This window comes from Microtus oregoni, unplaced genomic scaffold (genome assembly GCF_018167655.1).
Source record: "Microtus oregoni isolate MIOR12 unplaced genomic scaffold, Mior012 000019F_ref0000042, whole genome shotgun sequence".
NCBI lineage: Eukaryota > Metazoa > Chordata > Mammalia > Rodentia > Cricetidae > Microtus > Microtus oregoni.
Genome location: NW_024543078.1, coordinates 7,843,307 through 7,915,395, shown reverse-complemented (window position 1 = coordinate 7,915,395; position 72,089 = coordinate 7,843,307). Strand labels below are relative to the sequence as shown.

The 72,089-nt window shown below is 39.8% G+C and overlaps 1 protein-coding gene across 2 annotated transcripts; it reads right to left on the bottom strand.

The window, feature by feature from the left end:
- Positions 1-30,516: 30,516 nt before the first annotated feature.
- LOC121459675 (zinc finger protein 120-like) lies at positions 30,517-71,851 on the bottom strand. Of its 2 annotated transcripts, none has more exons than XM_041669619.1 (4): positions 71,733-71,851; positions 33,371-33,497; positions 33,104-33,164; positions 30,517-32,565 (listed from the first exon to the last, which is right to left on the bottom strand). In XM_041669619.1, exons 1-4 carry the CDS (start codon positions 71,733-71,735, stop codon positions 31,287-31,289), a joined length of 1,470 nt encoding a protein of 489 aa, XP_041525553.1. In that variant the 5' UTR covers positions 71,736-71,851; the 3' UTR covers positions 30,517-31,286. The 2 variants fall into 2 exon arrangements, with proteins under 2 accessions (XP_041525553.1, XP_041525555.1); XM_041669621.1 differs by having other exon boundaries at positions 30,517-31,731.
- Between the last annotated feature and the right edge of the window lie 238 nt (positions 71,852-72,089).

Below are 72,089 nucleotides of genomic sequence, written 5' to 3'. Positions count from 1 at the left end.
CTGCGGGCAGGGGTGACTATGGAAATCCTACTCCTGAGACAATGTCTTACACAGTGTAAGATTGATGTATTTGACTCTACAGTTTGACATGAGTCATGAAGACAGTCTGTCCAACCAAACAGGGAATTAACTAGCCTAACGTGGGGAAGCACCCCCTGTAAATGGGAAGGCAGTACTTACAAGGGCTCCTTGCATCTGAACTCTAAAAAGAGAGGTCATCCTGGAACGAGGCGTCGAGCTGATAAGCAACTGGTCCCGCATACCTGAAAACACACACACCATTTACACCATAAATCCAGCTGAACCAGGAGTACAACTCAATGATGGGACCATTTACACCATAAATACAGCTGAACCAGGAGTACAACTCAATGATGGGACAAGCCTAGCACTTCAGAAGAGCGAGAGGGGACCATCGGTAACATTTACTAGGGCTGTCTTCAATCTGGACCATTCCATACCCTGACAGAGAAGGGACAAACACACTCTCTACAGCATTGTGATTCTTTATGTACATTAATCTCCCTCTGTTCAGTCCACCTCACTCACCTCCATTACTCATCTGTAACAAAGGTACATCAGGTCCCACCTTCTGAATTGATAGTCACAATAATAAATAATAAGCTGGCACGGTGGGCCAGACCTGTAACTCTGGCACTCAGAAGACAGGCAGGTGAATCTCTGCGCTCTAGGATAGCCAGGACCACACAGTGAAACCTTTTGAGCACCAGCTGCTCTTGCAGAACAACAGGGATTGTTTCCTGGAACCCACATGGTAGCTCACAATTGGTCTGCATCTTCAGTTCCAGAGGATCAGACACCTTGGGACCTCTTTGAGTATCAGGCATGCACAATATACATAAAAGTTTAGACAAAAAAAGTTAACAAAATGTGGACCTGTAATGATAGTCTTCACAGAGTTCATTAGGTAGGTTAAGAAAATCAGAAATGCCAGGAGGTAGTGGAACATGCTTAATACACAGAGGCAGGTGGATTTCTCTATTCAAGGCCAACCTGGTCTATAGAACAAGTTCCAGAACAGACAGAACTACAGAGAAACACTGTCTCATGACACCAAAAAGAAAAAAAGGCAGAAAATTGGGCCAAAGGAAAGGGTCTTATGAGTACAGGCACTTGCATGCCAAACCTGAAGACCTTAGTTCCACCCACTACCTCCATGGAAGGAGAGAACAGCCACCCCTCTACATATATCTGTGTACATAGTACACACAGAGAGAACCAGAAATGGTTGTAAGTTATGCAGGATTGGGCAAATTACTGAACCACATTGAGCATGTCTCTTCTTTTATACAACATACCTGTTTCCAAGAAGTCATTCTATCTGAAGAAAAATTAAAATACCCCTGGGAGAATTTTGTCCCTCCTGCACCTCTCAGCACGCCCACTCCAAAGAAACCTACTGTCCAGCACATACAATATTTAACACTGGACACTGACCACTCAAGCCTTGGCTGCTATTCCTTTCATACACAGAGAAATCTTTCTTTTTTAAATCAAAACTCCTGTCACCATCAATATCCAGATGACCCAAGAGCCTCTAAATGCTCTTAAAGCCTAGTGGGTTTGTTTGTTTTGGTATTTGAAGACAGGGTTTCTCTGTGTAACAGTTCTCCCTGTCCTGGAACTTGCTTTGTAGACCAGGCTGCCCTCCAACTCACCTGCCTCTGCCTGCCCCTAGAGTACTGGGATTGCAGGCACGCTCCATCACTGCATCCCCAACTCCATCAGTGTCACTGGTTTCGCAGCATCCCTGAGATACTCAGCATCCAGGGCATCGCAGCATGGTCAACATTCTGGGTTTTTACAGCATCCTCAACCCTGTCAGTGTCCAGGCTTTGTAGCACCCCGACTCTTTCAGAGTCCAGGGCTTCACAGCATCACCGTCACAGTCAGTGCCCTTGGCTTTGCAGCATCCCCAGAATCACATCATCCCCTCTTTCACAGCGTCCCCAACGAGGTCAGGGTCCTTGACTTAGCAGCATCCCCTGTCATGCCACCTGGCTGCATCTCCAGCCCAATCCTCTCTCTGCCACCACTTACCTCTGGAACCCTCGCTCTCCATAGTCAGCAGCTCCCTGGACACCAAGACAGGCATGCAGTCCCCAGAAGATGACGAAGTTGTGGGAAGAGACAGGAGTTGGTCAGCTTTGGAGATCCTCACTTCTAAAGCAGCAGGAGAGTAATGAACCCAGGTGGAGGAAGACGCGGGGGCGGGAAGGGGGTGGGGGGACTAAGGCGGCAATTGGTGGAAACTCTGAGGTGGGCGGTGACAATGGAGAGGGGGGCAGAATCTCGTACAGTGGGCATGTCTGAAACCTGGGTTGACTGAGGAGAGATGCAGGAGTGGACACTGGGTGGGCGGGGCACTGCAAAAGTTCACCTGGGACCTAGTCCACCCCCATGGAGATCCAGCACACAGCACAAAGGTCACCCTTGTTATTGATGGAAAAGTATCCATGAGGGCCTTGCTTTAACAAACAAATTCAAGATGAAGAATGTCCTGTGAGGTCTTTGTGATTCTATTTTTTTCTTGTTTGGGGAGGTTTCTATAGTCTTGATTTTGTGGCAATCCTGCTTGTCTCCAAAAATCCAGAATTATAAGTGAGAACCAGCACACCAAAGTTCTCTATCAAGTTGTGTGTGTGTTTGTATGCGTGTGTGTGTGTGTTTGTATGCGTGTGTGTGTGTGTGTGTGTATAATACGTATATATGATACATATGTATGTATACACATACATACATACACACTCGCACACACACATAGACACACAACCTCAAGACTACAGAAAGAACAGGGCCTCACAGGACAGTCTTCTTCTTGAGTTTGTTTTGCTAAACCAAGCCCCTCATGGACTCTTCCAGCAATAACAAGTGAGACCTTTGTGCTGGATCCCAGTGGGGGTGGACTAGGCCCCCAGGAGAGCTTCTGAAGTGTTCCGCCCAAGCTGTGTCCTCTGCTACCCCCACAACTGGCCTCTGCCAACTCAGGTTTCAAACCTGCCCCCTGCAAGTGTTTTCCCCTCTTCCCCCATAGTCACCGCCCACCTCTGAGTTTCCACCAATTCCCTGCATTAGTCTCATGCCCTTCCCCTGCCCCCCTTGCTTTTTCCCACCTGAGTTTATTTCTCTCCTGATGTTTTGGTAGTGAGGATCTATCTCCATGGTGACCTAACTCTATTCTGTTCCCACAGCTTTGTCTTCTGGAGACTGCAAGCCTGTCTTGGTGTCCAGGGAGCTACTGACTGCTGTGAGTGAGGGTTCCAGAGGTGAGCTGCAACTGAGAAAGGGTTGGACTGTGGATGCAAGGGGTGGCTGGACCAGGGACACTGCTAAGACAAAGAGACTGACCTTGTTGGGGATTCTATGAAGACTGGGAAGCTGATGGTGTTGGGGTTGCTGTGAAGCCCGGAATGCTGACAGTGTCGCGGATGCTGCAAAGCCTAAGATACAGACAGTGTCTGGGATGCTTCAGAGCCAGAGATGCTGCTAAGTCCAAGATGCTGAGGATGTCGGGGATGCTGTGAAGGCAGGGAGGGTGACTGTGTCAGGGATGCTCCAAAGCCTTGGATGCTGACAGTGTTGGGGATACTATTAAGCCAAGGATGGTGAATTTGTCAGGGATAGGGGATACTGCTTAGCCCAGGATGGTGATGGTGTTGGGGATGCTGGGAAGCCATGGACGCTGATGGTGACAGGGATGCTGTGAAACCGGGGATGCTGACAAGCCCTGGACCTGATGGCATTGGGGATGCTGGCAAACCATGGATGCTATGATCCATGGATGTTGGTGGTTTTAGGGATGCTTCAAAGATTTGGAATAAAACACTGTCAGGGATTGGGGATGAGATGCTGTAAAACCCAGGACACTGATGGTGTCCAGGATACTGCAAAGCCCTGGTTGCTGACGGTGTTGGGGTTGCTGCAAAGCCAAGGATGCTGCAAAGTCTGGAACTCTAAAAGTGTCGGAGATGCTGCAGATTTAGGGATGCTGTGAAGCCCAGGTCACTGATGATGTCAGGAATGCTGTGAATCCCAGGATGGTGACTGGGTTGGAGACAAGGGATTCTGTGAAGCCTAGGACTTGATGGTGTTGGGAATGCTGTGAAGCCCTGGATGTGAATGTGTCAAGGATGCTTCATCCAGGTCAGTGATGGTATAGGGGATGATGGAAAGCCAGGGCAGGTGGCTGAGTCAGGGCTAAGGGATCTGCGATGCCCAAGATGTTTATCATGTTGTCCAGGGATGCTGTAAAGCCCTGGACGCCTGGATGCTGATATTTCGAGGATGCTGTGAAACCCACGATGGTGAAGCTGTTGGGAATGTTGCAAACCCAGGGATGCTGTGAAGCCCAGGAAGGGGAATGTGTAAGGGGTTTGGAGATGCTGCAAATCCAAGGGTGGTGATGGTGTCAGGGATGCTGTGAAGCCCTGGATGAGGATGATATCAGGGATGCTTCATAGTCCGGGACATTGATGGTGTGGGGTATGATGGGAAGCCAGGGAAGGTGACTGTGTAAGGGCAATGCTTCAAATCCCAGGATGGTGATGGTGTCAGGGATTCCCTGAATCCAAGGATACTGTGAAGCCATGGATGTGGATGATGTCGGGGATGCTTCATAGTCTGGGACATTGATGGTGTGGAGGATGCTGTGAAGTCAGGGAAGGTGACTGGGTAAGGGGAGCAGGGATACTGAGAAGCCCAGAGCGTTGACTGAGTTGGGAAGAAGGGATTCTATGAATCCCAGGATGCTGAGAGTTTTGGGGTTCAAGGAAGTTATGAAGCTCTGGGCATTGATGGTGGTGAGGATGCTGCGAAGCCCTGCATGCTGAAGGTGTCTGGGATGCTGCAAAGTCAGGTACCCTGAAGGTATCAGAGATGCTGAGAATCCAGGGATACTGTGATCCCTGACCCTGATATTTTGGGGATGCTGTGAAGCCCAAGATGGTGAATGTTTTGGAAATGCTGCAAAGCCAGAGATGCTGTGCAGCATGGAAGGGTGACGTTGTGAGATGATGGAGGATACTGCAAAGCCCAGGACGTTGATGATGTCCAGGATGCTGTAAAGTCATGTAAGATGTGAAGCCCAATATTTAGATGATACTGGAAATGCCACATAGCCGCAGACATCGACAACATGTGGGATGCCGTGAAGCCAGGGAAGATAATTATGTAAGGAGATCAGGGATGCTGCAAAGCATAGGATGGTGACTGAGTGAGGCATAAGTGATTCTGGGAATTGGAGGACACTGATAGTTTTGAAGTTCAGGGATGCTAGGAAGCCCTGCACACTGATGGAGTGAGAATGCATCCCGGGAAGGTGAGTGTGCAAGAGGATTGGGATGCCTCAAAGCCCAAGATGGGAATGGTGTCAGGGATGCTGTGAAGGCAGGCATACTGTAAAGCCTACTAAGTGGATGATGTCTGGGATGCCACATATCCTGGGATATTGACAGTATCAGGGATGCTTCGAAGACAGAGAAGGTGACTGTGTAGATGGATTGGGGATGCTGCAAAGCCCAGGACAGTGACTGAGATGGGGATAAGGGATTTGGTGGATCCCAAAATGCTTAGAGGTTTGGGGTTTAGGGAGACAACAAAGCTCTGGAAGCTGATGGTTGTGAGGATACTGAGAATCCTGGCATGCTGAAGGTATCAGGGATGCTGCAAACCAGAGATGCTGCAAAGCCTGGGATCTGAAGCTGTCGGAGATGCTCCAAATCCAGGGACACTGTAATTCCTGAACACTAATATTTGGGGACGCTCAGGAGCCAAGGATTGTGAAGGTGTTTCAGATTCAGTGAATTTTCCTGTAGTAATCTTTGAAGTTTCCAGGAAGAAGATGGGGTCTGACAACAACAACTCCACCTGGTTGATATGATGTCATGATGCTGATAGTGCTACTTTAAGACCTGTTTTGGGTACAAGCTGCTCAAGATGTTTCCACCTTGGTTTGCTGAAATGGTGCACTTTTTTTTTTTACAATGTTCTGACCAGACCTCAAAATAGGAACCTCAGGGTCAGGGATCACAGTATCCCTGGATTCTCAGCATCTCTGATACATTCAGGGTACCTGACTTTGCAGCATCCCAGACACCTTCAGCATGCAGGGTTTTGCAGCATCCTCACCACCATCAATGCCCAGAGCTTCATAACTTCCTTGAACCCCAAAACTCTCAGCATCCTGGGATTCATAGAATCCCTTCTTCCCAACTCAGTCAACGCTCTGGGCTTCTCAGTATCCCTGCTCCCCTTACCCAGTCACCTTCCCTGACTTCACAGCATCCTCCACACCATCAATGTCCCAGACTATGAAGCATCCCCGACATCATCCACATCCATGGCTTCACAGTATCCTTGGATTCAGGGAATCCCTGACACCATCACCATCCTGGGATTTGAAGCATTGCCCTTACACAGTCACCTTCCCTGGCTTCCCATCATACCCCACACCATCAATGTCCCGGACTATGAAGCATCCCTGATATCATCCTCATCCAGGGCTTCACAGCATCCCTGACACCATCACCACCCTTGGATTTGCAGCATCTCCAAACCCCTTACACATTCCCCTTCCTGGGCTTCACAGCATCCCTGGGTTTGCAACATTCCCAACAGCTTCACCATCGTGGGTTTCACAGCATCCTCGAAATATCAGCATCCAGGCGTCCAGGGCTTTACAGCATCCCTGGACAACACGATAAACATCTTGGGCATCGCAGATCCCTTAGCCCTGACTCAGCCACCTGCCCTGGCTTTCCATCATCCCCTATACCATCACTGACCTGGATGAAGCATCCTTGACACATTCACATCCAGGGCTTCACAGCATTCCCAACACCATCAAGTCCTAGGCTTCACAGAATCCCTTGTCCCCAACCCAGTCACCATCCTGGGCTTCACAGCATTCCTGACATCATCAGTGACCTGGGCTTCACAGCATCCCTAAATCTGCAGCATCTCCGACACTTTTAGAGTTCCAGACTTTGCAGCATCCTTGGCTTTGCAGCAACCCCAACACCGTCAGCAACCAGGGCTTTGCAGTATCCTGGACACCATCAGTGTCCTGGGTTTTACAGCATCTCATCCCCAATCCCTGACAGTGTTTTATTCCAAATCTTTGAAGCATCCCTAAAACCACCAACATCCATGGATCATAGCATCCATGGTTTGCCAGCATCCCCAATGCCATCAGGTCCAGGGCTTGTCAGCATCCCCGGTTTCACAGCATCCCTGTCACCATCAGCGTCCATGGCTTCCCAGCATCCCCAACACCATCACCATCCTGGGCTATGCAGTGTCCCCTATCCCTGACAAATTCACCATCCTTGGCTTAATAGTATCCCCAACACTGTCAGTGTTTTTTCTTGGTTTCCCAGGGTATCATTTACGTATTTTTTATTTCTTCAAACTTTTTGTTATACTTCTCATCCATTTCTATAAGGGCATTTTTTACATGATGTTTAAGGGACTCTCTCTTTCATAATGTCAAATTTTCCCCTTCTTCTGGATTAGGGTGTTCAAGACCTTCTGTTGTAAGATCACTGGGTTCTGGTGTTTTCATGTTGTTTTTCAGGTTTGTGGAGAAATTCTTGCCTTGGCGCCTACCCCATCTCTTCCTTTAAATGCTTTCTGATGGATCTTATGGAACAGGATCATCTTCTCTTGCTGGCCAGTAACCTCACTGACAAAAGGCCTACCTTGTTGCAGGCAGGCTATTGAAGCAAAGGAACTCCCGCCCACCCCGTTGCCCTCAGCAACCCGTCCCAGCACCCAAACAGGCTGAACTGGCGGATCTTGTGGCCCCATGGAAGGGAGAAAGAAGGGAGGAGGTTCATGGGTACAAGCTGGGATGGGTTAGGGAGAGAGAGGCCTTAGCAGAGGGGAGCAGCCCCTGCCGAATGACTGAGGAGTAAAAGGGGTCGTCGAATGTCTGTGCTCCCTTTCCAGGCTCCTGCCATGGGTCAAGAACACACTCACCCCTCTAATGGATCTTCCGAAACCTCTCTCAATTATTTATAAAGAGAAAATTGAGATTTTGCCAACTAGCAGGGATAGACCCAGTGGAGATTATACTACTTTTTAATACTGGTATAATTTTAAAAATTATTTGAAGACAATGAACAATAGCAAAGAGAATGTGCTGTATTTTGAGAGAAATTAATAGCAATTATCCCAAAAGTGGTAGAATTAACCTTATAAAGAGAAAAACCTGGATTCTTCCCAAATTGTATGTAATGCACCAAAAACTGGAGCCTGTACATTTTATACAGATTAAAATAAATCAGGAAAGGCAAGTTACAAACCAGAAGAATTAAGTAAGGTGGAACAAAGCCCTTATAATTCTGTCGAAAAGGCAGACTTATATGCTATTTTCATATTATCAAAGAATTTTAAATAAACTCTCAATATAGTTAATGATTCACAATATGCAGAATATAGTTAATGATTCGCAATATGCAGAAAGAGTTGTCTTGCATATTGAAACCACTAAATTTATACCAGATGATACAGAATTGACTTCATTATTTATTCAGGTTGAAGATATAATCAGGAATATGCTTTGTCCCATATGCATAACACACATCTGATCCCATTTCATCTGCCAGATTCTCTAGCTCAAGGCAATGCATAAATTGACTGATTATTGATTGGAACTGTGAAGAAGGCCTCAGAATTTCATAAAAAACATCATGTCAATAGCAAAGGTTTAAAGAAATAGTTTTCTATTACATGGCACAACCTAAGAAGATTATAAAGAGATGCCCTAATTACTCTTTCTATAACCAAATACTATTACCTGCAGGGAGTAACCCAAATGATACTCAAAGGAATGAGATCTGGCATATGGATGTGTTTCACTTTACAGAATTTGGAAAATTAAAATATGTACACCACAGCATTGACACTTATTCAGGTTTTCAATGGGAAACTGCCTTGAACTCAGAAAAAGCTGATTCAGTAATCACACTTTATTAGAAGTTACGGAAATCATAGGTTGTAGATTTACAGATAAAGACAGGCAATGGTCCAGCATGTGTCTAAGAAAATGAAAAAGGTTTTGTTTATTATAATATAAAGCATATTGCAAGCAGTTATAGAAAGATCAAATCGAACTGTAAAGGATTTGCTAAACAAACAGAAAAAGATGAAAAATAGTCCCATAAATAGATCGCATAATGCTTTATTAATATTGAATTTTCTTAATGCTAATGAGAAAGGAACAATGGGAGTGGAGAGACATTGAATAATAGAAAAAAACTTCTGAATTAAATAAGACAGTACATTTCAAGGATGTGTTGATCTCACAATGGAAACCAGGAGATCTCTATGTTAGGGAAGGGATCTTGCTCTTGTTTCCACAAGAAAAGAAAAGCTATGGATACCATCAAAATTAACAAGTATTTGTTTTGGAAAAGAGGAAATGCCTAAGAAAGAGAAATAACAGTTCATTCACAGAGGTGACAATCATACAGGTGGTAAGGAAAACTCATAAGGGTTGGGTTCTGTTCTTGTCTTTGCAGAAAAATACTCATCTTCAAAGAGTTGAGAGACCTTGGACATCTAGATGACAAAAATGAAAAGATAGCTATCCAGAAAGAATCAACAAGCTAAGAGAAATCTGACTTATTATTCTGTATCATCTGCACAGCAAAATTTGATTATCTAGACATGTATACATCTCTGCTTAAAAATCAAAGCTGGCTTTGGATTTGGACAATGACTATCCTCCTTTAAATCAAAGCAAGTTGTTAAAAGAAAAATTCAAAATTTCTGTCTCATGTCAGGGTTCATCTGGTATGGAACAGAATAAAAAGATAGATTATAAGGAAATATTTTACTTTTCCATATCATATCTTTCATTGATTACATGACTATATGAATAATGTTTAAATTTTCAACAATGAATAGTAGATTTTACTGCAGTAATCTTTGAAGATTCCAGGAAGAAAATGGGGCTCCACAACAATGACTCCACCTGGTTGATATAATATCATGATGCTGATAGTGCTACTATGAGCCTGGTTTTTGAGTACCAGATGCAGAAATGGTGCACCTTCTTACAAAGTTCTGGACAGAACTCCAAGTAAGAACTTCTAAAAATCCCTACTGACTACTCAGAGACCATTTGCCATTATACAAAACATCAATCTTGGAACTTAACCATCATTTTACTTTTACACGATGCCATAGAAAGAACGTTTACCCCATGACAGCTGAAAGAAATTCTAGAACATGACGTCCCCTCTTCCAACAAAGGTTGTCCTCAGGGTTTGGGACACCATTAAGGGTTGATTATCACTCATATAGGGTTGGGATGAAAATTATGTAGGCCCAGAGATAAAAAAAAAGAGGGAAAACCAAATGGGATAATAGGTAGATTAGTATAAACTTACACTAATAATAATAACGAGTAATAACGTGATAACTTGTGAGGTATCATTTATGGACAATTTAGATTGGTATAGATTTTTGTATATTAATACAAGTTCAAATTATATTTGTTATATTGAATATGTGCCTAATTCTGTTTACAATATTTGTTCACCTATGTAAATTTATTTTACCAGATTGTATGCATTCATGTTTCTACCTCTGTTTAAGACATTTTGTATATTGATACAATGTTAGGATATATTTATCATATTGCCTTATATATTTCTACCTCTAATCAAGGTATTTATATATTGTTTACATTTTGAGGTCATTGTTCTCCTTTACTGCACAGTTGTTTAAAGCTTGGTTAACATTCTGATATGAAGTCTTAATAATCTTTAAATTATATAGGTATTAAGTATTATAGGTCAATAGTTATTCATGTTTGTTATATTTTAGTCAGACTAATCAGGTTCTTTAGATACATAGAGATTATATTCTGCATAAATAGCTACTCTTCAACCACTTCAAAGATATGTAGAACATGACATTGAACTAATTTAAGATTTTGTTGACATGAGACATGATTGCTCTTGACAATACTAAACTATTCTCGAGAGAGTGTTGAGAACCAAAGACACTCCACTTGGAGTTTGCTTTCTTCTTGGCACAACTGGCCTTTGGGCAAGGAACTGTCCATGTCTTGCCCACTGACAAAGTACATGATGTCCAAACTGGATAAGCAGGATACAAGAAAAAAGACTGCCAAAACTTGCCAAGACAGAGTACGGTGGTTTTGAAATTTTTTCTGTCTCTGAAAAGGGTCTGTGTGTTACTCTTGGCTTTAGTCAAAGTTAGTTGTTTATACATTGCAAATGAAATTTTGGGTGATTGCTCAGGAAGCCAGTTGTTTCTCTCATCTGTTGCACATTTTGGAAGCTGCTTGATTGCACTTCCTGCCAACTCAAGTAATATTACCTCCCTACTCAGGCCTTTGATAAGGTTGAAGATTAGATAATCATAGTTACTGTACTCTTATCTAGCCAAGCCATTTCCAATACAAGACTTAGACTCCTTGGGATAGAATGTTTATTAAAACAGGATATGTTCCTTGCTTAATATTGTTTATGCTGGTTGTAATTCTAAATTTATACTTGATATCTGCTTCTAGTATGCATAGTTGTGTATTGGGTTTGGAACTCTCTTATTTAAAGAAGGGGGAGGTGCTGTGGGAGCTCCTTCAGCCAATAGCCTTTAAGATACCAGCCCACTTTTACGTGATCTCATATTATAAATGTAGCTGTAGTGTGTGTTTGCTCTCTTGCTTCCACCTCTCACTTACTGTTGCTAGATTTGGTTCCTGTTCCCTGTTCATGCAGAGGACTGTGATCTAGTACTGTAATATGTGAGTTTATCCCTAAATAAATAACTCTTTATTATACATAATTCTGAACTAGTGTGGGATTATTTTGAAACTTTCAGCATCAAAGAGCCCAGGCCACAGCATGGCACATGAAAATAGTCCTCCAACATTCCCACAGTTAGGTCTGCCTGGGGTTCCTGATTGTCAGAGTGAAGCTTGAGACACAGAAGCAGCTTCCTTAAAGACTAGAGTGCAGTGAAAGGACACAGAACTTCCAGTCCAGGCACAGAACTTTCCCAGACCTGCAGAAATTGGCTCTGCCCTAGGACTTGCTCCTGGCCTTGAAGAGTCAGCCCTTTAGTCTTCCTGAACTCAAACATCTTCTTCCTCCTGCAGACACAATCTCTAAAATACACAGACCTTTACTTATTGTGCAGTGGAAATGTCCACGTGCCTCACAGTGGAATGGGCACCCTGCCTATTCAGGTCAAATATAAACCACCTGATTGATCAGTAAGAGACATAGACAATTTCTATATGCGCACCAAGGATTGCTCGCACCTCTCTTAACTACACATTGATAACCCAAACATGAACACTCTTCAAGACTTCTGTGGTGGTTCAGGGATAGCATGCCAGAAAGCAGGAGGTGGAGGGAGGGCATCAAAATTTTAGAATAGGGCCTCCCTGCTCAGCCTGCTAAGGCGCTGGGACCGAACCCGAACCGGGAGGTCAAAGGGGTGGCCGGTAGCTCCTTTGTTCCCAAAGCCTGCCCGCAGCGAGCAGGGTGGGCCCTTTGTTCGCGAGCTAACCAAGCAGCGCGGAGTTTCGATCTGGGCACCGAGTGAAACATCATTGTGGTGAGTGAGTGCTGCGTCAGCTGGGAACATACCTCAGCCCACCCACACTTCCTGGCCATCCTACAGGGGCTATACTGCCCATACCTCCTCTCTCTTCCTATCCCATACAGCTTACATCCAGATCCCCTCACCCCCTGTCTTCCTCCCTCCCTCCCTTCTTTGGCCGCATAGCGCCTACCTGCTCAGCCTGCTAGGGTGCTGGGACCAAACCCGAACCAGATGGTCAAAGGGGTGGCCAGTAGCTCCTTTGTTCCCATAGCCTGCCCGCAGTGAGCAGGGTGGGCCCTTTGTTCGCGAGCTAACCAAGCAGCACGGAGTTTCGATCTGGGCACCGAGTGAAACATCATTGTGCACGGAGGCCTGATCTCTCGGTGCCAGGAAACCCAGCGTTGGGGAGGCCCAGCGTTGGGGAGAGACAACGTTGGGGAGAGCCAGCATTGGGTAGGCAAGGAGACCTGATCCGGTAAAGAAGATCCATAAGGGAGCATTTGGAAGAAGAGATGGGTAGAAGCCAAGGCAAGAATTCGCCCAACAAGCTGAAAAGCAACATGAAGCCACCAGAAACCAGCGACCTCACAACGGGAGGACATGAACACCTTAATCAAGAAGAAGTAGAAAAGATTGACTTCATGAAAGTGATTGACGCCCTTAAACAGCATGTAAAAAACGCCCTTATAGAAATGGATGAGAAGTATAACAGAAAGTTCGAGGAATTGAGTAAATCAGTGAATGATACCCTAGGAAACCAAGGAAAAACAATCAAGCAGATAATGGAAACAGTTCATGACTTGAAAACTGAAATGGAGGCAAAGAAGAAAACACAAACAGAGGGCCGGCTGGACATGGAAAATCTAGGTAAACGAATAGAGACTACAGAATCAAGCATAACCAGCAGAATACAAGAGATAGAAGAAAGAATCTCAGATTCTGAGGATAACATAGAGAAAATAAATGCTCTGATCAAAGAAAACAGCAAGTCCAACAAACTCTCATCACAAAACATTCAGGAAATATGGGACACAATAAAAAGACCAAACCTAAGAATAATTGGAGTAGAAGAAGGAGAAGAAGTGCAGCTCAATGGTACAGAAAATATACTTAATAAAATTATAGAAGAAAACTTTCCCACCCGGAAGACAGATGTACCTATGAAGGTTCAAGAAGCATACAGAACACCAAATAGGCTGGATCAAAAGAAAACATCCCCTCGCCATATAATAATCAAAGCACAAAATATACAGAATAAAGAAAGAATATTAAGAGCCGCAAAGGAAAAAGGCCAAGTTACTTATAAAGGTAAACCTATCAGACTTACACCTGACTTCTCTATGGAAACCATGAAAGCCAGAAGGTCCTGGATAGATGTACTCCAAAAACTAAGAGACCACGGATGCAAGCCCAGACTACTATATCCAGCCAAACTTTCGTTCACTATAAATGAAGAAAACAAAATTTTCCAGGATAAAAATAAATTTAAACAATACGTAGCCACAAATCCAGCCTTACAGAAAATAATAGAAAGAAAATCACTAACCAAGGAGTCCAACAATGACCACAATAACTCAGACATCTAGAGACCCTTCACCAGCGCAAATCAAAGAAGGAAAACACACAAACCCTACTACTAAAAGAGTGACCGGAGTTAACAACCACTGGTCATTAATATCACTTAATATCAATGGGCTCAACTCACCTATAAAAAGGCACAGGCTAAGAGACTGGATAAGAAAACAGGATCCAACATTCTGCTGTCTACAAGAAACACACCTCAACCACAAAGACAGGCACCTACTCAGAGTAAAGGGCTGGGAAAAGGCTTATCAAGCAAATGGACCTAAGAAACAAGCAGGTGTGGCCATACTAATTTCTAACAAAGTTGACTTCAAACTTAAATCACTCAGAAGAGATGGAGAGGGACATTTTATACTCATAACAGGAACAATTCATCAGGAAGAAGTCTCAATCCTGAATATCTATGCCCCTAATATAAAAGCACCCACTTATGTAAAAGAAACATTACTAAAACTCAAGGCAGCCATCAAACCGCACACACTAATAGTAGGAGACTTCAACACTCCTCTCTCACCAATGGACAGGTCAATCAGACAGAAACCTAACAGAGAAATTAAAGAATTAATGGGGGTAATGAAGTAAATGGACTTAACAGACATCTATAGATTATTCCACCCAAAGAGGAAAGAATATACCTTCTTCTCTGCAGCTCATGGAACCTTCTCGAAAATTGACCACATACTCGGTAACAAAGCTAACTTACACAGTTACAAAAAAATATTAGTAACCACCTGTGTCTTATCAGATCACCATGGATTAAAGTTAGAATTCAACAACAATGCTACCCCCAGAAAGCCTACAAACTCATGGAAACTGAACAGTCAACTACTGAACCATTCCTGGATTAAGGAAGAAATAAAGAAAGAAATTAAAGTCTTCCTTGAATTCAATGAAAATAAAGAAACAACATACTCGAACTTATGGGACACTATGAAAGCAGTCCTGAGAGGAAAGTTCATAGCACTAAGGGCCTACCTAAAGAAAACAGAGAAAGCACATATTGGAGACTTAACAGCCCACTTGAAAGCTCTAGAAAAAAAAGAAGCAGACTCACCTAGGAGGAGTAGAAGACTGGAAATAATCAAACTGAGGGCTGAAATCAACAAAATAGAAACACAGAAAACAATCCAAAGAATCAATGAAACAAAAAGCTGGTTCCTGGAGAAAATCAACAAGATTGATAAACCCCTATCCAAACTAATCAAACAGCAGAGAGAGAACACACAAATTATTAAGAGCAGAAATGAAATGGGGGATATAACCACAACACAGAGGAAATTCAGAGAGTCATTAGATCTTACTACAAAAGCCTGTATGCTACAAAACTGAAAATATAAAAGAAATGGACACGTTTTTAGATAAATACCATTTACCAATACTAAACCAGGACCAGGTGAACAATCTAAACAGACCTGTCAGTCGCGAAGAATTAGAAGCTGTTATCAAAAACCTCCCTACCAAAAAAAAACCCAGGACCAGATGGTTTCAATGCAGAATTCTACCAGAACTTCCAAGAAGACCTAATACCTATACTCCTTAATGTATTCCACAATATAGAATCAGAAGGGTCATTACCAAATTCCTTTTATGAAGCTACAGTTACCCTGATATCAAAACCACACAAAGACTCAACCAGGAAAGAGAATTATAGGCCAATCTCACTCATGAATATCGACGCAAAAATCCTCAACAAAATACTGGCAAATCGAATCCAAGAACACATCCGAAAAATTATCCATTATGATCAAGTAGGCTTCATTCCTGAGATGCAGGGCTGGTTCAACATATGAAAATCTATCAATGTAATCCAGCATATAAATAAACTGAAAGAAATAAACCATATGATCATTTCATTAGATGCTGAAAAAGCATTTGACAAAATTCAACATCCATTTATGTTAAAAGTCTTGGAGAGATTAGGGATACAAGGGTCATACCTAAATATAATAAAAGCTATATACAGCAAGCCGACAGCTAACATCAAATTATACGGAGAGAAACTCAAACCCATCCAACTAAACTCAGGAACACGACAAGGCTGTCCACTCTCACCATACCTCTTCAATATAGTGCTTGAAGTTCTAGCAATAGCAATAAGAAAACATAATGGGATCAAGGGGATTCGAATTGGAAAGGAAGAAGTTAAACTTTCGTTATTTGCAGATGATATGATAGTGTACATAAGCGACCCCCAAAACTCCACCAAAGAACTTTTACAGCTGATAAACAGCTTTAGTAATGTGGCAGGATACAAGATCAACTCCAAAAAATCAGTCGCCCTCCTATACACAAAGGATATGGAAGCAGAGAGGGAAATCAGAGAAGCTTCAACATTCACAATAGCCACAAACAGCATAAAATATCTTGGAGTAAATCTAACCAAGGAAGTGAAAGATCTATTTGACAAGAACTTTAAGGTATTGAAGAAAGAAATTGAAGAGGATACCAAAAAAATCGATGGACCTCCCTTGCTCTTGGATTGGGAGTATCAACATAGTAAAAATGGCAATTCTACCAAAGGCAATTTATAGATTCAATGCAATCCCCATCAACATCCCATCAAAATTCTTCACAGATCTGGAGAGGACAATAATCAACTTTATATGGAAAAACAAAAAACCCAGGATAGCCAAAACAATCCTATACAATAAAGGATCTTCTGGAGGCATTACCATCCCTGACTTCAAACTCTATTACAGAGCTACAGTAATGAAAACAGTGTGGTACTGGCATAAAAACAGAGAAGTCGACCAATGGAATCGTATAGAAGACCCGGATATTATCCCATAAACCTATGAACACCTCATTTTCGATAAAGGAGTTAAAAGTATACAATGGAAGAAAGAAAGCATCTTCAACAAATGGTGCTGGCACAACTGGATGTCATCCTGTAGAAGAATGAAAATAGACCCATATCTGTCACCGTGCACAAAACTCAAGTCCAAATGGATTAAAGACCTCAATATCAGCCCGAACACACTGAACCTGATAGAAGAGAAAGTGGGAAATACCCTACAACAGATGGGCACAGGAGATCGCTTCCTATGTATAACCCCAGAAGCACAGACATTAAGGGCAACATTGAATAAATGGGACCTACTTAAACTGAGAAGCTTCTGTAAAGCAAAGGACATTGTCACTAAGACACAAAGGCAACCTACTGACTGGGAGAAGATCTTCACCAACCCTGCAACAGACAAAGATCTGTTCTCCAAAATATATAGAGAACTCAAGAAACTAGACTTTAAAATGCTAATTAACCCAATTAAAAAATGGGGCACTGATCTGAACAGAGAATTCTCAACAGAAGAAGTTCAAATGGCCAAAAGACACTTAAGGTTATGCTCAACCTCCTTAGCAATCAGGGAAATGCAAATCAAAACAACTTTGAGATATCATCTTATACCTGTCAGAATGGCTAAAGTTAAAAACACCAAGGATAACCTTTGCTGGAGAGGCTGTGGAGGAAGGGATACCCTCATCCATTGCTGGTGGGAATGCAATCTTGTGCAACCACTGTGGAAGTCAGTGTTTCGGTTTCTCAGGAAATTCGGGATCAACTTACCCCTGGACCCAGCAATACCACTCCTGGGAATATACCCAAGAGATGCTCTATCATATGACAAAAGCATTTGTTCAACTATGTTCATAGCAGTATTATTTGTAATAGCCAGAACCTGGAAACAACCTAGATGCCCTTCAATGGAAGAATGGATGAAGAAAGTATGGAATATATACACATTAGAGTACTACGCTGCGGTAAAAAACAATGACTTCTCGAATTTTGCATGCAAATGGATGGAAATAGAAAACACTATCCTGAGTGAGGTGTCCCAGATCCAAAAAGATGAACATGGGATGTACTCGCTCATAATTGGTTTCTAGCCATAAATAAGGGCCACGGAGTCTACAATAGGTGAACCTAAAGAAGCTAAGTAAGAAGGTGAACCCAAGGAAAAACATATAGTTATCCTCTTGGCTAAGGGAAGTAGACCAAATTGCTGGGGAGAAAATTGGGATCTTGGGGTGGGGTGGGATGGGGGTAAGGGGAGATGGGGAGAGAAAAGGTAGAAGGGAAGGAGGGGGGACTTGGGGAAACAGGAGAATTGGGATAAAGGAAAGGTGGACAGGGGAGCACGGAACCACAATTCTTAGTTAAGGGAGCCACTTTAGGGTGGGCAAGAGACTTGACCCTAGAGGGGCTCCTAAGTGCCCAAGATGAGGTTCCCAGTTAGTTCCTTGGGCAGCTGAGGATTGGGAACCTGAAATGACCCTATCCTAGAGCAATACTGACGAATATCTTGCATATCATCATAGAACCTTCATCTGGTGATGGATAGAGATAGAGACAGAGACCCACACAGGAGCACTGGACTGAGCTCCCAAGGTCCCAATGAGGAGCAGAAGGAGGGAGAACATGAGCAAAGAAGTCGGGACCACCAGGCGTGCACCCACCCACTGAGACAGTGGAGCTGATCTACTGGGAGTTCACCAAGGCCAGCTGGACTATGACCAAAAAAGCATGGGATAAAACCGGACTCTCTGAACATGGCGAACAATGAGGGCTGATGAGACGCCAAGGACAATGGCACGGGGTTTTGATCCTACTTAATGTGCTGGCTTTGTGGGAGCCTAGCCAGTTTGGATGTTCACCTTCCTAGATATGGACGGAGGGGGGAGTACCTAGGACTTACCACAGGGCAGGGAACCCGGATTGCTTTGTGGATTGGAGAGGAAGGGGAGAGGAGTGGGGGGAGGGGGAGAAGGGTGGGAGGAGGGGAGAAGGGTGGGAGGAGGGGGGGGAAATGGGAGGCTGGGAGGAGGTGGAAACTTGTTTTTTGTTTATGTTTTTTTTTCTTCTTTTCTCAATAAAAAAAAGAAAAAAGCAAAAAACTTTTAGAATAGGCTGGTCTATGACAAAATACCAACAATTATGCTCTTTTTTTTTTTTTACCAGATGTCAATCATCTGATTTTACCAGTAAAGTCTAAGGAGCCAGATGCTGGAGTGAAAGCCTGCCAGCACAGAGAGGCAGAGAAATCACCTAGCTGACCTTCCTTCTCCACTGATGTCCCTGAGAAAGTTCCATTTCTCCTCCTCTATCTCAAATAAACAAATGGAATACTCCTCCATTCTACTTCCCCATGCATCTTTCTATCTGACCTCCTGACTCCCTCTTACTCTCTATGTTTTTTTTTCTTTTTCACTTCCTGTCAACTGGTTGCTTGCTTCACCTTGTGAACTGTGTTTGACTTTATTTAATACTATTTACAACAATCAGAAAACATATGGAGTGTAACCCTACCTGCACCTGGAGGATGTTAGTATCTGGGCTTCTGACCAGATGGTGCTACTGTCTAGTCCCTAGCTACCAGTGGCACATCCTGAGCCCCACTCCCACACACTGAAGACTCAGAGACCTATCAGCAGCCTATCCACATTCTCAAGATGTCCCACAGCATCAGAGACCACTGGAGACGTTGCCATGCCTGCACCTAGAAGAGGTGAGTGTCTGGGTTCCCAGCTGAACGGGGTCCTGCTCTCTAGGCCCTAGACTCTGGGCCCTAGACTCATCCCATGTTCCCCAAAGCACTGAATCCCCGGAGAAGTGGCAGCAGCCTCCCCACAACAAACCATCCCCTGCTACATCAGCAAGCACTGAAGGCCCTGTCTGCACCTGAGAGAGTGATCACCAGAGACACAGGCCACATTGCATCCTGTAATTTCTTTTCTCTCTCAGCCTCAGCTGATAATTTTCTTGGACTATTTAAGTCTTTATCACATGGTAAGATTTGAAACAATTTACTTACCTCTTGAGTAGTCAATCCAAATTTGTGCTATAGCCAGTTAATATCACCCAGAAATTTTTGAAAACCATTAAGAGTTCATAATTCATTTCTTCTGACTTGTACTTTTGTGGTTGAATTTTCTCTAAATCTATCTCATAACCTATAAAACTGAGAGAATTTCCTCTTTGTGTTTTCTCATAAGTAATTTATAATTCCCATTAAGGCAAAGATTTCTTCATCAAATAGATTGCTAAAGTGTGTGTCTGACTCAACAAATAAGATATGATACACAAATTGATAAATTTTAAATTGAGGAAACTTTTTAGGAATTATTTCCAGTGGCTGTTTTACAAAATGTTACCATAAGGTTGGGCTGTGTAACATTCCCTGTAGAAGTTTCCACTGATAACTTTTAACAGGTTGAGAATTATTTTAAGTAAGCACTGTAAAGGCAAATTTTTCTCTGTCCTGTTCTTGTAGATGTGTAATCAAAACGCAGTCTTTTAAACCAATCACTATAATAGATCATAATTTATGCAATAAGGAAGGCAAGTGAATTCCAGCCTTTAAAGAGTCCATTGGCTGGATCACCTTAAGTTTAGCCCTTAAACCAGTTAACATTCTCCATTTTCTTTTTAATGAAAAATGTAGGAGAATTCCAAGGACTAGACTGTTTTGCAATATGTTCAGCATTTAGTTGCTTTTATATCAGTTGTTCTAGTGTTTGTAATTTTTTCAGTTATCAAATGTCATTGTTAGACCCAGACAGGTTCGTCAGATGTTTTAAAGTTAGGGTGGTGGGCACCCTTGAAATACTAAGTTATTTCACCCTACGTTTGTACAATATGAAAGGTCTGATTTTTCTTAATATTTTTCTCAGAAGCATTTTTATGGATTGTTTGTGAGATTGGAGAATTGCTAATCTGTGTTTTCCATTGCTGCAACAAATCATTCCCACATAAATTTATAGCTATCTTAGCCACATGTGAATTTAATTTTTCTATGTATACTTCTGGCCCATCTTGCACTTTGTTGTACCTGGCATAAAGCTCTGATCCCTCAAAGCTGAATGTTTATCTCCTGAAGAGGTCAATCGGAATGCAAAAAAAATTTTGTGAAATTACTATTACATCTGCTTCTGTGTGTACTAAACCTTTAAATCCAAAGCCGTTTATACTTTTAGTCTGTCTCTCCTTAATTTTTTGTTTTCTCTACTGAACTTTGAATACATTGTGCCCTTGAATATATCCAGGGCAGTGCTCTTTTTAACAGGAATTAAATCTTTTCATTGATCTATGGATGATTTTCTCTGACGCAGATAGGGTACTATCTGATTGAATTTGATATGAGGCCTCCAGATCCCTCAGGGAATTTTTTTAATGGAAAAGGGTTATCTTGCCTGTCCCTTGTTGATCTACATTCATTAGTCAAAGTCTTTTCCAAACTTTCTGCATGCTTTGGAAGACTGGGCCCTTTGTTATGAATTATCTCTTGAAAAAAAAATTTTCTAGGAATGTTTTGCCTACAATCCTTTTTCAGAGGACCTTGCTTACCACAATTAAAGCATCTGACATTTTGATTTTTCTTTTAAAACTTTTGAGAAATTACATCTACCAGAGTAGCATCATAACTGTTTGATCCAATATCAGATGGATTTCTAATCCACTCATCTATTATTGCTGATGTTTCCTTTAAAGAACTAATCACTATTTTGCATTGTGAATTAGCATTTTCAAAAACCAAATATTCCATTAATATTTATCTAACTTCTGGATCTGATGTATTTTATTTACAACTGATGACAATCTTTATACAACATCAGAAAAGTCTTCTTTTAGGCCTTGTATACTTTAAGTAAGTGACTCAGGCCTCTGTCCTGAATTTTCAATGTTGTCCAAAGCATTTAAAGCTGCTAAACAATATAGCACCAAGGAGTGGTTATGAAGTTCAAGCTGCCCTTATAACTGAGCAAATTGACCTGCAACTTGAAAGTGATGTTGGGAAATACTATTACCTCTAAATCACCATGGCTATTAAGGATAAAATATGAATTATGAGACTGATAGTAACTATAACTAATATTGTGTCAATCTCCTTTAATACATGGCGATAGGAAATTAAAGCACAAAATGAAAATATAAATTATCTCAAAGTTCACTGTGTGATCAAATATCCTCCAACACAATTAGGGTCTAAAAAGAGTGAAGTGTCCAAACTGAGAAACTGCAATGAGAAGATAAACATAGAAAGTTTGGGATCAGTAGATTTTGCATAAGCTTATGACTCATACTAGTCAGAACATGGTCCAGACATGGAGTCATGTGGAAATTCAAAGTGTGTGTGAGAACTTGCAAAGAAAACAAGACAGGAGTCTGTGTATTGCAGATTCTTCAAAACACATGTAGTTGAATGTGTTTTTGTGCTCCTGCCAAGTGACTAGAAGAGAATTTATTTCAAATTATTATTGATTGCTGCTATTATTCAATCAAATGGCTATGGCCCTATAGAAGAAAACATAGTTTTGACACTTGGGGCTTATCCTTGAGTGTATACAGCTTGAACTCAAAAGAACTTTACTCCTGTGATAGTTCTTGACCCTCAGAGTATATACGCTCTGGTACTGCAAATGTTGCTGACTATTGTATACACTTTAGTGCACATCAAATGTCAACTCCATTGTCTTAGGTCCCACTGCCTGTAGAGCAGTGACAGGGTTCCACCACTGTACCCATCATGGAGAGATTCTACACAGGAGCTCAATGCCTAAGGCATGCCCCCAACAACCTCATTGGGAAATCTATCAGAGGCATCACCCCTAACAAATGCCAAAAGATCTACATTGGGATTTACTAGTCAGGGGCTTAGCCCTGAGCCACAATAACTTTTCCTTATTTTTAAAAAATACTGCATTGTACTCATGTATATTGCCATAACTTGTTTGGGGTACAAAAGCTCAAACTATCTTCTGAGTCAGTCTACCCACTTCCTGTTCTTAACCAGTGTTGCACACTGATAATGAATCACTTCTGCAGTGAGGATATACTTCTGGTGGATGGTTTTGATGTAGGTGGCATAACAGAAGTTGTAACATGTTACAAGTTGGAGAGTCATGGGAACAAGAGGGCCACAGTGTAAGGAGCACTGATACAGGATGAGCAGGGTACCATTGGTAAGGTCCAGGCTAATCTCCCAGTGAATGATAAGTCTCATTCTTCACCCTGTAGGCTAGGGAAGATAGTACCTTAGGGTTAAGCTTGCAGAGGTGAAGGATGGAGTTTGAAAAGCACATCTGTGTCCTCAGCATCCCTGGGCCCACATTAGCTACACTTACAGCTAGATCTACCCATACCACACTGCTGCACCAGAATCAAAACCCCTCGTTCATTGGCTGAAGATGGTTGAAGAGGCCACCCTGAGCCAGGGAGGAACCAGAGACCTCTTCACTTGGCAGCTTGGTACAGTGTCATAGATTCAAGACAGAAGCTAAACCAAATCAGAAATTTTATTTGTATACCCCAGGTACTGAAAATCTTCCTCATATTTTTAAATGTTTAGGGAGAGAAAAATCCAAGGAAATAATTATTTTTTGACCCTGGAAAGGATTAAAGATCATCTTTTGATGCTTATAAGTAAAGCTTTGGTTATTCATAGCCCTGTCTATTCACTACACAGAGACTATTGTGTGGCCTGAATGTCAGCAAATACTGCATAGAAAGCCACCAGGCCTACCCTGCTCTCTGGGGTTTTTTTTTGGCACATCCTGGGAACATTAGAGTATAGAAATTCCTGGTTATGTCCAGTAACCCATAAAGTCAACTTGGAAGTCTAGCTATGACTTCCTTCCTTCTGTGTGTCAGTTTTCCATGTGAGAGGAGGGGGGATTTTACAATATCTTGCTATCTGGGAGGTTTTTCAGTTTTGCCTAACCTTGGCTTAGGGAGTTTCAACATTAAAAAAGAGGGAACTTCCCTATTTGTTATTCTCCTTGTCCTTTTTTCAGGGACTCCTGGGCACAGCTGTGGCTCACTAAGACTCTGTATGAAGCCACTGGAGCTGCAACCTGGCCATGACCTCAAGCTACATTTGTTGCTCTAGTACACATATTATAAATGCAGCTATAGAGGATATTCAGACCACAAAGAGCATTGAATCCTGGCCCTCTCCCCATCCTCTGACGTGTGACTGATGGCATTCAACACCAGAGAAGTACTGCATTCCAACCCAATCCTAGGATTATTCTGATCTTGCCCAAGCATGTCTGGCAGCTAGCTGTGTCCCCAGACATATAGTTAAGCCTCTTTGTACCATGACTTCCTTGTGCAGTAATGCAGGCTTGTTTTCTTGGTACTTAAGAGGCTGAGGTCAAGAACAGCAATAAAAACTCTCTCTCTCTCTCTCTCTCTCTCTCTCTCTCTCTCTCTCTCTCACACACACACACACACACACACATTGACAATTTTTAACAAAAAGGTTTTGTGATTTTTGCTTTTAAGAGAGGGTCTCAGTGTACCTATGTATCACTAAGGGGGTTACAGCAATGTTTTCAGCTCATATGTGTCTCATTGGTTAAAGTGCTAACCTAGAATGTACCAGGCATCTGCATAAACAGGGCATGATAGTAAAACCTGTCACCCCAGTAATTGGGGGCAGAGGCAGGAAGGTCATGATTTAAAAGTCAGCCTGAACTTCATGATCCTGTTTTAAAAACAAAATCCCAAAACAATGATTAATAAAAATGACCAGGGTTCACTGTAACAATCCTTTTGTACACCATGAAAATGTGTTTCTCTCATTGTTAATAAGAAGTTGATTGGACAATAGCAAGGCCAGATTTTAGGGGCAGAGAGAGTACTGGTAAAGATAGTCTGAGTACTCTCAGGAGAAATGCTGAAAGAAGGTATAGTCATGTGGCAAATGATAAAAGCAATGTATTAATTTAAAATGTAAGAGCTAGTTTTAATAATAAGCCTGAGCTATTGGTCAACCATTTATAATTAGTAATATGTATCTGAGTGGTTATTTGGGAAGCAGTTGGTTGAACAGAGCTGATTGCAGCCCTAACTAAAACCAAAACTCCAGTTATAATCAGGGCTCAGTGGATATCCTGGTATGGTTTAACAGGTAAAGGTGTTTGCAACCAAACCTGTGGATATAGTTTAGCCCTTAAGACTGATATCATAGAAGGAGAGGACCAAGTCACATAGGCTGTCTTCTGAGTTTTGAACAAAGATGAGAATAATAAATTAAATCTTAGAAAAAATAAAGTAGGATGAGAGATGGTTCAGGCTTTTAATATCTGGCATGAACTGAATGGTGACCATTGCTGCTTGACAAAGTTTTAGCATTTTAACATTGCAGATCGCAATTCTCTAGCATCTTTTGTCTTTCAGTTTTAATATTTCTATGCATTATGGAAGTTTCCTTATAAGTTTTCCTTTGGAAAATTTTGTGTGGGCTTCATTGGAGGATGAGGATGTATACATTGGTAATCTCTTTAAACAAAATAAATCTTTGGATAAGATCCTGTGACCATGGAACCATATCTAATGAAAATTCTGCCTACTCACACACAAGAATCCCCATTGTGTCCCCTGATTACACTAAGAATAGAGTATTTAAAGGTTTACTACCTGGAAACACCTGGTACCAAAGATGAAAGCATGCCATATGTAGGGGAATGTATTACAGTTGTAGTGTTGCAGAGATATCTTGACTTATTGGGAAGCCAGGCTATATTTAGAGCTGCAATAGGACAGGTCTGGAGGGGTAGAGTCACAGGAGGACAGCTCAGCCCTTGAGAATAGAGCTGCAATAGGGCAGCTCAGCCCTGGAGGATAGGACATCTCTGGAGGCTAGAGTCATGATAGTACAGCTCAGCCCTGGAGGACAGAGTCACAATAAGACAGCTGTGGAGGCTGGAGCCACAATAGGACAGCTCAGCCCTGAAGGACAGGTGTCATGACTATTGGGAAGACAGGATACCTGAAGCTGGGGTACGGTGGGGAATGGTTTGCAGGATGTAGTGGTCTTGCTCTTCTCCTGGAGAGTGGCTACAGATGTGTGCTTCCTTTAAGGGAACATCCTAGCAGAGATACCTGCTTCTTCTTTAGCCTAAGATGTTTCTTCTTTTGCTAACACTCTGCTAAGGGGAAGCCCCCTGCAGAAATGTAACAATCTCCTCTGGTTCCAGCAAAGTGTTACTCTTTTCTGCCCAGCCTTGCTCAGTTCCCCTTAAGGAACATCCTAGCAAGGTTCTTTTGTTCTGCTCTGTCTTGCTCAGGCCTACTAGGGGAGTATCTCAGGAAGGTTTTTCACCTCTGTCCCCTAAGGGAGGTTTCAGCCAGGTTCTTCTAGTCTGCACTGGCAAACTAGTTGAAGGTCTAGTTGAAAGTCATCACCCAACACTCTTTTGAGAAAGAGATTTATTTGGGAAGGAAGGAGTCCAGGAGAGTGGCTGCCTCTGCCAGAGAGGGATAAATGGTGGCCTCTAACTGAAGGAACACAATGGCTTATATAGGGCTTCTTAGGAGCAGAGTTTTCCCAGGGAAAGAAGGGATTAGTTAGTTTTTCCCTGCCCAGAGATTGCTAGTTTAGTTGGTCAGGGGAAGAGAGGACTCTGATTTTATGGCCAAACTGTTTGTTTTGCTAGTTCTTTTTATCTTTTTGACTCTAATCTTAGGATCAGGATATATTTCTTTAACTGGCTCTGATTCTAGGAACAAAGTGTGTTTCTTTGACACTAGTTTCAGAGTTAGGACACATGTCTTTAGTCCTAGGTTCAGGGATAAAAAATATTTCTTTCCCTTGCCCAGATCTCAGATCCAAGGTGTTTCTTTTACTGACTCTGGGTTCAGAGTTAGGGTGCTCAGTGATTGATTGGTTTCCTGCTCCAGCTTTTCCTTTTACCCTACACCACAGAGGGAAACAACAGACTCCAGGTAGGTATTTAGATTCTTGATGAAATCATCACCACTTGCCTCGGAAAAAAAAAATGCTGTGATTAAGTTGGTGGCTATTTTCATCTGGGAATCATTAAGTTTGCTTTCAATCTTGCTTATGGCTAAACTTTTTGCAGTTATGGAGTGTTCAAAATATAGCTTCTATTTTCAATAAAGCAGTGGCTATCCTGATTCACACTCAGATCATTTCAATATCCATCCTTCACTGACTCCACAACTTCGCTTTGAGACCTGATGCCTGTTGGAGCTGGTCTCTGGCAAGTACTCTTGTATAAAACATAGTTCAGTTCCCAACACCTACTTGGCTGTTCCCTTCTATAACACCAAAGTTACAGGGGAACCAACCAATTCTTCTGACCTAATGGCAGTGTTCTTATAAGAGGACAGATATACAGATATATATGTGCAACTATACCTGAAGGAGACCCTATTGGGAGGAATCATTCATATGAAAAAACTCACTCTTGTGTTCTAATGTCTGGACCCCAGATATACCAGCTGCCTCTGGAGCTCAGTCATGTGTTCAGGTAGGGGACCATTGGAACAAGGTATAAATAAAGCTACTACCCTCTCCCAACAGATGAGTATTTCATCATGTTTCTGTAGTTATGTACTTATAAAGATATTTTGTCACATTTTATTTCTTTGGGGTGCATCTATAAAATGTGAAAAAAAAGTACATTAGTGACAGAGAACACCTTGAGAAATGGTTTTCTCCTTCCATTATGTGAAGAACAATCTCGTGTAAGTAGGGTTATAAGGAGCTATTCTCTATATTGACAGTTTTCAAATAATGATATGGAGACATTTTATGACTTAAAAGCTTGCCCTTAGCTTAGACTTTTCAGCCAGCTCTTGTAACTTAAATTAACCCATAATTTTAAGTCTACCATGAGTCATGTGCTCTAGTTCCTCATCTCCACATTGTTCATACTGCTTCCTCTGCATCTGACTGGTGACTTCATGTTTCTTCTTCCCATTGTCTCCTCTCTCCCCAGAAATCCTGGCTAGATTCTCCTGCCCAGCTATTGGTCATTTATTTTTTAATTAACCCAATAACAGCAGCACATCTTCACACAGTGTAAATGAATATCCCATAACATTCCCCCTTTTAGAATAAATAAGAAGGAAAGGTTTTAACTCTAACATAGTAGAATTAAATACAATTAGAACAATTGTCAGGTAAGAATTACATTACATTTACAACATCCAGTCCATTTGTATCTACCAAACTCAGAGAAAGTGCCGTATTACCTATCCTATCTTAGTGACTCCAAAGTTTTATGCCTAAACTAATTTCTACCATAATTTGTGTTACCACTTTAAAAATTGTTTTAGAATTTAAAGCATCATACACAAACAACTTAAGATTTTATGTTCTTCAATCTTATAAACTTTACATCTCTTATGTAAACTTTTTTATTGGGTAACAAAAAAATCTGCAACAATCCAGTTTTCAAACCTATCAAAGACCCAAGAAAGATATATTACCTGAGTGCAGATCCAGCTACTTCATAAAGTATAGGAATGACAGAAACAGCTGTCTGCCTGGACAGTCACCCAAGGTTCCTCTGCAGTTCTGGGGCATTCATCTTTAGCCTAAAGGCCTAGACTATCTGACAGACCTTTTTAAGAATTGGGATATTTTAAAGGACTATCCCACCTTGTCTTGGCAGAGTTTGGCAGTCTTATTCCTTTGTGTCCTGCTATTTCAGTTTGGACAGCATACTATCAGCAGTTGAAGCAAAGGCAGTTCTTTACCCACTGGTAGCTTTGCCACAAAGGACACAAATTCCATATGGGGGTTCTTTGATTCCCCATCATCCTTTCTTGAAGTAGACTGGTACTGCCAGTAGCAGATGTGTCTCATATTTTCTGCTATTAAAACATTTTCAATCCCATATTCTGTAGGTCTCTGAAGTGTTTGAAGTCATTTAAAATATTTCTGTCTGATTTTGAAACCATACCTAACACTGACTCAAACTTTGATTGTTATAGATGACTAACTACTATCTTTCTTTATTAACCTAAATAGATATCAAGGACTAAAAGTTCACACTACATTTTTAAACAAGCTGCATAGGTACAATACCTTAAAAAGTATAGAAACATACCCATAACAATAAAAAATATTTTTTTAATTGAGAAAAGGAGAAAAACAAAAAAAAAACAACAAAAAAAACAAGTTTCCACCTCCTCCCAGCCTCCAATTTCCCTGCCCCCATCTCCCCCTTCTCCCCCTCCTCCCACACTTCTCCCCCTCCTCCCACCCTTCTCCCCCTCCCCCCACTCCTCTCCCCCTCCCTATCCAGTCCAAAGAGCAGTCCGGGTTCCCTGCCCTGTGGTAAGTCCTAGGTCCTCCCCCCTCCGTCCATGTCTAGGAAGGTGAACATCCAAACTGGCTAGGCTCCCACAAAGCCAGCACATTAAGCAGGATCAAAACCCCGTGCCATTGTCCTTGGCGACTCATCAGCCCTCATTGTTCGCCATGCTCAGAGTCTGGTTTTATCCCATGCTTTTTCGGTCACAGTCCAGCTGGCCTTGGTGAGCTCCCAATAGATCAGCTCCACTGTCTCAGTAGGTGGGTGCACCCCTCGTGGTCCCGACTTCTTTGCTCATGTTCTCCCTCCTTCTGCTCCTCATTGGGACCTTGGGAGCTCAGTCCAGTGCTCCAGTATTTGAAATTATTAATTGCTTCTTAGTTTAAAGCAGATCCATCTACACCTGTTTTTCTATCATTTCTAAATACCATCCATTTCTTTTCAGAAAGAGATCTCTGAATATAAGCTCCCTTGCTTAGTTTCCTCCCTTATCAAAACCAGTAACAATTTGCAACCAACCCCCCCAAAAATGATAAACATCCATAATCCATTGAAGGACAAAGATCTACCCACCCCAACTCTTGGAAATGTGGGTGTTGTGTTCTTTAAATTACTTTTTATTGCCTGGGGCAACAAATCTTTAGGGAATCCTGAGAAAATTGCAATAATGGTCAAATCCTGGGAAAACTAAGTGTAACATTTATTGTCCAGCCTCTGTGTAATAGAACAGTGCAGGGCTTATCTAAAGTCTTGACTGGGTAATCTGTGAGACTGAATCATCTCAGTTGACAGCTTTGATTTTGGATGTATATATTTTTTTCTTTTTTTTTTCCAGCTGGCCTGGGTCTGAAAAAACCTGGGATAAAACTGGACTAGCTGAACATAGCGGACAATGAGGACTACTGAGAACTCAAGAACAATGGCAGTGGGTTTTTGATCCTACTGCACGTACTGGCTTTGTGGGAGCCTAGGCAGTTTGGATGCTCACCTTACTAGACCTGGATGGAGGTGGGTGGTTCTTGGACTTTTCACTAGGCAGGGAACCCTGATAGCTCTATGGGCTGAGGAGGGAGGGGGACTTGATTGGGGGAGGGGGAGGGAAATGGGAGGAGGTGGCAGGGAAGAGCCAGAAATCTTTAATAAATAAATAAACGGGAAAAAAAATTAAAAAAAATATACATCCATTTCTTCTGTTGAGAGCTGAACAGAGAATTCTCAACAGAAGAAATGGATGTATATTTTTTGAATAATCTGTAATAGGGGCATTTTAGGAGGCTGGATCACCTGGGCTACTTGTATTCATTGGTGTCTGGTCATTTTTTTCTGAAAACATGCAATATTTTTAAAAACACACAAACTTTTAAAGGTAAAATACATATATGCATTAAGACAAGCATATAAAATATGTGTTGTAAACAAGTCAACTGAAGATGATTTTTTGTTCGATATTTGAGCAGATAAAGGCATTTGTCACCTTTATAAGTCTATTTGGACTGTATAACCAAATTGTAATGTTATTATGGCATTTTTGGCCCCCATACTCTCATAGGGAGTGCCATTATTAGGAAGTGTGGCTTTGTTGGGGTGGATATGCCTCGTTGGAGGGAATGTGTCACTGTAGGGGTAGCCTTTGAAGTTTCCTGTGCTCAGGACACTGTTATTCAAGTGTTGACTTCTGTTGACTTCCTGTTGCCTACAAGATGTAGCACTCTCAACTCCAGTACCACATGTGCCTACACACCACCACGCTCCATCGTAAAGATAATGAACTTCTGAAACTATATGAAAGTTATCTCAATTGAATGTTTTCTTTATAATAGCGTACCCATAATGTCTCTTCACAGCAATGAAAGCTCAAACTAAGACAACAGCAAAAATAGCATTTTGCACTGGTGAGATAGATAGGAAAAATGTATGTGGACTGCAAGGCTATACCTCATGGGGATTTTCACGACTGTGAATTTGTTTTAATTTTGAATGCTACTGCAATATGCAAAAACTTTGTTACTTTAATGTTCATAGGATGTCTATCTAGTATGACTTTTTTCATGTCTATAAAGATTACACTTATCTGCAAACACTTTACTACATTGATTACATTTATAGGGTTTCTCTCCCCTATGACTTCTTTCATGACGGTAAAGATTGTACTTCTGTACAAAGGCTTTACCGCATTGAATACATTCAAAGGGTTTCTCACCAGTATGCCTTCTTTTATGCATGTAAAGAGCACTATTACATGCAAAAGCTTTACCACATTGATTACATTCATAGGGTTTCTCTCCAGTATGTATTCTTTCATGACTGTGAAGATTGTTCTTCTGTGCAAAGGCTTTTCCACATTGGTTACATTCATAGGGTTTCTCTCCTCTATGACTTCTTTCATGATTGTAAAGATTATTCTTTTGTGCAAAAACTTTACCACATTGATTACATTCATGGGGTTTCTCTCCAGTATGACTTCTTTCATGCCTGTGAAGATGACTTTTATGTGCAAATGCTTTACCACACTTATTACATCCATAGGGTTTCTCTCCAGTATGAGTTCTTTCATGACTGAGAAGATGACTTTTATGAGCAAAGGATTTACCACATTGATTACATCCATGGGGCTTCACCCCAGGATGATTTTTTGTATGTATTTGAAGATAAGGAGGCAATGCGAAGTCTCTACCACAGCAATGATATCCACACCTTTTCTCTCTAACATGAGTTCTATGTACTTGCTGAAGACTATGACATTCATAGGTTTTATCACTGTTATCATATTCACAGGGATTTTTTTCCAAATGAGTTCTTTCATGTACATCTAAAGAGGAATCAGATATAAAGGTTTTACATTCATAGAGATCCTCTTCAGTATTGGTTGTTTTGTGTGTTTGGAGAAATTTGTAACAGCTGAAGTCTTTAGGAGATGGCTCACATTTATTATTTCCTCTTCCCATATGAGTTTTTAAATGCCTTTGAAGAGAACTGGAAGGACTCACAGTCTTACCACACTGATTGCACTTAAAGCATTTTCCTATAATGTGAGTCACATGACCTGTACAAAGTGATCCAGTATAGACAGACACATTTTCATATTCCTTGTACTCAGAAGGTTTTTCTTCAATATGAGTTTGTTGATATCTTCCCACTGAAGTTGGAATAGCAATTACTTGTAAGCTTATTTCACAGTCACCATGTCTTTTCATGGAGGGAACTATTACACATCTTTTATTTGTTCTGAGAGAGACAGGAGTACCATGTTTCTTTCTACATCCCATATGCTCACATGGCTTGCATCCACAGTGACAGATGATAAACCTATTAATAAGAGAATAACCAATAATTTTAGATTGCATTCACATAGTCTAATGCTTTGTGTCTCATACAGATGTAGTATAGGGATTCAGGTTTCTACACGACAATAAATTTCTTGTCTCTCATCAACTGCTCCTTTTACTAAACTATGGTAAGTCATTCTATGACTTATGAGGAACACTAGCTTTAATATCAAAGATTTGCTTATGAAAGGTCTTGAACATTCACTAATCCACCTATCAATGTGAATAACCTTTATGATAATTGAATGGTATGCAAGCAAGTAGATACATTGATCTACAACATGCCTTTCATGATTAAAACTGTGGCACCTTTTAGGACATTGATTTCTTGTCTTATTCTTAATAGAAGGCTTTACAAACAATGATCAGCTACTTAACATTGGAGTACAGGATGTTGTGAGAATTTAATAATTGTCACAGAGCTGTGCTTGTTTACACTGCTGCTTTTCATTAAAACTTCACGGTATATTAACATCTCTCTAGAGGTACATATGTATCAGCTTGAACATGAAGATTACCTTCCAGGTCTTCCAGAACTTTGAAAATGTTCTTCAGTATTGTGGTCTTCCCATTTGTACCCTAAAATACAGTACCAGAAAATGTATATGATATATCACCCAAAATTAAGCACAACTGAAATTACTCTCTTTTGTGAACCTTAGAAAAATGCTTGATTTATTCACTCGATTATACCTCTTTTGCATTTGAAATTACAGAATAGCAATGATCTCAAAGAAAGGCATGGCTCCTTAGGTTAAAAAGTGACATAAAGCTCACATTATTACCTATAGAAGTGAGGTTCCAGTAGGTTTCCAGCATCACATCTTTGTAGAGACTCTTCTGAGATGGATCCAGCAAAGCCCACTCTTCATGAGTGAAGTTCACATGCACATCCTCATAGGTCACTGCATCCTAAAGTATCCCAAATATGTATATAATAGAAAGGTTGAGACAAACTGTATTTCAAATGTCCACTTCATTGAAAATATAGTTACATAATTCTGTATACTCAATGCATTCTATGAAATGGAGCATAGAATTTCAAATGCAGCCACCAACTTATTTCATAAGAAAATAGAAAAGGAGAATGATGTTTTATATTTCTGTGCTCACCAAATAGAATATGGCATTGAAAGAGAAATAATATATTATTCCTATATAGTAATATGTACAGGGAGATATACAAACAGTTTAACACTATTTATAATATATCAGAAAAATTGTATCCAATTTGTTAACTACAAAAAAAGGGTAGACAATATAGGCATGGTGGTACACACCTTTAACCCCAAACCTCAGGAGGCAGAGATAGAAACTATTATTCCATGCCAGCCTAATCTATGTAGACATTTCCAGGACAGCCAAAGTTACATAGTGAGATCTTGTCTGAAACAACAACAACAAAAAAAAAAAAAAAACCAGGAAGCACTCAAGGGCTTCCTCAAAATTGCTCCATAGTGTTAAACATTCCCTCCAATTCTGTTTTGGTGTATTACAAACTGGAGTGACCTCTTGTAAATTGTAAGGCTAATAAATCCTAGAAAGGTAATTCTTTTTAATAAGTTATAGACTGACAGATCAAAATTTCTCAAGAATATTAGCAAATGCTTATACTAAAACAATAAAACAATAACAATAAAAATGATGAGGTATATAAAGAATAGTCAACAGATAAGATCACCTTTTGCTTTTGAAGAGATCCCAGATCAATCCCTATCACTCACTGGAGGCACTAAAGTGCTCAACTGAAGGACCTGGTTTTAGCTCTGAGCACCCATATTGCTCAAAATGACCTGTAATTCCAGTTCCAGATGATTTTCTGGTCTCCATGGGTATCAGTCATACACACTATACATATAATTAAAATTCTATTAAAACAAAAAACAAAGGGGCACAACTCAACCTCAAGACAGATATAACCTCAGAGTAAAAAATTGAGAAAAGATTTTCCAATCAAATGAACCTAAGAAACAAGCAGGTGTAGTTATTGGACTATCTAATAAAATAGACTTCAAACTAAATTCAATCAAAAGAGATGGAGGAGGACAGTTCATATTCATCACAGGGAAAATCCATCAGATGAAGTCTCAATTATGTACATATATGCCCCAAATACAAGGACATCCACATTTGTAAATGAAACATTACTACAGTTTAAATCAAACCCCACACACTAGTAATAGGAGACTTCAATACCTCAACTCACCAATGGACAGGTCTGCAAAACAAAATTTAACAGAGAAATAAGGGAAGTAACAGATATTATGACTCAAGTGGACCTAACAGACATCTATATATCATTTGACCCAAACACCAAAGACTATATCTTCTTAGCACCTCATGGATCCTTTTCTAAAAGTAACTACATACCCGGTAACAAAGCAAACATCAACAGATACAAAAAAAATGGTATAACTCCCTGATTCTTATGAAATCACCATGGCTTAAAGTTATAATTCAACAACAACACTAATGGCAGGAAGCCTACAAACTCATGGAAACTGAACAGTGTTCAAATAATTCATAGCTGGGTCAAGGAAGAAATAAAGAAAGAAATTCGAAAATTCCTAGAATTCAACAAAATGAAAAAAACAACATATGCAAATTTATGGGATGCTATGAAAGCAGTGCTAAGATGAAAACTCCAAGCACTAAGTGCTTACATAAAGAACATGCAGAAAGATCACACTAGTAACTTTTTATTTCATTGAATGGACAGCTAAGTTAAACCAACATAAAGGTATCTTGCTTCCAAAATTTGAGTTTAAGGATATGTTGCTTTGGAAAAGAGATTCTTCCTTTGTCTCCACAGAGGATGAGAACCTGTGGATTGCTTCCAGACCAATATGGTTTGATGGAATAAGACCTCCTGAAAGTTCTCTGTGAATACCCCCAAAAAAACCCTTAAAAGATTACCTCACTCAATAAACAGCAGGAAGAACTTTGGAGATAACTACACCCATTTTCCCAAATATTGACTATAAATGTTTCTTTATACTTAAAGGGGGATATGATATAGATATGAATAATTTGCATTGGTATAGATCTTGATTTATAGATACAAATTTAAGGTCAATTTTGTTATATGTATATTTCTGCTCTTGATTAAGATATTGTATTTGTCTAGCTCATTTTAAAATGTAATGTATAATTTAAAAATATAGGTTAATAGATAATCAACTATAATAGTCAAGCTTGTCGTCATGATAGATTTGTTAGATTTTCTAGGTGTATAGAAATATATTTCAGTTAGATAAGTATTCTTCAAATCTTTCAGAGACCTTCAGAATATGGCATTTAAAATGTTTAAGAACTTAAGACTTTTCATGACAGTGAGACACATCTGCACCTGGCAGGACAAGCAACTTCAAGAGAAAGATGGGCATCAACGAGGCTCCTTATGGAGTTGGCTAGCCATTTGGGCAGAAACTGCTATTGCCTGGACATGCAGGGCCTGCAGAAAAATGACTGCTGAACTTACCTAAAGGTGAGAACATTTTTGGGGGTTCTTGCTACATGAAAAAGTCTGCTAAACATTCTGCAGAACACAGAAAAAAATGTAACGGACAAACTGCCAATATAGGCAAAACTTTCTTTGAAATTTCCTGCTTCAGGGAAAAGTCTGTTCCATACTATGGGCCTGTAGGCTGAAGATGGATGTCCCAATGGTACAGAAGAACTTTTGGTGACTATCCAGGCAATGAGATGTCTCTGTCAATTATAGAGTTTTGGAAGTTGCTTACAATGCACTTCCTGTTTACTTAGGTACTATTATATCCTTCTGCAGTCTTTGAAGTACTTGAAATTTATAGTTATAGTTTTACTTAGTTCTGATAAAAGATAAAGTAAGTAAAAATATTGTAACTGTAATTCTTGCTTGATAACTGTTTTGTTATATGTAATTTTACTGTTAAAGTTAAAACCTTCCTTTTTATTTAAACAGAAAAGGGGAGGTGATGTGGTAGTCCCCTCTGTGTGCTGTGACTACCATTAATAAGTAACGAAACTGCTTTGAACCTATAGCAGAGCAAAACTTGGGTAGTCAGGAAAGATGAAAGTGAATGCTAGGAGGAAGAAGGCAGGGTTGGGGAGAGGCCATGGATCCACCACCTGAGACAGACATGCTGAAACTTTGCTGGTAGGCCACAACCTCATGGTGATACACAGATTAATGGAGATTGGTTAAGTTAATATATAAGAGTTAGTCAATAAGAAGTTAGAGCTAATGGGCCAAGCAGTGATTTAATTCATACAGTTTCCATGTGGTTATTTTAGTTCTGGGCAGCTGGGATGAACAAGCATTTCCTCCTACAACAAAGCACACATACTATGACACACCTTAACAAACAAGACACGCCTACTCACAAAAGGGCACGACACTTACTTTTACACAATTACTAACTGGAGACCAGGCATTCAAAGATGGGAGCCTTGGGGTGTTGAGCAAATATAAACCATGACAAAAACATAACCTAAGAAGAAAGAGCTCTACTATCAGGTTCAATGTGTTCTGACTGATATTGAGGTCTTTAATCCATTTGGACTTGAGTTTTGTGCATGGTGATAGATATGGGTCTATTTTCATTCTTCTACAGGTTGACATCCAGTTGTGCCAGCACCATTTGTTGAAGATGCTTTCTTTCTTCCATTATATACTTTTAACTCCTTTATCGAAAATGAGGTGTTCATAGGTTTGTGGGATAAAATCCGGGTCTTCTATATGATTCCATTGGTCAACTTCTCTGTTTTTATGCCAGTACCACACTGTTTTAATCACTGCCGCTCTGTAATAGAGTTTGAAGTCAGGGATGGTAATGCCTCCAGAAGATCCTTTATTGTATAGGATTGTTTTGACTATCCTGGGTTTTTTGTTTTTCCATATAAAGTTGATGATTGTCCTCTCAAGATCTGTGAAGAATTTTGATGGGACTTTGATGGGGATTGCATTGAATCTATAGATTGCTTTTGGTAGAATTGCCATTTTTACTATGCTGATCCTCCCAATCCAAGAGCAAGGGAGGTCCTTCCGTTTTCTGGTATCCTCCTCAATTTCTTTCTTCAATGCCTTAAAGTTCTTGTCAAATAGATCTTTCACTTCCTTGGTTAGAGTTACCCCAAAATATTTTATGCTGTTTGTGGCTATTGTGAAAGGTGAAGCTTCTCTGATTTCCCTCTCTACTTCCATATCCTCTGTGTATAAGAGGGCGACTGATTTTTTGGAGTTGATCTTGTATCCTGCCATATTACTAAAGCTGTTTATCAGCTGTAAAAGTTCTTTGGTGGAGTTTTGGGGGTCGCTTATGTACACTATCATATCATCTGCAAATAACAAAAGTTTCACTTCTTCCTTTCCAATTCGAATCCCCTTGATCCCCTTATGTTGTCTTATTGCTATTGCTAGAACTTCAAGCACTATATTGAAGAGGTATGGTGAGAGTGGGCAGCCTTGCCGTGTTCCTGAGTTTAGTGGGATGGCTTTGAGTTTCTCTCCGTTTAATTTGATGTTAGCTGTCAGCTTGCTGTATATAGCTTTTATTATATTTAGGTATGACCCTTGTATCCCTAATCTCTCCAAGACTTTTAACATAAATGGATGTTGAATTTTGTCAAATGCTTTTTCAGCATCTAATAAAATGATCATATGGTTTTTTTCTTTCAGTTTATTTATATGATGGATTACATTGATAGATTTTCGTATGTTGAACCAGCCCTGCATCTCTGGGATGAAGCCTACTTGATCATAATGGACAATTTTTCTAATGTGTTCTTGGATTCGGTTTGCCAGTATTGTGTTGAGGATTTTTGCGTCGATGTTCATGTGTGAGATTGGCCTATAATTCTCTTTCTTGGTTGAGTCTTTGTGAGGTTTTGGTATCAGAGTAACTGTAGCTTCATAAAAGGAATTTGGCAAAGCCTCTTCAGTTTCTATATTGTGAAATACATTAAGGAGTATAGGTATTAGGTCTTCTTTGAAGTTCTGGTAGAATTCCGCATTGAAACCATCTGGTCCTGGGCTTTTTTTGGTAGGGAGGTTTTTGATAACTGCTTCTAATTCTTTGCAAGTACCCTACAACAGATGGGCACAGGAGATCGCTTCCTAGGTATAACCCCAGCAGCACAGACACTAAGGGCAACATTGAATAAATGGGACCTACTAAAACTGAGAAGCTTCTGTAAAGCAAAGGACACTGTCACTAAGACAAAAAGGCAACCTACTGACTGGGAGATCTTCACCAACCCCGCAACAGACAAAGGTCTGATCTCCAAAATATATAGAGAACTCAGGAAACTAGACTTTAAAATGCTAATTAACCCAATTAAAAAATGGGACACTGAACTGAACAGAGAATTCTCAACAGAAGAAGTTCAAATGGCCAAAAGACACTTAAGGTCATGCTCAACCTCCTTATCGATCAGGGAAATGCAAATCAAAACAACTTTGAGATATCATCTTACACCTGTCAGAATGGCTAAAATCAAAAACACCAATGATAGCCTTTGCTGGAGAGGTTGTGGTGAAAGGGGTACCCTTATCCATTGCTGGTGGGAATGCAAACTTGTGCAACCACTCTGGAAATCATTGTGGGGGTTTCTCAGTAAATTTGGGATTAACCTACCCCTGGACCCAGCAATACCACTCCTGGGAATATATCCAAGAGATGCCCTATCATATGACAAGGGCATTTGTTCAACTATGTTCATAGCAGTATTATTTGTAATAGCCAGAATCTGGAAACAACCTGGATGCCCTTCAATGGAAGAATGGATGAAGAAAGTGTGGAATATCTACACATTAGAGTACTACGCTGTGGTAAAAAACAATGACTTCTCAAATTTTGCATGCAAATGGATGGAAATAGAAAACACTATCCTGAGTGAGGTAACCCAGACCCAAAAAGATGAACATGGGATGTACTCACTCATAATTGGTTTCTAGCCATAAATAAGGGTCACGGAGTCTACAATTGGTGAACCTAAAGGTGCTAAGTAAGAAGGTGAACCCAAGGAAAAACATATAGTTATCCTCTTGGCTATGGGAAGTAGACAAAATTGCTGGGGAGAAAATTGGGATCTTGGGGGTGGGGTGGAATGGGGGTAAGGGGAGATGGAGAGAGAAAAGGGAGAAGGAGAGGATGGGGGGAACTTGGGGGAAAAGGATGATTGGGATAAAGGAAGGTTGGATAGGGGAGTATGGAAGCACAATTCTTAGTTAAGGGAGCCACCTTAGGGTTGGCGAGAGACTTGAACCTAGAGCGGCTCCCAGGAGCCCAAGGCGATGTCCCCAGTTAATTTCCTGGGCAGCTGAGGATAGGGAACCTGAAATGACCCTATCCTATAGCAATACTGACGAATATCTTGCATATCACCATAGAACCTTTATCTGGTGATGGATGGAGTTAGAGACAGAGACCCACACTGGAGCACTGGACTGAGCTCCCAAGGTCCCAATGAGGAGCAGAAGGAGGGAGAACATGAACAAGGAAGTCGGGAACACGAGGGGTGCCCCCACCCACTGAGACAGTGGAGCTGATCTATTGGGCCAGCTGGACTGTGACCGAAAAAGCATGGGATAAAACCGGACTCTCTGAACATGGCCAACAATGAGGGCTGATGAGAAGCCAAGGACAATGGCATGGGGTTTTGATCCTACTTAATGGGCTGGCTTTGTGGGAGCCTAGCCAGTTTTGATGTTCACCTTCCTAAATATGGACAGAGGGGGAGGACCTTGAACTTACCACAGGGCAGGGAACCCTGACTGCTCTTTGGACTGGAGAGGGAGGGGGAGAGGAGTAGCGGGAGGGGAGAAGGGTGGGAGGAGGGGGAGGGAAATGGGAGGCTGAGAGGAGGCGGAAACTTGTTTTTTTTTCCTTTTCTCAATAAAAAAAAAATGAAAAAAAAAGAAGAGCTCTAAAGGAAAAGAGTGAATGTTATTAAGGCAAAGAGAGATAGGAAGAGAGAGAGAGAAAGAGACAGGAAGGGGGGGGGGATATTTCCAAAAATTAGAGGGAGCCAAGTTCTCTGGCTGGATTACGGGCTTTTTTAATACAACCTTCCTATCACATCTAAAAAGAGACTAATGCATTTCATACCACTCAGGCCATCTGGTAAGGGCTGCTCAAATGAAGCGATCTCATTGATGGAAACTGTGCAGATTTACCTATGAAAAATTATATAATTGCAGGAACCCGTTAAGCATTGCATTTACATTGTGATTTGCTCATTCAATCACTCTTTGTCTTCAATTTCTGGCACAAGAAATTCCCTTGTTCAGAAAACAGAGGGAAACCAGTGAAACTGATGTACTTTCAAGGGTATTTAAATGATAATTTATCAGATACTCCTAGTGAAATCAAAGATGTGGTTGACTGTTTTGATGATTCTGGAGATGATTCTCTTAATTCTACTGACAGTAAAATTATTAGATCTGGAGAAAAGAACAAAGTGGCAATGTCCTCAAGTGATTATAGCACTGATGAAGCTACTGATAATCATTGGTATGAAATTGACATACAACCATGCTTACAGATGGGGTTATTTTTTTTTGCATTTTTCGCTTACAGATGTTTTAAGGTCATGCTTGGATCACTACATTCTGTCACAGTGTGACTCTGTATTCTCTTTTTGGTGAAGAATTGTTGAGGTGTTGTTGAAAGAGCTGTCCAGCTACCTCAATTAAATTGCAATGAATCATAGAACACCATCTAGAACAAAAAAAATGTCTCCAGTTATACAGAAGGACATCAAGAAATTTCTTGGCCTAATTATTCTGATGGGTCAAACAAGAAAAGATAGCCTGAAAGATTACTGGTCAACAGATTCTTTCACATGTATCCCACTATTTCCACAGATAATAAATCACCATAGGTTTGAGCAAATAAGGATATTCTGGCATTTTAATAATAATGACAAAATGGACAGTTGCTTGGGAAGATGTTTCAAGATCCAACCTGTGCTGGATTTCCTGCAAAAAAAAAAAATATCGAACAATATACAGACCAAAGCAAAGCAACAGTTGTCTTTGGACAAGGGAATGATACCATAGAGACGACATTTAAAATTTCACATGTACAACCCAACAAAAAGAACAAATGTTACCTTTTAAGATGGTGTGTGAGAGTGACACTGGCTGTATCTGCAATATGGAGATATACATAGCTGAAGGAAAGAAATTTGAGAAACTGTTCTTCTAGTTCTTGGACCCTGTCTTGGCATAGGACACCATACTTATCAGGATAGTTATTACAATGCCGCATCTACTTCTGAGTTACTGCTACAGAGCAAAACTACAGTCTGTGGGACTGTTATGGAGAGTAGGGGTTTAACACCAAATTTGAAAATGAAAACAACAAGAATGAAGATAGGTAACATACTTTCCAGAAAAGGTGATATTTTTCTCCAAACAGGGAAATACAAGTGGGTTGTCCACTTGTATATCAATGATCCATGACACTTCTATCTTGACAACAGGAAAAAAATAAATTGAGAGAATATTGTAAAAACTACCTGCATCAAGGAATACAATGCTTATATGAAAGGCACTGACTAGGTGGATCAATTCCTTTTGTGTTGTTCAATTCTAAGGAAAATGATGACATGGACAAAAAAGGTAATGTTGTACCCTATGAACTGTGGACTTTTCAATTCCTTAAACTGTACAATTTCCTCAATACATAGGCAAAAATGACGTATAAAGTTTCTGTCAGAGAACAGCTTCGATAAGAATATCACTTATAATTATTGAAAAACAACACCTAAAGTGAATTATAATGTGCAATTATGATTATTTAAGTAAGATGAAGTTTGCCCCAAAATATGCAGTTCCTGGCATATGTATTAGAGATTTCTATGCAGTACGAAGTATGTTAAAGAATTTGAGGCTTCCAAAATTAGGTTTCAGTCCATATCTTTTCTCTGAGTGCATGGCATTTTCCCTTGTTTCTCTCCCTAACCAACTTCCTCAGAGAACCTGGAAAACTTTGGATCAGGTCTGGTGGAAGCAAAAAAGGCAGTCTTTTGGTGTGGTTATGTGTGACTGTTATAGATAATGCCATAAAGAAGCTGTATTTCTTACTGGGTAGAAAGCCCATGCAAGGCTTCTAAGGTTGGAAATTTTGCTATGGGAGCACATTCTGTTCCTGAAGCCAATAGCCTTTAAGACACCAGCCCACTTGGGCAAGGTCTCTGATACTGTAAAAGCAGCTGTAAAGCATGCACTCACTCTCTTGCTTCCGGCTCCAACTTCTGGCTGCTAGACTCTGTTCCTGTTCACTCAGAAGACTGATATCTAGAACAGTGATCTGTAAGTTTTCCCTTATAAATAATAACCCTTTATTATGCATAATTATGAACTGGTGTGGGATTATTTTGTAACTTCTGTCATCAAAATTTGCTTTTACTATTTTAACAAGTTGAAATCTTAAAGTCTTCTATTCCAGACTTTTCTGGATAATCATCAGCAACATCAGGATAAGTATATCTCTGCTCCACACATTGTATCAATTGAACTTCAATTTCATCCTGTGGGGAAAAGAAACATAAGCATGTCCTCTCTCCATACCAAAACAGTGTCAGGACCAGAAAAACCAGAGTGAGACCTATTGTGCCCTTTACTGATCCACCTATTTTAAATCCTGTTGTGTGGGAAGGAAAAGAAATTGTGGTGACAGTCAGCAATACACATCTTTTAGATTGACCTGCAACACAAGAAGTCCTGATGACTTAAAATTTTTCTTATGTTGGGTATGGTAAATTAATTCCTGTATGTTTAGCAAAGAATATTGCTTTGTAGGGATGTCTTGGAGTGTTTCTAAAAGTAATTATGGGACATAATAAACATTGTACTTATTTTACAAAGTTATTGCTTCCTCAAGGTAATTCAGTAAATGATACTTCACCCCCTCGACAATTTCCTCCAGACATGAAGAAACCGCAAGAATTTAGTAGAATTGTGTTTTGAAGTCAATGTACTGGCATTATTCCATTAAAGTACAACATCAGAGGGACATCACAGTAAATTCTTGACTGGTCTGAAAATCAAAAAGATTATAGTGACTCTTATGTTTTGTTTACAGCAGAATCTTGGGACCAAGGACTGTCCACTGTAATTTAATATTCTAGTACAAAATTCTCACAGACATACATTTGGAAACTTGTTCAGCCATAGGAACAGTGGCAGCACAATCCAGTTCTTCAAAACTATTTACCCCTGAAAGGAACTGTCTTGGCTTGTGTTCTTTTGGTGGGGGAGATAAAACTCTATTTGTAAGGTTTTGTGTTTAATGTATCATGTCCTGATTGTATTTTGACTAACTGTATTTCTCAAGTGGATGATCATACCTGTATATTAGTGTTGAAAGAACCTTCTTTTGTAATGTTGCCTATGATGTGAATGATCCATGGTTTGGTAACAAAGCATTGCAAGTAATTGAAGAAATCAAAAAATCTTTAAGTAGACAGAAAAATGTTTCTTGATTAGTTGAAACAGCGACTTCATCTCCTGTTGTTATGCTTACTACAACTGCAGTTGCTTCAGGGCTTTGTCTCAGTCTATTCAAAACACAGGATTTGTCAATTATCTAAGAATGTTTCTATGACATTGGAGACATAAGAAGATAGTGAATTAAATTAGAACATAAGTTGAATGCCTTATGTGATGTGATACAATTTTGGGGAGAAGAGCTCCAGACCCTAAAAACTAGAGTACAGTTGAAATGACATGTTACTTACGAATGGATCTGTGTTACATCTTCTATGTATAATGAAAGTGTCATCGGCTAGGATAGAATTAAAGCACATCTCGAGGAAATCTGGCGTGATTTTAATGAATCCTTAGATTTGACTAAATTATATCAAGAAATTTTTGAAATAAAAAGACTAAATTGAATTTTGATGCAGCAAAAGAAGTTGAAGATATTTTGAACAATTTAAAAAGGCTGTTCTATCATGGTTAGCATTTACCTCACTTCTTAGTAGTAATGGAATTATTGGAGCTTGTGTTTTATTGGGCATAATTTGTTTATCTATAATTTTCAATGTTACTTTGAACTTGATGGAAATAGTGGGCTCAGAATTTCCTAGAGAATAACTCTGCACACTTTCCTAAACTTATAATATCAGAGACTGACAGTCAAAGATGGGTAAGTTTTCTTTGCCTCCTTTCAAACTAAAACGGAACATAAACCTTTGGGATTCATGCTCTTAAGACATATAAGGCTGGAGAAAGGAATCCTCAAGGCATATGCAGTCTTCTGAGGGATTCTGAGGGGTCTTTAAAAAATAAATGAAAGGGGAAATGTGTGGGAACCCATGAGCGACTCAGTTTCAATCTGGAGATATCACTGGCTTAAAGAGTCATTTGAGTTCAAGATTGCCTAGTCTGCTTGCTCCAAATATCCTTGAAGACTGTGAAAAAGTTCTGATTAAGCCCATGAGGAAGAGCATTTTTGCCCAGATGAAAGCACACATTATCTATAAAGATTTGGGCTGGTATATGACACTCTGGGGCACTCCTCCTCAGTGATTGGTAGCTGCTTGCTACTAGCTGAATTCTTGTCTTGAGATAATGCACCTACTTGAGCTTCCTCCCAAGGACCATGAAGGGAGGCACCTAGCTGACTGTACTGTCCTTTGTTCTGCTTTTGCCTATAATTAGTATGGATGCTGGCTGAGAAATAAACTGTGGCTATTTGGTATTTACCTTCAGTCTATTCTGGTCTATTCTATGTTTTTGTCTTTGTTTCTCATAATCTGTCATTTCCTATAACCTCATGCCCTGCTGTGGAATAATGGTCTCATACTCTGGAAAGTTTTGTCACTTGTACTGGTTTAATAAAATGTTAATTGTTCAGTAGCCAGGAATGAAGTATATGTTTGGAGACCAGAACAGGAGAATTCTGGGAAGAGGAAAGGCTCAGTCTGCAGTTGTCACCCAGACACAGAGAAAGAAAGATGAGAATGCCCCACTGATAAAAGATACCAAGACAGAAGACTGACATAGACAAGAATTATGATTAAGATGTAAAGATTAGTTAATAAGAAAGCTTGAGCTAATAGGCCAACCAGATTATAATTAATGTAGCTCTCTGTATGTTTCTTTGGGACTGAATGGCTATGAGATGGTGTGGAACAAAAACTCTGTCAACAAATGTCACCAACGTGGACAACTACATCCACTTAAAACCTGAGAGAGCTTGGGAAGTAATTCTAGACACAAAAGAACAGAGGTAAGCATGGTTTGTTGATAGCAGTATTTTCTCATGTGGACTCTGTTTGCTAGAGGCAAGCATGTCTCATTTAAGAGACGTTTCCTGATTCAGATTTAGCTGCAAAAACCTTGCATCCCTCTTAAGAGGCCCTGCCACAAAACACTTAAATGGTGTTTATGAATAGCCAACAGCATACTTCTTGGTGGCAGCAGAGACCTTGAAACTATAGAGTTGTGGCAATAAACATGGCTCCTGCTGAATGTGTAAGTCATAAAACAATCCCACACCAGTTTAAAATTATGATTAATAAAAGGGTTACTTATTTAAAGGAAAAACTTACACATCACCGTCCTAGACAACAGCCCTCTGCGCGACCAGGAAAGGAGTCTAGTAGGCGGAGGCAGAGCCCAAAGCAAGGGAGAGAGTGCACAGCAATGGCTGCTTTTTAAAGCAAAAAAAACCACACCCAAGTGGGCTGGTATCTTAAAGGTTATTGGCTGAAGGAGCAAAAAAAGCTTCTGCAGCAACTCCCCTTTTTGTTTAAGTAAGAGAGTTCCAAACCCAGTACAAAATAATATACACTAGGAACAGATATCAAGTATAAGATAAGAATTACAATCAGCATAACCAAATTAAGCACGGAACATATGCTAAATGTTTTAATAAACATTCTATCCTATGGAGTCCAAGTCTTGTATTGGAAATGGCTTGGCTAGATCATAAGAGGACGGTAACTACAACTATCTAAATTACTTGAGCAGGCAGGAAGTACAATCAAGTAGCTTCCAAAGTGAGCAATATATCACAGAGACAATTAGCTATGTGACCAATCACCCAAAGTCTCACTCATTTGCAATGTTCAAGCAACCAACCTTGGCTATGGCCTAGTGTAATTGACAGACCATTTTCAGAGGCAGGAAATTTTTCAAAACTGTCTTATCCTGTCTTGGCAAGATTTGAAAGTCCTGTTTACCCATTTCCAGATATCATGTAACTTGTCAGTGGTTGAGGCATTGTTCAGTTCCTTGCCCAAAGGCCAGTTTTTCCAAGAAGAAAATAACCTCCAAGTAGAGTGTCTTTGGTGCTCAACATTCTCTCAGGAATAGATTGGTGCTGTCAGAATCAGTCATATCTCATGTCAACAGAACCCTAAGTTATTTAAATGCCATGTTCCACAGATCCTTGAAGTGGTTGAAGATTACCTAACTGGACAGAATACAATCTCTATGCATCTAAAGAGCCTAATTGATCTAACTGTATGTACAGCAAGCATGAACAACTATTGACCTATAATAGTTAATACCTGTATAACTTAACGACTAAAACTTCATGTCAGACTATTAAATAACCTGTAAACAAATATGCAACAAATGAGGACAATGACCTCAAAATGTAAACAATATATAATTATTTTGATCAGAGGTAGGAATATGAAAATATATCTTAAAAGTTGTATCAATATACAAAATGTCCTAAACAGGGATAATAACATACATATACACAATCTGACAAAATAACTTTGTATAGGTGTACAAATAATGTAAACATAACTAACAATTATAATTTGAACTTGTAGCAATATACAGAAACTATACCAATGTAAAGTATCCATGAATAATAGCTCACAAGTATTCACACTATCCCCCCTTTTTTTTCTTTTTAACAAACATAGTTTACACAACACCCCTCTATCTAATACAAGTAATAATCAAGAACCCCTAAACAGTGTTCCAACCACATGGACAAACTTTTTTTGGGATGGGAGCGTCATCTTCTAGAATTGCTTCCTGCTGTCTTAAGGGCAATGTTCTCTTAATAGGATCCTGCAAAATTAAACTGATGGTTAAGTTTTAAAATTACTGTCTAGTATAGTGCAAACAATTTCCGAGCAGTCGATAGATAGGTTTTTTTTTTCAAAGTTCTTATTTGGAGTTCTGGCCAGAATGTCATGAGAAGGTACACCATTTTAGCAGCTGATACCCAAAAAGAGAAACGTTCTTAATAGTAGCTCTGTCTGCATCACAATGTCATCTCAACTAGGTAGAGTTGTTGCTGTGGGGCCCCATCTTCTTCCTGGAAACTTCAAAGATTACTGCAGGAAAACAAACATCCAAGGTCTTTTGAATTTTTTGAAAATGAGTGTTGTCCTGCAAAGACAAGAACAGAACCCTGCTCCCATCCTATGTGATTTTCTTACCACTTGTATGGTTATCACCATTGTGGATGAGCTGTCATTTCTCCTTTTCAATAGGTTTTTCATTTTCAAAGCGAATCTTTATTAATTATGATGGTATCCATAATCTCCTGTGGAAGCAAGAGCAAAACCCTTTCCACAGTACATCTCCTGGTTTCTATTGTGAAGTCAACACATCCTTGAAATATACTTGAATCATATATTAGGGTTAAATAAGACCAAAGAGAACTCATTAAGTGACTTTTTAAAAAGATTAAATTAGGCTATGCAAATAGAGTAACAGACCCAGTAGCTAGATGATTAATTATTGAAACTCTAGCTTTTGTAAAAGTCAATATAGAATAAAGAGGATGCTTAGGCCTTTAAAGGTTAGAACAGCACCAATGGATGAATGGATTCTGCATACAATGAACGTTGAGATATTTAACTACAATACTGAGGCTTGGGTAGGAGAGGCAATTTCCAAAGGAATGAGGAGACATCAAAATGACAAATGTTGATTCCCAAATTTCCTGAGAAACCGCCACACTGATTTCCAAAGTGGCTGCACAAGTTTGCATTCCCACCAGCAATGGATAAGGGTACCCTTTTCACCACAACCTCTCCAGCAAAGGCTATCATTGGTGTTTTTTATTTTAGCCATTCTGACAGATGTAAGATGATATCTCAAAGTTGTTTTGATTTGCATTTCCCTGATCGCTAAGGAGGTTGAGCATGACCTTAAGTATCTTTTGGCCATTTGAATTTCTTCTGTTAAGAATTCTCTGTTCAGTTCAGTGCCCCATTTTTAATTGGGTTAATTAGCATTTTAAAGTCTTGTTTCTTGAGTTCTTTATATATTTTGGAGATCAGATCTTTGTCTGTTGCAGGGTTGGTGAAGATCTTCTCCCAGTCAGTAGGTTGCCTTTTTGGACCCAGCAATACCACTCTTGGGAATATACCCAAGAGATGCCCTATCATATGACAAAAGCATTTGTTCAACTATGTTCATAGCAGCATTTTGTGTAATAGCCAGAACCTGGAAACAACCTAGATGTCCTTCAATGGAAGAATGGATGAAGAGAGTGTGGAATATATACACATTAGAGTACTACTCTGTCATAAAAAACAATGACTTCTCAAATTTTGCATGCAAATGGATGGAAATAGAAAATACTATCCTGAGTGAGGTAACCCAGACCCAAAAAGAGGATCATGGGATGTACTCACTCATAATTGATTTCTAGCCATAAATAAAGGTCACTGAGTCTGTAATTTGTGATCCTAAAAAAAGTGAAATAAGAAGGTGAACCCAAAGAAAAACATATAGGTTATTATACCTGCTATGGGAAATAGACAAGATTGCTGGCCAAAAAATTGGGATCTTGGGGGTGGGGTGGGATAGAGGTAAAGGGAGAAGGGGAGAGAAAAGTGAGAAGGGGAGGATGGGGGGTAACTTGGGGAAAAAGGATGATTGGGGATAAAACAAGGTTGGATAGAGGAGCAGGGAATCACATAACTTAATTAAGGGAACCACCTTAGGGTTGGTAAGAGACTTGAACCTAGAATGGCTCCCAGGTGCCCAGGGCAATGTCCCCAGTTAGTTCCTTGGGCATCTGAGGATAGAGAACCTGAAACGACCCTATCCTATAGCAATACTGACGAATATCTTGCATATCACCATAGAACCTTCATCTGGTGATGGATGGAGATAGAGACAGAGACCCACACTGGAGCACTGGACTGAGCGCCCAAGGTCCTAATGAGGAGCAGAAGGAGGGAGAACATGAGCATGGAAGTCGGGACCACGAGGGGTGTGCCCACCCACTGAGACAGTGGAGCTGATCTATTGGGAGCTCACCAAGGCCAGCTGGACTGTGACTGAAAAAGCATGGGATAAAACCAGACTCTCTGAACATGGCCAACAATGAGGGCTGATGAGAAGCCAAGGACAATGGCACGGGGTTTTGTTCCTACTTCATGTTCTGGCTTTGTGGGAGCATAGTTTGGGTGTTCACCTTCCTAGACCTGGATGGAGGTGGGAGGACCTTGAACTTTCCACAGGGCAGGGAACCCTGACTGCTCTTTGGACTGGAGAGGGAGGGGAAGAGGAGTGGAGAGAGGGGGAGGGGGCAGGAGGAGGGGGAGGGAAATGGGAGGCTGGGAAGAGGCAGAAATTTTTTTTCAATAAAAAAAGAAAAAGAAAAAATGAAAAATGTTTTAATTGTGGTAGACTAGGAAATATGAGAATGGATTGTAGACAAGGCATTCCTAGAAATAATGTCTCCTCTGGGAATAGCAAAAATAGAAGGTCTCAGCCTTCTGGATTATGTAGACGATGTGGCAAAGGCCAACATTGGATCAATTAATGTAGATCAGCAAAAGACAGACAAGGCAATCCAATACCGTTGGGAACCTCATAGGCCCCCAGGTCAAACATGGTCCAGCCATTCCCAGTTACTATAGAAGACATGTCTGACCGAAAATTAAAAAAGCCATTGCCTGCTTTAAAAAAAAAGAAAAAATACTGTCCTGGATGATATAATAAACATGGAGGATAAATCAAAAATTACAATAGGAAATAAGAAACATATATTTTGGCAGACTTCTATAAATAACCAAATACCAAAGCTAAGAGTATGTATAAATAACATTGTAATTGAGGGAATACGGGACACAGTTGGGGATGTGACTGTCATTACTCCAGAATCTTAGCATCTGAATTGGCCTCTTTAAGAGGAAGATGTTCAGTTCCTAAAAATTGGAACCATATTTCAAGTGAAACAAAGCACAAGATGGGTTGAATGAGTAGGGACAGAAAGACAGAGAGAGACCAAAGCCATATGTGGCTAACATCACAGTAAATTTATTGGGTTTTTAGCTGCTGCAGCAATGAAATACCTAGATTAACATTCCTGCAGTTCCAGAAACATGAGTTTCTGGATATTTCTGGGAAGGGTATTATAAAGTACAATAAAAAGGAGACATTCAGGCTGTACAAAAACACACACACAAAAAAAAAACTAACAAACCTTCAGAGGTACCAGTGTCCCTACCTTTAAAATAATTAACTAAGAAGCCAATACAAGTTAAACAATAGCCTTTAACAAAAGAGAATCTGCCGGGTTTTAGAACAGTTAGTACAGGAGTAACTAGATGCTCTCTATATTGAAGAATCAACCAGGCCTTGGAATTCTACTGTATTTGTTACTAAAAAGTAATCTGGAAAATGAAGAATGGTGCCAGATCTAAGAGCTGTCAACAAGGCAATTCAACCTATGGGCCCTCTATAATCGGAAATTCCTCTGCCTTCCCTATTACCTAAAGGATGGCCTCTTATAGTTATTGATTTAAAAGACTGTTTCTTCACTATACCCTCATAAGAAAAGGACAGAAAAGAAATTGCCTTTACAGTGTCTACTAATAATAATTCTCAGCCTACTAGGAGATACCAGTGGATGATCCTCCCACAGGGAATGCTCAATAGCCCTACTCTGTACCAATACTTTGTAAATCAGCCATTGCAAATAACAACACACAAGCAATTTCCCAAATCTATAATACATGGATGACATTTTGGTATTTTATTCAAATGCAGATACCTTAGAATGAATTTTTAAAGAAATAAAGAAAGTTTTACCTCAATGGGGATTACAAATTGCTCTTGAATAAATACAAAGAGGAAATTCTATTTACCTAGGTTGTAAAATATTTACCAAAAATTATAACATAAAAAGCTGAAACTAGGGCTGGAGAGATGGCTCAGAGGTTAAGAGCACTGACTGCTCTTCCAGAGGTCATGAGTTCAATTCCCAGCAACCACATGATGGCTCACAACCATCTGTGATGAGATCTGGTGCCCTCTTCTGGTGTGTGTGAAGCAGAATGTTGTACACATAATAAATAAATAAATTTAAAAAAAAAGCTGAAACTAGGAGACACCAATTGCAGACTCTAAACGACTTTCAAAGATTGCTAGGAGATATTTCTAATCTATGACCTGCTGTTGGGATAAAACTTGATCTAATAATTCATTTAAACAGAAGCTTAAATGGTGAGAAAGGCTTAAATAGTTCCAGGGAATTAACAGCTGAAACTGAGAATTAACTTTGGTCGAAGAGAAGTTTACAGAAGGCACAAGTGGATTGGGTATATCAAAATCTTAACAATATTCTAGTCATACTGCCTTCCAGAATTTCTGCTATAGAAATTTTAATGCATAGGGAAGATATTACCTTAGAATGTATCTTCTTACCACATAAATGGAGTAAAAAATTTAAAAGTTATATGAAAATGTTCTCAGAACTATTTATAAAAGGAAAATTGTGACTTCATTAACTAGCAGGAATAGACCCAGCAGAAATTATAGTGCCTTTTAATACTAGTGAAATAAAAAAAAACTATGACAAGACAATGAATGCTGGCAAAAAGGTTATGATAATTATTTTAGGAGAGATTCATAGTAATTATTTCAAAAACAATAGAATTAACCTTATAAAGCAAACTACTTGGATTCTTACATGAACTGTATGTGAGACACCAATAACTGGAGCTCGTACATTCTATACTGATGCAAATAAGTCAGGAAAAACAGGCTACAAATCAGAAGATTTAAGTAAGGTGGAACAAAGCCCTTATAATTCTGGGGTGGGAGGTCCTTCTGTCTATGTGTTGTTTTTATTGGTTAATGAATAAAGAAATTACCTTGTCCTGTTGATAGGGCAGAAATTAGGTAGGCATGAAAAACTAGACTGAGAGGAGTGGGGGGAGGGGGAGAGGGGTGGGAGGAGGGGGAAAAGGGTGGAAGGAGGGGGAGGGAAATGGGAGGCTGGGAGGAGGTGGAAACTTGTTTTTTTTTTCTCCTTTTCTCAATAAAAAAATGCCAATAAAATCTTCCACAAGAAAAAAAAAATCCCAATATTCAACAGAGCAGTGAGAACACTAGATACATTATGTATAAAAAGGATCCTGGGAGATCTGTGCTTTGAGCCCTGTAGGCCATCTCAGATCCCAACTAACTTAAACATTTAGTGAGACTTGAAGAAAGGCCCCCTTTACAAACCAAAAGCCTTTTCTGTCACCCATCCCTCTCTGAGAAATAACAGAGTTTCTAGGGGACTTAGGAAGATATTTGGTGATAGATTTCATGATAGATCTAATTATTAAACTCACTAGGAACTACTGAAGTCTACAAAAGTAAAGGGAACAAGTACCTGGGATCTGCCCCCAGACAATGTGATCCATAGCCTGGGTCAATGTCCAGACTTTTGTGCAGAGAAGGACTCCTAGGTGACTTGGAAAATCAGCCAGGTTTAGGAAACATTGGTCACTTCTGCACTCTCCATACTTAATGAGAGGGAAAAAAATACCTCTTAAAATAAAAATACAGTTCCCTAGTTTGTCAATGTAAGGCATAGCTATGTCCATAATTTCATGACATCTGTCTAAAAATAGACTGTATATCTACAACCCATTTTAATAGTTAGACTTAGGTTAATATCTCATTTATAAAAGTAATTCAATAGGAAAAAATATAAAATCTTCTTTCTTTTGCTGCTGAAGGCTAGATTGAACTGAGGCTATCCTAAGGCCCTGTTCTATGGAGAAGGAACATAGCTAATTATCCCAAACCAGAAATATGCTCAACAGAGCCAGCAATGACCTGGGGCCAGGGCCTCAGTGGAGCTACAACTTCAGATCCTAAGAACTCAACTTTTCCCACCCTAAAGGGCCATGGTTATCAGTCCTAAGACTATGTGCTCAGTGGAGGATGCTCTTGAGATACCCAGTTTTACCTTTTCTGCAACGTTGTTTGATTAGACTCTCACTGATTTAGTTCCATTCTCTGATGACTCTTTGATGGCATTGTCTTATTCCCCACCCCTAGAAATAGTATAAAAGATCCTGCACTTCTTAATAAACTTACCTGGTGTAAGACATGGCTTATTGAGACTTTCTGAGTCCACCTGTTATTTCTTCCCTGTCTCTGATCCCCTGGCCCCTCTCCTCGCGGATCCTACCACTGATGAATGACCCGATTGTCCTGGTCATTTTGGTATTATTATATTTGTCTTGAAAGAAATAACTAAATATAGCAGTGTACAAATACCCCGAAAAAAAAAAAACTAGACTGAATGCTGGAAGGAAGAAGGCACAGTCGGAGAGACACCATGGAGCCTCCGCCAGAGTCAGACAGGCCAAAACTTAGCCAGTAAGCCACTGCCATGTGGCAATACAGAGATTAATAGAGATGGGCTATATTAAAACATAAGAGCTAGCCAGTAAAACATTAGAGCTAATAGGCCAAGCAATGTTTTAAATAATATAGTTTCTGTGTGATTATTTCAGGTCTAAGATAGCCAGGTGGCTAGGAAACTACATAATTCTTCTTAATACATAATTCTGTCCAAAAGCCAGAGTTATATGCTATTTTCATGGTACTAAGGGATTTTGAAGAACCTCTCAATAGTTGCTGATTTGTAAAATACAGAAAGAGTTGTCTTGCATATTAAAATCACTGAATTCATAGCAGATAATACATAATTGACTTCATTATTCATTCGGGTTGAAGACATAATCAGAAATAGGTTTTGCCCATATACATTATACACATTTGATCTCATACAGATCTGTCAGGTCCTCTAGCTCAAGAAAATGCAGAAATTGACTGAATATTGATTGGAAGTTGCTGAAGACCTCAGAATTTCAAAAAAAAATATCATGTCAATAGTAAAGCTTTAAAGAAAGAGTTTTATATTACATGGCAACAAGCTAAGATTATAAGAAGATGTCTTACTTCCTCTCTAGAGCCAAACACCAATACCTATAGGGAGAAACCCAAAGAGTACTCAAAGGAATAAAATCTAGCAGATGGATGTGTTGCACTTTACAGAATTTGGAAAATTAAAATATGTTCACCACACCATTGACACTTACTCAGATTTTCAACAGGTAACTTCCTTGAGCTAAGAAAAGTCTGATTCAGCAATAACTCATTTATTAGAAGTTATGGACATCATTGGTACATTGGTATACCTGTACAAAGACAGATAATGGTTCAGTCTATGTCTATAAGAATAAAACAGCTTTTGCTTATTATAATATAAAACATGTAACAGGTATACCAAAAATTTCAAGAGATCAAGCAGTTATAAAAAGATCAAATTGAAGTATAAAAGATATGCTAGGTCTCCACACTTCCTCCCTTTGCAGTGTGTCAAGAGTATGTAATTGGGCGCAGGCCCCAAGCGGCGGAGACCCCAAGCAGCTGAGACCTGCGCGCAAGCCCGAGAGGCAGAGACCAATGCGCAGACACAACAGATGCAGGATAGTCCAACCATGAAACAGTGAAGCCCACACTAAGAGCAGATCGCCCCACTACAATTAAATCAAGTAGGTTTTTTGGGGCCAGGCCTGCAGAGTGGTAGGCCTTTTATTGGTGAGGTCTACGGGTGAACGAGGAGCCTGGTCCTGTCCCTGAAGACCCTCCTGAGTGGGGAGAGTGTTCTTGGCCCGCGGTGGGACACAGGAAACGGAATGGGGGCATTCCCTGACTCCCTTGACCCCCCAGTTAGTCAGTGAGGGCCAGTACCTTCTGCTGGGGCTGCTCCTCCTCTGCTGCGACCTCTCTCTCCCTGACTCATCCCAGCTTGTGACCAGGGGCCTCCATCACTCCCCCTCCCTTCTGAGGGGCCGCGGAATCACCCACTTTAGCCTGTTTGGGCGCTGGGTCGGGAGCTCGGGGCAGAGGGCAGCGGGAGTTTCTCTGTTTTGGTGGCTGGCCTGCAGAGTGGTAGGCCTTTGGTTGGCGAGGTCCCTGGCAAACGGGGAGCCTGATCCTGGTCCTGAAGATCCTTCTGAGTGGTGAGAGGGATCGTGGCCCGTGGGGGGAGCCAGGAAACAGAGCGAGGGCATTTTGTAAGCGAGGCCCCTGGCCAGCAGGGAAACCTGATCCTGTTTTAAAAGACCCATTAGATAGCATCGATAGGAGGAGATGGGCAGGTGCCAAGGCAAGATTCACCCAACAATCTGAAAAACAACATGAAAACATCAGAACCTAATGATCTTACAACAGAAGGACTTGAACACCCTAAGACAGAAGAAGTGGGAAAAATGACTTTATGAAAGGAATAGAGTCCCTTAAACAACATGTTAAAAATGCCCTTATAGAAATGGATGAGAAGTATAACAAAAAGTTTGAAGAAATGAGTAAATACGTACATGATACCCTGGAAAACCAAGAAAAAAAAATGATGAAACAGTAATATAAACAGTTCAAGAATTGAAAACTGAAATGGAAGCAAAAAAGAAAACACAAACTGAGGACCAGCTGGATATGGAAAATCGAGGTTAACGAGCAGAGACTACAGAAACAAGCATAATCAATAGAATACAAGAGATAGAAGAAAGAATCTCAGATTCTGAGGACACCATATAGAAAATAAACGCACTGAACAAAGAAAACAGCAAAGCCAACAAATTCTCATCACAAAACATTCAGAAAATATGGGACACAATAAAAAGATCAAACCTAAGAATAATAGGGATAGAAGAAGGAGAAGAGTCACAGCTCAAAAGCTCAGAAAATATTTTTTAAAAAATTATGAAAGAAAACTTTCCCAACATAAAGAAAGATATTCCTATGAATATTCAAGAAGCATGCAGAACACCAAACAGACTGGATCAAAAAAAATCCCCTCGCCATATAATAATCAAAACACAAATTATACAGATTAAAGAAAGAATATTAAGAGCTGCAAAGAAAAAAGGGCAAGTAACTTATAAAGGTAAATCGGTCAGACTTACACCTGACTTCTCTATGAAAACCATGAAAGCCAGAAGGTCCTGGATAGAGGTACTGCAGAAACTAAGAGACCATGGATGCAAGCCCAGACTACTATACCCAGCCAAGCAATCATTCACTATCAATGGAGAAAACAAGACATTCCAGGGTAAGAACAAATTTAAACAATGCGTAGCCACAAATCCAGCCCTACAGAAAGTAATAGAAGGAAAATCACAACCCAAGGAATCCAACATTGCCAGCACTGCCTATAATAACTCAGGCATCTAGTGACCCTTCACCAGCACAACTCAAAGAAGGGAGACACACAAATTCTACTACCAAAAACAATAAGAATAACGGGAGTAAACAACCACTGGTCATTAATATCACTTAATATTAATGGTCTCAATTCACCTATAAAAAGGCACAGGCGAAGAGATTGGATACAAAAACAGGATTCAACACTCTGCTGTTTGCAAGAAACACATCTCAACCACAAAGACAGGCATCTACTCAGAGTAAAGGGTTGGGAAAAAGGTGTTTCAAGCAAATGGTCCTAAGAAAAAAGCAGGTGTGGCCATACTAATTTCTAACAAAACTAACTTCAAACTAAAATCAATCAGAAGAGATCGAGATGGACACTTTACACTCATAACAGGAAAAATTCATCAGGATGAATTCTCAATCCTGAATATCTATGCCCCTAATATAAAAGCACCCACTTATGTAAAAAAAGATATTACTAAAACTTAAGGCAGACATCAAACCACACACACTAGTAGTAGCAGGAGACTTCAACACACCTCTCTCACCAATGGACAGGTCAATCAGACAGAAACCTAATAGAGAATTAAGAGAATTATTGGAGGTAATGAAGCAAATGGACTTAACAGACATCTATAAAACACTCCACCCAAACAGGAAAGAATATACCTTGTTCTCTGCAGCTCATGGAATCTTCTCAAAAATTGACCACACACTCGGAAACAAAGGAAACCTCCACAGATACAAAAAAAAATTATCAGTGTCCATCTGCATCTTATCAGATCACCACAGATTAAAGTTAGAAGGCAACAACAATGCTACCCTCAGAAAGCCGACAAACTCATGGAAACTGAACAGTCAACTACTGAACTACAACTGCATCAAGGAAGAAATTAAGAAAGAAATTAAAGTCTTCCTTGAATTTAATGAAAATAAAAAGACAACATACTCAAACCTATAGGACATGATGAAAGCAGTGGTAAGAGAAAAGTTAAAATAAAGAAAATGTAGGAACATCGGGGACTTAACAGCACACCTGAGAGCTCTAGAAAAAAAAGAAGCAGACATGCCCAAGAGGAGTAGAAGACTGGAAATAATCAAACTGAGGGCTGAAATCAACAAAATAGAAACACAGAAAACAGTCCAAAGAATCAATGAAACAAAAAGTTGTTTCTTAGAGAAAATCAACAAGATTGACAAACCCCTATCCAAACTAATTAAACGACAGAGAGAGAACACGCAAATAAATAAGATCAGAAATGAAAAGGGGGACATAACCACAGACACAGAGGAAATTCAGAGAATCATTAGATTTTACTACAAAAGACTATATGCCACAAAACTGGAAAATGCAAGAGAAATGGACATTTATTTTAGATAAGTACCATATACCAAAGCTAAACCAGACCAGGAGAACAATCTAAATAGACCAGTTAGTCACGAAGAATTAGAAACTGTTATCAAAAATCTCCCTTCCAAAAAAAGGCCAGGACCAGATAGTTTCAATGCAGAATACTACCAGAACTTCCAAGAAGACCTAATACCTATACTCCTTAATGTATTTCACAATATAGAAACAGAAGAGTCATTGCCAAATTCCTTTTATGGAGCTACAGTTACCCTGATACCAAAACCACACAAAGACCCAACCAAGAAAGAGAATTAGAGGCCAATCTCACTCATGAACATCGTCGTAAAAATTCTCAACAAAATACTGGCAAACCGAATCCAAAAACACATTAGAAAAATTATCCATTATGATCAAGTAGGCTTCATCCCAGAGACACAGGGCTGGTTCAACATACAAAAATCTATCAATGTAATCCACCATATAAATAAACTGAAAGAAAAAACCATATGATCATTTCATGAGATGCTGAAAAATCATTCGACAAAATTCAACAGCCCTTTATGATAAAGGTCTTAGAGAGATTAGGGATACAAGGGTCATACCTAAATATAATAAAAGCTATTTACATCAAGCCGACAGCTAACATCAAATTAAACAGAGAGAAACTCAAAGTCATCCCACTAAAATCAGGAACACGAAAAGGCTGTCCACTCTCGCCATACCTCTTCAATATAGTGCTTGAAGTTCTAGCAATCGCAATAAGACAACATAAGGGGATCAAGGGGAGTAATATTGGAAAGAAAGAAATTAAGCTTTCGTTATTTGCAGATGATATGATAGTGTACATAAGCGACCCCAAAAACTCTACCAAAGAACTCCTACAGCTGATAAACACCTTTGGTAATGTGGCAGGATACAAGATCAACTCCAAAAAAATCAGTTGCCTTCCTATACACTAAGGATAAGGAAACGGAGAGGGAAATCAGAGAAGCATCACCTTTTACAATAGCCACAAATAGCATAAAATATCTTGGGGTAACTCTGACCAAGGAAGTGAAAGATCTATTTGACAAGAATTTTAAGTCTTTGAAGAAAAAAATTGAAGAGGACACCAGAAAATGGAAGGATCTCCCTTGCTCTTGGATTGGGAGGATCAACATAGTAAAAATGTCAATTCTACCAAAAGCAATCTATAGATTCAATGCAGTCCCCATCAAAATCCTATCAAATTCTTCACAGATCTGGAGAAGACAAAGATCAACTTTATATGGAAAAACAAAAAACCCAGGATAGCCAAAACAATCTTATACAATAAAAGATTGTTTGGAGGCATTACCATCCCTGACTTCAAACTTTATTACAGAGCTACAGTATTGAAAACAGCTTGGTATTGGCATAATAACAGAGAAGTCGATCAATGGAATCGAATAGAAGACCCTGGCTTTAACCCACAAACCTATGAACACCTGATTTTTGATAAAGGAGCTAAAAGTATACAATGGAAAAAAAAGAGAGCATCTTCAACAAATTGTACTGGCAAAATTGGATGTCAATCTGTAGAAGAATGAAAATAAATCCATATCTACCACCATGCACAAAACTCAAGTCCAAATGGATTAAATACCTCAATATCAGCCCGAACACACTGAACCTGATAGAAGAGAAAGTGGGAAGTACTCTACAACACATGGGCACAGGAGACTACTTCCTACATATAACCCCAGCAGCACAGACATTAAGGGCATCATTGAATAAATGGGACCTCCTGAGACTGAGAAGCTTCTGCAAAGCAAAGGGCACAGTCACTAAGACAAAAAGGCAACCCACTGACTGGGAGAAGATCTTCACCAACCCCGCAACAGACAAAGGTCTGATCTCCAAAATATATAAAGAACCAAGAAACTAGACCGTAAAAGGTTAACCAACCCAATTATAAAATGGGGCACTGAGCTGAACAGAGAATACTCAACAGAAGAAATTCAAATGGCCAAAAGACACTTAAGATCATGCTCAACCTCCTTAGCGATCAGGGAAATGCAAATCAAGACAACTTTAAGATACCATCTTACACCTGTCAGAATGGCTAAAATAAAAAACACCAATGATAGCCTTTGCTGGAGAGGATGTGGAGAAAGGGGTACACTCATCCATTGCTGGTGGGAATGCAAACTTGTGCAACCACTTTGGAAAGCAGTGTGGCTGTTTCTTAGGAAATTCGGGATCAACCTACCCCTGGACCCAGCAATACCACTCTTGGGAATATACCCAAGAGATGCCCTATCATACAACAAAAGTATATGCTCAACTATGTTCATAGCAGCATTGTTTATAATAGCCAGAACCTGGAAACAACCTAGATGCCCTTCAATGGAAGAATGGATGAAGAAAGTATGGAATATATACATAATAGAGTACTACTGAGCAGTAAAAAACAATGATTTCTTGAATTTTGCATACAAATGGATGGAAATAGAAAACACTATCCTGAGTGAGGTAAGCCAGACCCAAAAAGAGGAACATGAGATGTACTCACTAATATTTGGCTTATAGCCATAGATCAAGGACATTGAGCCTATAATTCATGATCCTAGAGAAGCTAAATAAGAAGGTTAACCCAAAGAAAAACATATAGGCATCCTCCTGAATATTAACCTTCATCAGGCGATGAAAGGAGACAGAGACAGAGACCCATATTGGAGCACCGGACTGAAATCTCAAGGTCCAAATCAGGAGCAAGAGAGAGAGCACGAGCAAGGAACTCAGGACCGCGAGGGGTGCACCCACACACTGAGACAATGGGGATGTTCTATCGGGAACTCATCAAGGCCAGCTGGCCAGGGTCTGAATAAGCATGGGATAAAACCGGTCTGGCTGAACATAGCAAACAATTTGGACTACTGAGAACTCAAGAACAATGGCAATGGGTTTTTTATCCTACTGCACGTACTGGTTTGTGGGAGCCTAGGCAGTTTGGATGCTCACCTTACTAGACATGGATGGAGGTGGGTGGTCCTTGGACTTCCCACAGGGCAAGGAACCCTGATTGCTCTTTGGGCTGACGAGGGAGGGGGACTTGATCGGGGAAGGGAGAGGGAAATGTGAGGCGGTGGTGGGGAGGAGGCAGAAATCTTAAATAAATAAATAAATAAATAAATAAATAAATAAATAATATATGCTAAACAAATAGGGATGAAAATATCCAAAAAAAATATATTTCATAATGATCTATTAAACTTAAATTTTCTGAAGGCTATTGAGAAAGGAACTATGACATCAGAGAGACACTGGATAATAGAAAAGATTTCTGAATTAAATCAAGGATGTGTTGACCTCAGTATGGAAACCAGGAGATGTCCTATGTTGGGGAAGAGGTTTCACTCTTGTTTCCACAGAAAAAAATCTATGGATACCATCAATATTAATAAAGATTTGATTTTAATAGGAGAAATCTCTTGAGAAAGAGAAATGACAGCTCATCCACAGAGGTGGCAATCATACAGGTGGTAAGAAAACCTAATAAGGGTTGGGGCAGGGTTTTGTTCTTGTCTTTGAAGGAAAATGCTGATCATCAAAATGTCAAGACACCCTGAACATTTGGATGCCTAAAGAAAAAAATAACCATTCAGAAAGGATCTCTGAGGAAAGGGAAATACGATTTAGGAGGACAGGTCATCTACAGGGTAAAATTTCATTATCAGTATGTACGTATATACATACATACATACATACACACACATATGTGCACATGCACAAATACTACCCAGTAAAATAATAGACTCACTTAAAAATCAAAGCTGCCTTTGGAGTTGGACAATGGCTATCCTCTAAATCCAAGCATGTTGTAAAAAGAAAAATTCAGAGTTTCTGTCTTATGTCAGGAGCCTTCTGGTATGGGACAGAAAGAATTTAGGGAAAATTTTACTTTTCTCAATACCTATTTTTGTCTCTGTTATAACTTTTGTTGAATATATGTCTATATAAAAAATGTTTACATTTTCTGCAATAAACAATAAATTTTCCTGCAGTAATCTTTGAAGTTTCCAGGAAGAAACTGGGGCCCCATAACAATGACTCCACCTGGTGGATATGATGTCATTATGCTGATAGTGCCACTATAAGACTGGTTTGGGGTACCAGCTGCTCAAGATGGTTCCAACTTGGTTAGCTGAAATGGTATACCTTCTTACAATTTTCTGGCCAGAACTCCAAATAAGAACTTTAGAAAAACCCTATTGACTACCCAGAGATTATTTGCACTTAAATCAGACAATAATCTTGAAACTTAACCATCGTTTTAGTTTTACAGGATCCCATAGAAAGAACATTGCCCGCATGACAGCTGGGTGTAATTCTAGAAACGATGGCCCTTCTCCCAACAAAGTTTGTCCTCAGGATTAGGGACATCAAATAGGGGTTGATTATTATTGGTATAGGATTGGGGATTCGGATGAAAGTGTTTTTAGGCTCAGGGAACTCACTTAAAAAAAAAACAAGAAAATTGGAAAAGATAATAGGTAGATTAGCGTGAACTCACTAACAATAATAATAGTGAATCATAAATAGTTTTGAACTATTATTTATAGACAGTTTACATTGGTATAGATTCTTGTATATTGATACAAATTCAAATTATATTTGCTATATTGAATATGCTCCTATTTTTTAGACAGTATTTGTACACTTATGCAGTTATTTTCTCATATTGTATGCATGCAAGTTTCTATGTGTTTAAGACATTTTGAATATTGATACAATTTTAGGATATATTTATCATATTGCACTATACATTTCTACCTCTGAACAAGATACTTATACATTGTTTACATCTTGAGGTCATTGTCCTCGTTTGCTGCACAGTTGTTTAAATACTGTTTAATATTCTAATATGAAGTCTTAGTTTTAAGCTATACATATATTAAGTATTATAGGTCAAAAAGTTATCCATGTTTGTCATACTGATTAGTAATACTAATCAGGTTCTTTAGATACATAGAGATTGTATTCTGCATAGATAGGTAATCTTCAACCACTTCAAAGAGCTATAGAATATGGCATTTAAATAATTTAGGGCTCTGCTGATGTGAGACACAATTGCTCCTGGCAGCATAGATGTATTCCCAAGAGAATGTTGGGCACCGAAGACACTCCACTTGGAGCTTGTTTGCTTTTTGATAAAACTGGCCTTTAGGTAAGGAACTGCCTATGTCTTGACCACTGATAAAATGCATGGTGTCCAGACAGGACAAGCAGGATACAAGAAAAAGACTATCAAACCTTTCCAAGACAGGGTAAGACAGTTTTGAAAATTTTCCTACCTCTAAAAATGGGCTGTCAGTTATTCTAGGCCTTAGCCCAAGTTGGTTGCTCCAGCATTGCAAATGAGACTTTGGGTGACTGCCCAGGCAGCCAGTTGTCTCTTGTTATTTATTGCACATTTTGGAAGCTGCTTGATTGTACTTCCTGTAATATTATTGTACTTAGGTAATATTATTTCCCTTCTCAGGTTTTTGGTGGGGAGGAAGACTAGATAGTCATACTTACTTTTCTCTCATGACTTAGCAAAGCCATTTCTAAAACAAGGCTTAGACTCCTTAGGATAGGATAATTATTGAAACAGCATATGCTTCTTGCTTAATGTTGTATATGCTGGTTGTAATTTGAATTTTTATACTTGATATCTGTTCATATTATATATAGTTTTGTATTAGTTTGGAACTCTTATTTAAATGGCAGTCAATGCCATTTGAAAGGCTGGACCAGGAAGGGTGTGGTCTTGGGTACCAAAAAGGTTCATGCTCTCTGCTCACTTTCCCTTGTCTCTCTTGCCTGGATGCTGGATTCAGACCAGTGTGGTTTGATGGAAAAAGAACCCCCGAAGGTCACCATGAACACCCATAAAAATGACTATATCCAACAATCAGCAGAAAGCAGTATGGAGAAAACTACGCCTATATTCCCAAATATTGTCTATAAATGTTTGTTTACATTTAAAGGGGGATATGATATAGATATGAATAATTTGCATTGGTACAGATCTTGGTTTATTGATACAAATTTAAGGTCAATTTTGTTATATGTATATTTCTGCTCTTGATTAAGGTATCATGTTTGTGTAGCTTATTTTAAAATGTAATGTATAATTTAAAACATAGGTTAATAGATAATCATCTATAATAGTCAAGCTTGTAGTCATGTTAGATTTCCTAGATGTATAGACATATATTTCAGTTAGATAGGTATTCTTCAAATCTTTCAGAAACCTTCAGAATATGGCATTTAAAATGTTTAAAAACTTAAGACTTTTCATGACCATGAGACACACCTGTTCCTGGCAGCAAAAACTACTTCAAGAGGAAGATGGGCATCAAAGAGGCTCCTTATGGAATTGGTTAGCCATTTGGGCAAAAAAAAAAAAAAAAAAAAAACTGCTCTTGCTTGGACAGCTGTATGAACTGAACATGCAGGTCCCACAGAAAAATGACTGCTAAAGTTGTCTAAAGGTGAGACCGTCCTTCAAGGTTCCTGCTTCATGAAAGATTCTGCCAGACATTCTTCAGGACACAGAAGAAAATAACTGACAAACTACCAATAGAGGTAGAACTGTCTTTAAAATTTCCTGCTTCATGGAAAAGTCTGCTCCATACTATGGGCCTGTAGGCTGAAGAAGGATGCTCCAACAGTAGAAAGGAACTTTGGGTGACTGTCCAGGTAGTAGGATGTCTTTGTCAATTCTAGAGTTTTGGAAGTTGCTTACAATGCATTTCCTGCTTACTTAGGTAATATTATATCCTTCTGGAGTCTTTAATGGAGTTGAAGAATTTATAGTTATAGTTCTCCTTAATTATGATAAAAGATAAAGTAGATATAAATAGTGTAACTGTAATTCTTGCTTGGTAACAGTTTTGTTATATGTAATTTTACTATGTTAAAATTAAAACCTTTTTATTTAAACAGAAAAGGGAAGGTGATATGGGATACCCCTCTGTGTGCTGTGATTATCATTAATGAATAAAGAAACTGCTTTGGACCTTTAGCAAGGCAGAACTTAGGTAGGCAGGGAAAGCTAGGCTGAATGCTAGGAAAATGAGGGGAGGAATCGGAGAGAAGCAATGGAGCCATCTCCAGAGTCAAACATGCCAAAACTTTGCCAGTAAGCCACTGCCACGTGACGATACACAGATTAATAGAAATGGGTTAAATTATTATGTAAGAGTTAGCCAATAAGCTAGAGCTAATGGGCCAAGCAGTGATTTAAATAATACAGTTCCTATGTGATTATTTCGGGTCTAAACTAGCCAGGCAGCCGGGAACCAACAAGTGGTCCCTGTTCCTTTCAACACACTCTTCCAGGATATGACACAGAGTCATGGTTTCTGTTCAAGGCAGGGAAGAGAAATTGGATTTGGTCCAGGTGATCAGATTCCCAATATGGTGCTAATGTCCACAGTACCTGAATATTCTCAAAGCTCCATTCCCCCGAGGGTAACTGTTCTGGTCATCTACAAAGGGCAGAGTAAACCTATAGGGGCACAAGGTCACATAATGCAAGAATGCCACAACAATCCACCAAAAGTCAAATTCATCAAATATGTACTCATTCATTTATTCTTGATACTATCCTTGGCCATATAGCCAATATATTTTCAAGCTCATGATCTTCCTGCCTCAGTGTGCCAATTATTGGCATTTCAGGCCTGTGTGACCATGCCAGGTCAAGAAATGTTGAAGTAGTGCATAACAGAACACAGGACTTGGACTGACTGCTTATGAATATGACTATGAGGCTGAATGTGCTGCTACTGTGTGGATAGTGAAAAACAGATCAGGACAACAAAGAGGTTTTGTTTTATTTATTTATTTTTGCAAAAGAGGGGTATCTGATTATCTTAGGATTTCTATAGTTGTATTAAACACAATGACCAAAACAAACTTGGGTAAGAAAGGGTTTATTTGACTTACACCTTCATATCACTGTCCATCACTGAGAAAAGTCTAGACAGGAACTGAAGCAGGGCAGGAACCTGAGCCAGGAGCTGATGCAGACACTATGGAGGGTGCCACTTACTGGCTTGTTCCTCGTGGCTTGCTTAGATTGCTTTCTTAATGAACCCAAGACCACCAATTCAGGGATGGCACACCCATAATGGGCTGGGCATCCCCATTAATCATGAATTGAGAAAATACCCTATATTTGCTTATGTACAACCTGATCTTATGGAGGCATTATCTCAATTGAGGCTCCCTCTTCTCAGATGACTACAGCTTTGGAATAAAACTATCCAGACACTGATTAGTCACCTAAACTGGATTAAATGGAATCCTGCATGAGTGACCCCTGAAGTGGGGGAGAACAGAGAGGAGATCCCAGAGTCTATGTCATGTTGGATTTAATTCCTGGGGCTAGAGGATGATAAATGCATTCTGCTGTTCCTACTTCTGTTTGATTAGGCAATCTTTACCCAAACTCTTCAAGAGACTTTTAAACAATATATCAAGCTGATTAAGCGTTACATGCCTGTTATTCAAGCAGTCAGACTAGTATGGGCTACACAGGGAAATACAGGAGATCAGGGACTATATTGAAAGATTCTATCTCATGTAATATGTTTTTGTGAAGTGCTACAATTGGACACAGAGCTTTTTATATGCTAGGGCAACTGAGGTACCCCTCCCCTACATCCCCTGCACCTTGGTTTCCATGTTTGGTGGCATAAATATTACACACATTTGAAAGTCCACTTGTATTCTTTTTTTCACAGTTTATGACATCATGCATTATTTTGTTGTTGGGGACAAGGTCAGGATTGATCTGGAACCACATGCTAACACTAGGTTGAACTTATTTGCATTCTTCTGCCTCTGCTTCCTGAGTCCTAGTATTACATTTGTGCACCACCATCCACAGTTGTTTTTGTTTTGGGGAAACAGGTCTCAACTAGTCCAAGTTGGCCTCAAGGTCAATAAATAGCTGGGTAGCCTTGCATTTCTTCCCTACCAAGCTACATCCTCTAGGTAGTGACACTTTCATACTAAACACTGGGGCTAGACATAATGACATGCACTTTTAACATCAGCAGTGCAGGACATAACAGACACTGAAGAAACCCAGAGGATCATAAGGACATACTTGAAAATTTTCTCAGTCAAATTGGAAATCTAAGACAAATTGATAATTTTCTTGATAGGCATCACTTGCTAAAATTAAATGAAGATTGGATAAACAACTTAAATAGACATATAACCCCTAAGGAAATTAAAAACAATCATCAAAGCCTCCCAACCAAAAAAAAAAAAAAAAAAGCCCAGGACCAGATGATTTTAGTGCAAAATTCTACCAGACTTTCAAAGAAGAGTTAATGCCAATACTACTCAAATTACTCCACAAAATAGAAACAGAAAAATAGCTAGGCAGTGGTGAGCTATGCCTTCAATCCCAGCACTTGCAGAAGCAGGTAGATATCTCAGAGTTCAAAGTCAGCCTACTAAACAAAAGCTAGTTCCCTGACAGCCAGAGCTGTTGCATAGCAAAACACTGTCTCAAAAAGTCAAAATAAATAAACAAATAAATAATAAAAGAAGGAAAAGAACAAGGATATAGAAGGAACACTGCCAAATTCATTTTATGAGGACAGTTACCCTGAACCCAAACCACATAAATGAATACCCAACAAGGAAAGAGAATTATAGACCAGCATCCCTTATGAACATAGATGCAAAGCTTGTCAATAAAATACTCACAAATCAAATCTAAGAACACATCAAAAGATCAAAAGATCATCCACCCATGATCAAGTAGGCTTCATCTAAATTCAGAAATGGTCGGCATACAAAAATTAAGAGAAGTAACCACCATATAAATAAACAGAAAGAAAAAAAAATTAAGACCATCTCATTAGATGCAGAAAAAGCCTTTGACAAAAATCAAACAACTCTTCATGATAAAAGTCCTACAGAGATGAGGGATACAGGGAACATACCTAAACAAAATAAAGGCAATTTCCAGCAGGCCTACATTCAACACCAAATTAAATGAAGAGAAACTCAAAGTTATTTACCTAAACTCAGGAACAAGACAAAGCTGTCCAGTCACACCATATCTGTTCAATATAGATATGGAAGTCTTAACTAGAGCAGTAAGACAAATGAATGAGATCAAGGAAATAAAATGGAACAAAAAAGAAATGAAAGTATTTTTATTTGCAGGTGATGTAAATGACCCCCCCCAAAAAAAATTACAGAAGAATTTCTACAGCTAATAAACATTCAGCAAAGTAGCTGGATATACAATTACCTCGCAAATCAGCAGCTCTCATATGTACAAGTGACAAAAGAACTGAGCAAGAAAACAGGAAAATAACACCATTCAAAATTGCTCAAATTATATAAAATATCTTGGGGTAACTCTAAGCAAGTGAAAGACTTTATAATAAAACTTCAAGTCTTTGTAGAAAGAACTGAAAAGTTATGAGAAGATGAAAAGATCTCCATAGCAAAAATGGCAATCTTACTAAAAGTAATCTACACATGTAATATCAGTCCCATCAAAATACCAACACAATTGTTTACATACTATGAAAGGAAAATTCTCAGCTTTGAATGGGAAAAAGAAAATGCCCAGGATAATAAAAACAATTTGAACCATAAAAGAACTGCTGGAGGTCTCACTATTCCAAATTGCATGTTGTACTATAGAGGTATAGTAAAAATAAATTAATTAATTAATTAACAAATTAATTAAAAACATACATAGTATCAGAAACAATGATCAATGAAATTGATGTCCCAGAATGAACCCACACTCCTATAGACACCTGGGTTTTTTTGTTTGTTTGTTTGTTTCTTGTTTTATAAAGAAGTAGAAATTCATCCTGGAATAAAGACAGCATCTTCAACAAATAGTGCCGGTCAAACTGGATGTGTGCAGGTAGAAGAATGCAAATAGATCTATACTCATCATCCTGTACAAACTCAAGTCCACATTTATAAGACAGTGTATGACCCTGCCCTGTGTAAAATGTTAGTTGCTGAGTTGAAGGATGAAACATAAGCCACAGCCAAATGCCTTGTGTCTCAATCTTGTCTCCTGACTAAATGGGTCAACCAGGTTTGCACTTACCAATTTGAGAGAGTTTCCCACCTGGAAATTTCAGTGGCTCAAGTTAACCTCCCCAAATTATCACATACCAATTTGGTTTCCTTTCATTTATATAGTATGAATTAATGCATACTGGGAAAGTACACAGAACTCACCCTGCCCAATCAGATCCTTCTTTATAACAGAGACACCTGTGGGTCAATGACTTAAACAACCTCTAATCTAGCTATGGCCTAGTCTTTTTTTCCCCTGCAGTATATACAATAAATTATTCCTTCTATTCTAATCTCAATGGAGTAGCTGTTTCACACACAAATCATTTTCCTTCTAGTATAAAGGACAGCCTACTCTGTGACTCAAGTGGAGTCTTTAAGAACTTTGTGCTCCTACAAACCTTTCATCAACCATTGAAGAGGTTGAGTCAGGAGAACAGCAGGGTCACTGTCAGGGAGCCTAAACACTGAGGGATCTAGGCAAAGAATGTCAACATAACAAACCTTGACTCAAAATAATTTTCTGAAAGCTTCAAGGTGCAATTGTTCTAGAATTAATGTGCCATGACAATGAGAAATCATGCCACACACTTAGAGAATTACCAGAGGAAAAAAGTCTCTTCAGTAATTACAAGTCTCCAGATCTACCTAACACACAAAGAGGATCTGTCCAAGAACAGATCTGCTAGCTCATATACACAACAACCTGGAGAAACGCTGCTGACCGCACTCCTGCTATCATGGCCTGCTCAGTTTGCTTCCTTAGATAACTTGGAATCACTTGCCCAGGGTGGCACCAACCACCCTATGGAATGGACCCTATTACAACAAGCACTAATCAAGAATACATATACCTTACAGATTTGCCTACAGACCAGAGTGACTCTAGCTTGTGTCAAGTTGAACAAATCTAACCTGGATACCTACTGAGTCATATCCCAAACACCAATGACAGAGTGTTAAGCAAATCTCAACTCTCTTAACACTTGCTTTTCAGCATATACTTATGGATGCATACACACGCCTTTAATCCCACATTTGGGAGGCAGAGGCAGGCAGATCTTTGTGAGTTTGAGGCCAGTCTGGTCTACGGTCAGGCTCCAGAAGCTACACAGAGAAACCCCATCTCAAAAAATAAAAACCTAAAAAAAAGGTAAAGTAAAATAAAAAAAAAAATCTGTCAAGTTCAGGATTGGAGAGATGACTCAGCAGGTACCACCACTATTGCCCTTGTAGAAGTCCTGGGTTTGGTGCCCAGCACTAACATGGTGCACACAATCATCCCTAGATGCTGTTGCAGGGGATCTGATGCCTCCTGCTGTCTTCTGTGGACACCAAACACATGAGGTCAACATACACATATGCAAGCAAAGCATTCATACACATGAAATAAAATAATAAAAGAAAATTAAAAGTATCATTATATCTCTTATAAGTCAGAAATAAACCAGAAATGTAACAAATCTCTGTAGCAAAAACTATAAATTTGTAATTAAGAGATTCAAAGGATTGTAAGACAAAAAGATTAAGTATTATTTCAGTACAGAATTTAAGCTATAGATTCAGCAACAGTCCAATAAAACGTCTAAGATTTTTTTCCTATCAGTTACAGAAAACTGCTTTCAAAAGACATCATGAACGAAAAATTGATCAACACAACACTGAGTAAATAGCACACTCAGTAACACACTCTGGTTCAAAACGTCTCACACAACAATGACTTAAGCGTGGAAAAGAACAAAGAGATGAACAGAACATGAGAGCAAACTTTGACATAGAAACATAATTAATATAGTCAATTTTGACACATAAGGTCAGGAAACCCAGTAAGTGGGGCCTAACACAGGTGACAGGACCACCCTGTCATCTCCATGCAGATGTGTTCATGACACAGACTTTACAACCTGCACAGAACTAACTGCAGAAGGATCCTACACCTGAATGTTCAGTGCCAAGTGCAGAACTTCTAGAAGACGCTAGAGGGACAGGGCTCTGCGAGTTAGCAAGTCTGCCTCCCAGTAGACAATGAAAGCCTCACAAGGCGCTAGTCATCAATAAAGACAATGCACACAGTCACCCCACACACACCCTCAGCCTCTGTGTTCTGCGCACCCGCAGCCCGCACGGGTGTCATTCGGAGGCCGCAGGACCCGACAGAGGACAGCGGAGACCCCGGGGAACTCGCGGACCTCACGGGGCGCGCGGCCAGCCGTTGTCTGCCACAGTCCCGGGAGGACCCCACACCGGCTCTTCCTCACGTGGGGCGGCGGCCCTCGCTCACCATGGCGGACTCTGAGCTCGCCCCGCTCTCCCCACAGCTCCCGAAAGCGAGTCACAGCGCTACACAGGGAACGAGTGTCTCCCTCAGCCCGGGAGATGCAGCAGGGCCTGCTGCACGGCGGGCCGGAAGTGCCCGCCCTTATTCTGAAGAGCAGTACGTTTGGGAGCCCTGATTGGCTAGTGTGGCTTGAGTGGCAGGAGCAGCCCCCTTAGAGACTCGTTACGGTGAAGAAACTCAGCACAGTGGTTCCCAGCCGTAACTTCCACCCAGGCACAGAACTGCCCCAGGCCTGCAGGCATGCAGATATTAGCATAGCAGCAGAACACGCGCCTGGACTATAAAGTCGTCCCTGCACTA

What these genes read in the sequence shown, in the direction of transcription:
- LOC121459675 (XM_041669619.1), bottom strand. An exon ending in CTGGAACCTCACTTCTATAG is followed by an intron (nt 33,165 to 33,370) that starts GTAATAATGTGA and finishes ACTGTATTTTAG; the next exon opens with GGTACAAATGGGAAGACCAC. An exon ending in AGTTCTGGAAGACCTGGAAG is followed by an intron (nt 32,566 to 33,103) that starts GTAATCTTCATG and finishes TCTTATTAATAG; the next exon opens with GTTTATCATCTGTCACTGTG.